At 38.9% G+C, this 72,080-nt stretch overlaps 2 protein-coding genes across 10 annotated transcripts; one reads left to right on the forward strand and one right to left on the reverse strand.

Annotated features, from left to right (window-relative positions):
• The first annotated feature begins 1,372 nt into the window (after positions 1–1,372).
• ZNF518A (zinc finger protein 518A) lies at positions 1,373–11,358 on the forward strand. 3 transcript variants are annotated; one of them, XM_058840972.1, is made up of 4 exons: positions 1,373–1,519; positions 3,263–3,380; positions 5,690–9,474; positions 10,981–11,358. In XM_058840972.1, exons 3-4 carry the CDS (start codon positions 5,809–5,811, stop codon positions 11,062–11,064), a joined length of 3,750 nt encoding a protein of 1,249 aa, XP_058696955.1. In that variant the 5' UTR covers positions 1,373–1,519; positions 3,263–3,380; positions 5,690–5,808; the 3' UTR covers positions 11,065–11,358. The 3 variants fall into 3 exon arrangements, with proteins under 3 accessions (XP_058696955.1, XP_058696953.1, XP_058696954.1); XM_058840970.1 differs by having other exon boundaries at positions 1,376–1,519; positions 5,690–11,358; XM_058840971.1 differs by lacking the exon at positions 1,373–1,519 and adding an exon at positions 1,759–2,228 and having other exon boundaries at positions 5,690–11,358.
• A 4,663-nt stretch (positions 11,359–16,021) lies between these two features.
• Positions 16,022–60,493, reverse strand: BLNK (B cell linker). 7 transcript variants are annotated; one of them, XM_058840974.1, is made up of 24 exons: positions 60,099–60,493; positions 46,425–46,490; positions 41,305–41,361; positions 39,215–39,264; positions 38,236–38,276; positions 37,400–37,556; positions 36,075–36,244; positions 35,521–35,602; positions 34,698–34,778; positions 33,291–33,316; positions 32,734–32,765; positions 32,288–32,383; positions 31,520–31,562; positions 28,672–28,699; positions 28,305–28,377; positions 27,735–27,765; positions 26,714–26,756; positions 25,921–25,999; positions 25,463–25,494; positions 24,044–24,109; positions 22,005–22,081; positions 19,574–19,657; positions 18,396–18,551; positions 16,023–17,140 (listed from the first exon to the last, which is right to left on the reverse strand). In XM_058840974.1, the coding sequence occupies exons 1-24, from the start codon at positions 60,143–60,145 to the stop codon at positions 17,021–17,023; spliced, it is 1,737 nt and encodes a 578-aa protein (XP_058696957.1). In that variant the 5' UTR covers positions 60,146–60,493; the 3' UTR covers positions 16,023–17,020. The 7 variants fall into 7 exon arrangements, with proteins under 7 accessions (XP_058696962.1, XP_058696963.1, XP_058696957.1 ...); XM_058840973.1 differs by having other exon boundaries at positions 16,025–17,140; positions 22,005–22,084; XM_058840975.1 differs by lacking the exon at positions 41,305–41,361 and having other exon boundaries at positions 16,025–17,140; positions 22,005–22,084.
• Between the last annotated feature and the right edge of the window lie 11,587 nt (positions 60,494–72,080).

A 72,080-nucleotide genomic window follows, 5' to 3' on the forward strand; every position in this document is an offset into this window, starting at 1 on the left:
CATCTTACATGTAAATTCATTGGGATTAATAGTTGACAATATGATGTATATTTTAATTTTACATTAGGAATAATGGCATTCTAACACCAATTTGATACTGTAGCTGCTCATTAGACTAGTAGCTTCCATGGATCATTCTTTTCTGTTATCTTTTCTGACTTTAGGGTTTCAGTCAGAACTATGCTGTTTTTCTTTCTTTTTCTTAAGTTGTAGTTAAGTTTTCAGATCCTCTAAAACACTATGGATATGTACAATTCCCCCTTTCTTCTTAGAAAAATGTAATGAATTAGAAACCAGAAGAATAGTTTGCTTGCTTTTGGCACAGATTTATTCATTTGGGTGTAGTGGAACCATCAATTATATAATTTCTTCCTTGATATTATTTTTTAGGGCCAAGAAACCCACCCCAAAATGGCTTCTATTAATTTTATTTTGCAGTCTAGGACACAAGGGAAATAAGTGATTGGAACAAGAAATTAAAAATATATTCATGTTTAACATACCCTTGGTATACACATGCACACTCAAAGATATCAACACTCCTTGTTCTCATGTTTATTTATGAGTAAATATTGCACTTATTAAACTTTGTTGCAATTAGTAAGATGTCACAAGATTTGTGGAGAAAAGTTTAGCTGAATTGCTGGGCTAAATTGTTCATTAGATAGGTTTCCCAAAGGAAAAAGCTCTAGCTTTCTCTTCGCTTTTGGTTTTGGATCATTGTCCTAAGTGGAGAAAGGATTTCCTTCTCAATGACCTCTTCATTCACAATTCATTTACTATTTCTGTCATAGGTATTTGCCCTTTTCTGGCCATGGTGCAGTTCAATTTCCTACTTCTCACATGCCTTCATAGTCTTTGGTGACCTTACTCCAGATGGCCTTCCCTGTGCATTAAAACTTTGCACAAACATGAAGAGCCACTCCTAAGCAGAAATGATACTGTCTCTAACAAGATAAGCACTTTGTAGCGATTATCAGCTTTGATTTTTGTGTTATTTTGAGCATATTAAAACTAACTCATCTAATGCACGTATGTTGTCCTGGATGCTTTAACTGCTGACATCTCCTACAGAGAGCCCTTTATATACTGTATCTACTGTTGTGTCTATGCAGGTCAGCGAGCCCCTGTCTGAAGCGCGGCACGAACATCCTGGGACAGGCCATTGCTTACAAGCGTTTTGTGAGGGGCAGCAGCTCTCCCTGCCACTGCCACTGGCCCAAACACGCGCTGGTTACAGCAGCAGCCGGGCCATTGCCATGGCCGTGCCCTGCGCCCAAGGCCCACATCCAAGGAGGAAGAGGAGGAACGGGAGCAGGATGAGAAGGACGAAGGCAGCCGGACCTGCCGGAATCGCCCCGCCCCCTTTGGGCCTCGTCGGCCGCCGTCCGCCCATTCTCAGGTGAACACGTATCCCTCCGCCGCGGCCGCCTCTCGGCCGGGCTCGCACCCGGCAGTCCCCGGATGGAAACTGTGATGGCGGCCGGCAGCGCCTCGCCGGGCAGCGGCGGTACCCGAGGTACCTTCGCGGGGGGCGTCGGACGGGCAGCGGGGAGGACCCGCTCGGTGCGGGAGGGACGGCCCGGCGCGGCTCGCAGCGGAGCGGGCACGCGGCGCGAGGGGCCGCGGCAGGGTGGGACGGTGCCCCGTGGTGAGGGTGAGACGTTAAATAGTCCCCGGGGGGCTCGCGGTGCTGCCGGGGCGGGGGGCGGCCGGGACCGCGGGGCGCGCCCGGGGCGGCGGCACCGAGCACAAATGGCCTCGTGTGCCGCCGGCGGTGGGACCGTATCCCTCCGCCGGGCTACGCGCCCAGAGTCGCGGCCGCTCCGGGGACGTGCGGGCGCCCGAGGCGGGCGGGGGCGGCGCTGCCGCGGGGCTGCGGGGAGCAGCCGGGGAGGGACGCGCCTCGTTCGCCCCTGCCCCGATGTCGCCAGCTCGCGCTGCTGTGGTCGCCGTCAGACGGAGCTCCCGAGCTGCCGTCGCCTCGTCGGCCGCCCCGCGCTTTGTCCCGGCGCCTACCGGCCGCCGCAGCCTGTGGCCGGCTCCCGGCCAGCCACGGCCGTGGCGCCGCTGCTCCCCTGGCAGCCCCGGGCGGGCGGAGGCAGCCTCAGCCCGCAGGTGGGCTGGCGCTGGCCCTGTGTCGCCGCCGTGTTCCGCTGCCGTGTTCCTAAATGGCAGGTTCGCCCTGTGGCACGGAGTCTGTGTGTGTGAGCTCCGAGAGTGCTTCGGTGATTTTTTTTTTTTTTTTTTTCATTTTAGCACCGTTGTACTGGTCAGGTTGTATCTTGCTGCTCCAGCTCTATGGGTTTATTAAGATCTAGTTTTGTAAGCTGCCGCATGTGTCCGGCTCTTAGAAGAGATTAAAGCACCACTCTAAATTTGCAGGCACATAGAATGGGACTGGAAATGGGATATACTTCAGTACGATTTAATTAATTTATTTAATAACATCTAAGTCTAATTTTTTTCAGAAATCTTGAAGGTATTGCCTGCTGGGATACCTATTTTGAATGTAATTCGAAATGGAAAAACTGTAAAAGTTCCCTAATTTAGCAGTGTCTAACTCCTGTCTGTAGTTTTTGACTAGGTCAAAGTATATAGCTAAAACTTTCTCTCTGTACTTTCTTTAAAGAAAATATGGACATACTGCAACATTTTTTGGGGAAGAAAATTTTGGCTGAGAGCCTCAAGTGGTTACTTACACTTGTTCTTAGTGGTTTGGGGATTTTTTGAGTGAGAATCAACTGTAGCACATGCTTATGTATTTTCAATGTTTGTGCTCATTATATCTACATTTAAATCGACTTACTTGTTTCAGATACTGTGAATGTAATGTTCTGCCTCCTTCCCAGGCTTTTGCACACTTTTATAGAAACTTATAATTACGTCTTTGACATTAAAATTTTTGTTTGAGAAAAGATAAATGCCTTTTGAGTTCAAGTTAAAATTTGATGGACAGAGACACCAGTCACTTCTTTCTGTGCTGTTTTTAAGTTGTCATGTGTTTATGCTTCCCAGCTATGAATGCCTGAGATGTAGTGGCAAAGCTAAGGTAAAATAGGCATTGTTATATTGTGTAAATATACAGTATTTGTATTACATTTGATGGTGTTCTTTGGGAGAGAAGTTGGTATATATTTTTGTCTTCAATGTATTAAAAATCCAAGTAATGTCAATTTGTGAGGGATCTGTGCTTTTCAGCTTATTCTTTCTGTTGTGCTTGTATTTACACTATCTAAAGTACCTTTCTTTTTGTTTCCAGAACTTTTTTTAGTATTTCTCCTGACTGTGGCCTTTTCTGAGTCTTGCATACTTACCTCTTCTGTGTGTGTGGAAAAAACCCAGCTGTTGAAGAATTAAATCAAGTATTTTTTTAACGTGTAAGTCAGATTTCTTTGGAAATGTATGTTTAAAGATCCCTGCGATAAAAAAACCCACCCTTTCTAAAAATGGTTGTTTCAACTAAATATTTGTATTTGTCATGTGTAGGAGCTTGTTGTTAGTATGCTATCCAAAAATAACAAAATTAAGTTTTTGGGTCGGGAGTCTTTGCCAAATGTAAATGTTGCTCAGTTGAGGACCACACTGGCTTGGTATTAAAAGCCTGAGCCTTGTTCTCTGCAGCACTTTATCCGTTTCTGATTTCTATAGTTTTAATTGTGAACATACTTCAGGTTTCAGTGTCTGGCAGTATTACCTTTAAATCTGAAGGATCAGCAGCTACTATCAGGATGATGTATTGCATCATGAAACTGTAATCTTTTTGTTGTACCTGTGTATTAAAAAAGTTGTTCAAGCAAACAATTCCAAATGACTTTTTGTTACTTATTATTTATGTGGAAGTTCATCTTGCTTCTATTCAAACAAGGGATATACCATTGGCAAGAGAATGCATTTTAATGAAGTACTCTTTTGGTGGAAATGGAATGTAAATGCACATGAGTTGTTCCCATCTTAAGGCTCAAAGAAGGGTAATATCCCACATATTCATCTTTTGTGTGAAAGATGGGGAATGTGTCATTGAGTTAAAAGACAAATAAAAATCCTGTACCTAAAGTGTTGCCATTTGGAGAGATTCCGAGGAGGAAGTGTATGTGTCTGTGGTTTGGTGTTTTGGGGTTTTTTTGGATGGCAGATGTATAGTTTAAGTCATGCAGGTCTCATATGTGGAGATCACAGTTAAGTGAATTTACTTGATACTAGAGTCTGTGTATAGTGTCAAAGTCTGTTGTGTTTATTATTTTCAAGAATTGAGCAGAAGTGCTAGTATCTTCTCCAAAGGAATGCATTAAAGCATGTGCTTAAAGTGTTTTGCTTTTCTTGCTACATGATACAGGAACATGAACTTGAAAATTTTTCAGTCTCCATTTTCTTTGTCAGATATTTGCATGTCTAATGCTATATACTTCCTTCTCCCACGACTGTGGGAAAATACTTGAAAGACCTTAGGGCTAATGCTTATGATGGCTTGGAGATCTAGAAGCAGCCCTTGCATTTAGTCACAGTGAGGGAGAGGATATGATCATTCTTTTAGTTTGAATGTTAATAAATAAGATAATCTAATAAGTTCCAAGTGTGTGTTGCTTCAGGGTGAGCACAAGAATAGGGGAGAGAGAATCACTAATCAGATTTCAGCTAACAATTTACTAACTTTTATTAGGAAAGAAGAAAGTGACTTTGTGTCTTGAACTGTGGAAAAAGTTCTTAGTAAGAAGTGTTATACCAAGTGAAGAAAGAGTTCTTCTTTCCAGTGTTGCTTTTCAGAATTTAAATGAATTTTGCTGCTGTTCCAATTCTGGTGATTCTGTGTCGACATTCTGCACTGGGAATATTGTTCAAATATAGATGTGAGCTACTATAAATTGTTGGTGCAAGCTGTTATGGAAACACTGACATGAAATCTGTAGCAAGACAGTGATACTGACCATAACTGTTTGAGCCTTTTAATCCGTAGAGGGGTACTGTTGTCAGTCATGCACTGAAAATATTAACATGTACCCAAGAACATGCAGTGAGAAACGTGAGAACTTGTATCTGTTGACTGCTTCAGATTCGTGTGGTACTAAAGGTAGGCATGTGAAGAATTAATTGTAGGTCAGGGTGATTGGTTTTTTGGTGTTGGTAAAGCTCATGTCTCCATTAGTGAATTCTGATTTTACTTTCTTTCCTTTTCAAGCACAAAAGTTGCTAATAGAGTAGCATACTTGAGTAATAAAAATATCAAACTGTAGATTTTGACTTGTTTTTAGTACTTCAGTTAGGTTCAGTTAGTGATCCATGTCACAAAGGAGTGTTTTTATTTGCTTGAAATCCCAAATGAATGATAAACATAGGCTTCATTTTAAAAAAGTAGGTCTTCAGATTTCTTTATGCTAACAGGGTGGGAAAACCCCAAAATTTGATGATATGTATCTTTCAGTAGATGTTGTTCTTTAAAACATATTTTTCAAGTTCTAGATATGTTTTTTGAAGAAAACCCCAAACAGCAAACCAAGAAACACCCCCAACACAAAGAAAGGTTACAGTGTAATAGCTTTTTTTTGTTGCCTCATCCTTTTGTTTTGACCCTTGAGTAGTATAAAAATTAACAGCTTCAAGGATTGGCACATATTCGTTAGTGAATTGTAAGGTGTTCTAATTGCATTGGTTTTAAAAGTAATTATTTGCTTTGTTGTTTTTTTAATTTCAGGAGAATGAAATGGGGAAGTTGTAGAGCTTTGAGAATAACTCGGGACAGTTGTCTCATTTGCTGCCGGAAGTAAGACTAAATCTCAAGAATTCACATAAAGAAAAGTAAAACCTAAAATCATGTCATCTGAACAGGAACACTTTTTTTGTGACAAAAAGCAAATCAGTTTCTTTACACATGATGCTATGAAGAATTTTTCTACAGACATTACTTTGAAAAAAGAACTGGTGAGTGATCCTTTAAGTATGACAATTCAACCAGCAATTTTAGATGTCAATCTCACTTATGGACTAAAAAACGTGAAAATTGAATTGCCCAAGGTGAACATTCCAAATGAAGTATTAATGAAGCATGAAGTTGATAGGTTTAAAAAACTCTTTCAGTGTAAGCAGCAAACTGCAAGGAAGTCATTAAGTCTAGAGAAAATAAGCGGAAGCAATCTCAGTTTTTCAGGAGGAACCCACTTGCAAATTAAACCAGAAGGGAAACTTGAAGAAGGGTTGAAAACTGCAGCAAAGGTACTGAACTTCACTTGTACAAAATGCAAGGATAACATTAGATACAGCCCAAATGACCTTCAGAAACATTTTCAGCTGTTACACTATGGAGAGTTGCCTTTGTATCCTTGTGAGATGTGCAACTTCTCAGCTAATGACTTTCAGTCATTTAAACAGCACAGACGCATCCATCGTAGCACTTTAGTTAAATGTGAGCTCTGTAATGATGAACAGATATACACTTTGTTGGCTTTGACAAAACACTTCATATCAAAACATTGTGTAAATGGACACTTCCAGTGTGAAAAATGTGGGTTTTCAACCTATGATGTGGGTACGTTTGTTCAGCACATTCACAAACATAAAGAGATTCCCTATAAATGTGGAAAATGCCATCAAGAAAACTTTACAGAAGAGGAGCTCCAAAATCATCTTCTTGTTCATACCAGTATGTTTTCTTTTGGGTGTCCTTATTGCAGTTATAGCACATCACGGAAAGATTATCTTTTAAAACACATCATAGCTTTACACAGAGACCACTTAATTGCAAAAGAAAAACTGGAAAAAGATAAATATGAAAAAAGAATAGTAAAGACTCCAGCAGGACTGAAGCTTGTGTTAAGAAGGTATAAAATGGGAGCATCAAAAAAACCACTCTGGAGACGGAAGAAGATTAGCAGTGGAAGTGACAGTGCCGGAGGAGAAAATACGCAAGTGCTAAGAAGTGTGAATAAAATTCAGACAAATGCTGAGGAGCTGAACCAGTGTATGAGAGATGTGGAAAGAAATGAAGAGAAAGATCAAATTAAATACACAGAAAAGTGTCATTTCATGGGTGGCATGCTCTCTGCTACTAGTGCACAATACAATAAGGCAGATGATGGAACAAGTTACAGCCTGGGATTATTGAAAAATGCTGTTCATGGGCCAACAGTATTGATGGTTAAAAACAATAAAATATCTGTTCCAGCAAATTACACTGCTAAATTTATGGGCTTTAAAATGGTAGATGGAAAGCAACATCTTGTTATAAAATTACTACCTACAAGTAAGCAAAATGAATATTTGTTGGATCACAAAGCTGATCCTGTTAAAGATGGTTCTGCAACTCCTTTGCTACAGACTGCTGATCCTTGTGGCTTGTCTTCAGGTGCTATACCACATGTAACTGATCAGTCAACCTTAAAGAACAATTGTGTTCATCCATTAACCTCCCCTCCATTTTCTTGTTCTGATCCTCATTCAGGAAAAGCAAAAGTGGAAAAACAAAATAACTCCATATTATATGGGAGAAGTGTTTCTGAAACTGTAGCACCTTCTAATGTAGCTGTAGGAAAAAGTCCAAATTATTTGCCAATGAAGCTGGACTCAACTGTACCTCTACATGAAGAGGTAAAAAAAGTTGGAACTCAAACTAGTGTCTCATGGAGAAGCTTTTGTCCTTCAAGTCATCCTCAGGTATTACCACCTGCTATTACAAATACTCTTCATTATGACCCTATGAAAGTGCCCATCTTTCCTGAACCGAAAATGCAAAATGGTGGCCTGAATAATAGTAATGGAACTAATAATCTCTATTATTCAACCTCAGTGGATTCATCTAATGAAAGGTTGTTGTCTTTTCATAACTATTCCAAAATGGACTCTGTGGATAATCCATGTAGCATTTGGACATCAACAGATGACAGATACAAAGAATTTAGCAAAAGAGGTTCTTTTCAAAACAGTAGAAACAAACCTGCATCTTCACATTCAGAATTGATGAAAGGTTCAAAAGCAGAGAAAGTTGTGTCAGCCCAATCAAATATTAATAAAACTTACGAACACATAAACACTAAGAATAACTCTGTGTCTTTTAAAAGCCAATCTAAATGTGGTCTTGATGGTGAGTGTTTTACAGAGGACAAGCAAAATGGCCAGCCGTATTTGAATGCTAACACAGAGCAAGGCTTTCAGAAAGTAGCTGAGAAATTCCAGGAAAATGCCTCTGATTGTGTTAACTCTGTCTTAATGCCTAAAATCACATCTGTTTTCTCATTGCAAAGTGAACAGGCAGCTAATTACTTACCGCCTGAGATAAACCAGTTACTTCAAGATGTGTTAAAAGTAAAAACAACTTCTCAGCAAGAGTTCCACAGCAGGACGAATAACTGTGTCAAACTTCATTCTGAAAAGCTGCTTTCTGGTCCTGAGACCGGGGATGCAGCCTGTGTGCGTTTAAAAAGCTCTGCAACTGCAAGTGGTTTTCAGAGGCCTCCTTCTAATGTCCACTTCCCTTTTTGTAAGAGAGAGCTGAACACAAGATGTAGCACAAATGAAGGTACATGTTGCGGGAGAGAAAGACAGACACCCAAAACATCACTTGAGTCACAGGACATGGACAAATTATCCAGAACTCTGGGTGTTGGTACATTGCTAAAAACTCCTACAGATGAGTTTACACAGCAGTTAGTAAAAGATAAAGTACTGTCTACAGCTCAAAATCCTAGCAGCTTTTCACCAGTTTTGCCTGTTCTTCAGGAACAGAAGAAAGCCCTTTTCGTTCAGTCCCTTCCATCACGAGTTTTTGTTCCTTTCCACCTTTCTAACCAGTCTAGACAACAGGTGGTTTCAGGAAAGATTCTTCCGTCTACCAGTTCATCAGATGGGCACGCTACTAAAGGTGTACCTGCATCTTTTGTTTCAAATAAGGGACCTGGAATGGTTTTGACTTTTAGTGGGACAGTTGGAACAGTTGCAAATGCCACTAATGATAGTTCTCAGGTTTTAGGGGGAATTGCATCCAGAGAATTTGGGAAAATAACCATATCAGCTTCAGAAGTGAAGGGGGAAAATGGCAATTTTAGAAATCTAAGAAGTTCCTGTAATGGGGAAGTATGTAGTACAGTAAATGACTCGTTGAATAGTATGCCATTCAGAGCACCTCTTGTAATTACAAACTCATCAGAGTCATCTGTGAAAGCAACTTCTTCTGTGAAGGTGTTACCAGAGCACCAGGATCCTGTCTTTGGTTCTTTGGAGTCAGTAAAGCAACAGGAAATTAAACAGGAAGAACATGTTTATGCACTTTCGCCTGATGGACAGCAGGGAGTTTTTCTGAAATGTATGACACCAAACAAGCCTGTAGTTAATAAACCAATTTTTTTTCAGGATAATGCTCATCAAAATTGTCAACCAAAGAAAACTGGAGCCATGCAACAACAGCTTTTGCTGAAAATTAAGACTCCTACTTCAGATACACTGTCTGATAACACTCAGTCAGTAAGCAACTTGGTGCCCTCACTACAGGTGAATAACTTGCAGTTCTCTACTCCTGCACTAGCACAGAAACAAACTAATCTTAGTTTTAATGATGCCTTAAACTTACGAGGTGGGTTAATGCCAGCGAATGCCTCTTTGGCAAGCTCTAATCCAGCAAGTTGTGTTCCTCCTGTAGAACCTGTTTATTCTGCTAGATCTGCAGGGACGCAGTTGCAAAAATACTCTATTGAGAGTATGCAACTAATAACTGCTAACAAGAGGAATAACTCTGGTTGTCGGAAGTCCACATGGAGCACCCGAAACAGAAGTGCAAAAGTAAAACCTAATTTAATACAAGCTGGGTCTAAAACTTCAGGAACTGTGGGTGGGCAAAGAAATAAGAATTTCAAACGTAAAAGGAAGGCTAGTTGTCCAGAACCTCCTAGAAAGAAAGCAATGTTGCACAGAAAGTGTAAGGAAAGGAATCAGGCTAACATTTTTAGTGAATCAGGTAGCCCTTGCAAACAAAGGGCATCAAAAAAAACTGTGAGGACTTTGAAATTACTCCCTTTTAATTCTAACCAGCTTGTAATATGCCCCCGGAGAAATCAACCAGTTGTTGTTCTTAATCATCCTGATGCAGATGTTCCAGAAGTTGTAAATTTAATGAAAACTATTGCTAAATTTAAGGGACATGTTCTTAAGGTTTTATTGTCAAAAAGAACTGTTGAAGCTCTTCTGCAGCCAGACTTCTGCAATCCTTCTGCAACTACTGATGAGTTTTCTCAAAAAAGATACAGGACAATAAAACCCATTAGCCCTGTAAAAGAAAGATTTGTCTTAAAATTGACACTGAAAAAGACTAGCAAAAACAATTACCAGATTGTGAAAACTACCTCTAATAATACCTTGAAAGCTAAGTTTAGCTGCTGGTTTTGCGGTAGAGTATTTGACAATCAGGATAATTGGGTAGGACATGGACAGAGGCATCTGATGGAGGCTACTCGAGATTGGAATTCATGAATGGAATGATGACCAGTGAAGAAAATCAATATTGTTCATTAAAGTGTAAAAAAAAGAACATCAGTTGGATTAGGATACACAAGTCATTCTGTTTTGTATGTCAGTATTGTAGCTGAGTTTGAAAAAGGATGCACAGTCCTTTTATTTTAAAAGGAGTGTATTGCCATCAGATTTGAGAAAGATCAAAGAACTTTGTGGTTTAAATAACTTGTAACTAACTTCAAATACAAAAAAAATAATATAAAAAATACATTATTTTTATTACTGCTATCGTGCTATATTTTTATTCTATAGAATGAGTCTTCAGGGCTTTTGTTCTGTACATACTTAAAATCCCTAAACATGTAAATAATTTTATACTTTTCAGTTACTTGGTATAATTCTTGCACAGAAATTACACCCTTTCCCCCAGTTTTTCAGTTCTGTGCATGCACTACTAAAACCAATTTTTAAAATCTTTTCAAATACACACAGCTGTTATCCTGGGATTTTTGTTATTTTCACTTATTAGCTTTTGATGTTGTTTTTCAGGGATTGAACACTATTATTAGCAAGTGCCTCAAAGATGTGAAGCAGTTTACATTATGTCAACTGTGTAACCGTGGGTCTGTATAGGGCCATTCCCCCAACAGTTTCATTTAAACAAAGCCATATGTGAATGCTTTAAGCTATATTGCTATGCACATGACACTTGTACTATTTCTGTGCAGTTTGTCTACTTTCTTAGTGAAGTATTTTTCATATAAATTAATAAAACATATTATGATTGTGTTAATACTGTGAGTCAGAATGAAATTGATTGAAAATATACAGTATATATATTCATAATGTATATGGTGTTTAAGAATGGTGAACATTCCTGATCTGTATTGATTTTGTCACTATTAAATTTGCTATAACTTGTGTTTACAGCATATGACTTTGAGCATTTATAGAAAATATTTCTGTTGTGCTATGAGTGCTGCAAACCCTTTAGGAAGGTCAGGATATGGGGAGGTGCAGAGCACCATTTTAGGTGCTTGTAATTGCATCATAGCTTTATTTCAGCTGGATGTCATTTGTCCCCATAATGACTTAATGTTTTCTACTGTTGCTTCTTCAGATATACTGCCTTTTGGGGCACCAAGGGTTTGGCAGAACCAAGGCTCAACTTATTCTTCCCTTGTTTTACCAGTCAGTAGGGTAATTTTCTTAGGAGCCTGCTTGCTTTCTACTTTCAGTTTTAGGGATAATGAGGAGAGATTATATTTTACAGTTTTTAGTCTTTATATGAGGGCATGTAAACAAAAGACCTCTTAACTATAGTGACTGAGGGTGTGCAGATGAAGGTCCTTATTGTCCACAGTAATTATGTCTTGAGGCTTTGTTCTCCAGATTCTTAATGAACCTCTGTGGGCTAGAAGTTTCAGTCTTTTGTGGAATTGCTCTTACCATATAGCTTGCACCTTTTGGCCAAGTATGAAGGTGTAAGCCAGCTTCCCAAAGTATTGATGGAAAAATTGTCAAAATTGAACAGTGGGCTTGGAGAGGACTGGGACATTTAAATCTTTGGGGGGTTTAGATTGTAAGCAAGCCCAGGTAGTTTTCTGTTACTGGTTCCTTAAGGTGAAAATGAAGATTGCTTGCTACCAATGAAACAGTAAGATGTCATGGATGTCATAGACATGTCACCACTAACCTGAATTCAACTTACGTTTTTAAAAGTGTTAAAATTACTTAAAAACAGTTGCTTCAGTGATTAGATAAATTTTTGTTTCTTGATATGTCTGGTGGCAGGAAGATGCAAACTAGCCTTGCAACTGGTGAGTTAAGTATGGAAGTCAACTGAAGCAGTCAAGGCAGCGTAGTTCGGGTGCATTAATATACAGTTGGTATGTGTTGTGTATCTAAACTGGATCATTTTGTGCTGCAAAATGGGCTTGGGCCTGATGTTAATTTGGCTAGGAACTTTGAAGAAGATCGGTGTAGTGGTGAGGAAGCAGGTTGGAAAGAAACAGCATTAGGAAAGGACAAAAGCTTTATTGACTAGAAGGATCTGTTGTCTGCCTCAGCTTGCTCTTCTGTAAACTGTGAAATTGCATCTGTGAATTTTGGACATTGCCTTTGCCTTCTTTGGAAAAGATTATGTGAAGTTTGTTTCTAAACCTCCTTGCGGTGCAATTTCCGCAAGGATTACCAGTTTTTATTAACAATTACTTAGCACTGAGGTGGAAGTTCTGCTGTAGCATTAGGGGGTTTTCTCTGTATTGATGAATCATGAGAGTGACAACTGTCACTGGAATTCTTTTCTAACTTGTTTGTTTTTGTATGAATTGACCTTAAATGGTACTGTGAAAACATTGTAAAGCTAGAAAATATTGAAATAAGGTTGCTTTGTATGATCTTAATTAATTGGCATGTGTCATTTTTTCCATGGATATCCATCTCATTCAGTTGCAGAGAATTATTGCTTCCTCCTGAGTAGTGATTCAATAATTTTCCCGCCCTTAATTAGGTCCTTGTATTATTTAGTGCAGGTTGCTCAAATACTGTTCTAAATATATAATTTTATTCTTATGACCTTTTCCATAGTGCGTTGTTTGAGGTCCTTAGAGTTCAACATTTCTGCAGATCAGGTTTCAGAAAATCTTAAGTGGGACTTCACTGAAATTAAGATGACAATCCATTACCATCAGCAGAAAATTTGTTTGAAGTGATCTGACCTCTGTCGCAGGTCACAAGAAGATGCAGAGGAAGATGCAGGAACAATGTGTTCAATTCTTCAGTGAAACGTTCAACTACTTTAAATATATGAAGCCACCTTTTTTACTGGCGGACTCCTGCAATGTTGGTGCATTTCTCAGTATTTTCAGTAATTGAGGAAAGGTGTCTTACAAATATACTACAAACCACAGGTTTTCATTACACAGCTACACTTTATCTCTGAAGTATTGCATGTACCAAGTGAAACATAAGTCTATTTGAAAAAATATTAAATGTTAGTATATTTACTGTTTGAATTGTAATGGATATAGGTCATGTGACAAAGTTGTACAGGTAACTTGAAGTATCTTGATTCTGAGTGCTTGACTTTGCAACAATAACATTTTAAAATAGCTTGTAACATTGCACATAGCAAGATAAACTTTAAATTGATTATATTGCTTTGGGACATACAAAGAGAGGTGAAAGCTCAAGATTATCAACTGTAAAGTATCTTGTTCAACCTTGAAGAGGCTTAAAATCTATCCCATTATGTATTCTTGGCAAGATGTGTATTCATCAGTAAGTCATGGTGCCCTTCCTCAGTAATTCCAGTGTTTGAACAAAAATTTGTTACAGAGTTGTTCTTATATGAGACTTTTTTTTAAGATTTCCTAATAATCTCTGTTTGCTGCTGGTGCTTTTGATTGAAGGAAGAATGTAGTTTTGTAACTTGTGTGTGTGAACACTTGGATTTCTGAGAATGCAAGCTCTTATTCCTTTCATGGAGTGACATTGTCAGGAATGATACGCAGTACTCATTGTACTCTGTATCAGGTAGGCAGACATCACTTCTCCTTTGTATATTATTAAGTATGACACTTCACCCTGCGTTCTCAGACAAAAGAACCAGTTCATTTCTAGTTCTGTGTTTAGGTTTGGTTTTCTTTTTGTGTGTGTGTGTTTTGTTATTTTTTTGTTGTTTTGTTTTCTTTTAGCTATTCAGTGAATGACAATTATATGGAAGGGAAATTAGCTAGCACTTTCACATTATCAAAGATGAGTGGAGAGGTGTGTTGCTCTGTCTGTCAGGTCAGACTTGATATACCTGTTAGTGGTAGCATTAAGATGACTGCTGGCACTGCAACAGCTGCACCAAGTCACCCTTTCCTACATTCTGTAATGGCTTTTCAGTCCACAGCACTGGCATTTTTAACACAGCAGGCTTCGTCCTGAGTGCCAATTTACTTTATGTCCAGAATGTAGAGAATAGTAACTTGGTACAATCCTATGCCTAAACTTGCTTAAACCTTCTCCAGCTAAAACTGTTTCAAAATATGTCTGCACCATAGTCCTGCCAAGCTGTAACAGATCTAGCTTGGACATGGAAAGCAGAGTAACCAGTCTGCTTCCTTTGTTCCTGTACAAAACACCAAGTGTAGTAAAAGTAGGTGATAACAGTCTGGTGGGTTTGTGTGTGTGGTTTTTTTTGGGGGGAGGGTGGTTGTCGTTCCCCCATGGAGCCTTATTTTGTGCCTAAGAAGTTCTCATTTCAGGCTGATTGGATTTTTTTGTGGAAGGTTGTGTTGCCTATCAGCTCCCTGCTTTGTTTTGTTGTCAAAACTGTAAGGTAGCCCTATAATCATGTAGAACATGGATTAAAAATAAAGTACAGGTAACTGGCCTGTTTACCTAGGGCATATTTGTTATTTGTAGGTCAGCCACAGTATTACATGTAGTGCTGAACACTTAGAGCTGAGAGGCAGGAGCAGCAGTGCTTTAAAGTGGTCAGTGCTAATTACCTTCAAAATGTGACACCTAGTCTTGTATGAAAGATATACACTTGCATTTCCCTTATTCACACTATTTTTTTCCTTCAGTTCTAGAATGATTGAGCTACTGCACACTTGGAAAGAATGTTTGAAGAACCTAGAGATTTTGAGGAACAGCACAGAAAGGTTAGCAGACAGACAGACAGTTAGTACAAAGTTTAAAGACTGTGCAGTATGTTGAGTGAAAGGCAAGGACTACATTAATGCAGAGGAAGTTCAATACTCAGTGGCTACTTTTTCACAAAGTACTTCCACTGTGAGTATTGTTTGAAATAACTTCTAAAGTGGTGCTTAGAGTAGCTAAATAATTTAATAGTACACATATAGAAGAGGTAAATTAAAATTGCAGATTCTACTAACTTTTGTGTTAATTCTGACACTTGGACTTGGCAATCTTAATGCCAAATCTAAACATTTCAGTAGCATTAAGCATAGTATTAATATAAAACTAATACTAACTAAGCAATATACTAAACATAGCCCTTATGTAGTACTGTGAATGGTCAGTCATAGGTAGGCTTGTGTAAAGTCTGTATCCATTTCTTGTTTCTCAGTTGCCAGTGTCTTATCACACTACATTTGGGTAAGTATTGCTTGTGTTGCAGAGGGAAGAAGCTGAGATGCCTCACGGTGTGTAGGCAGCCATGTGCTGAGCATTGTATTGGCATACAATTCTTTCTAGAGGTCAGGTGCAATACTTCTAGAAACAACTGATCAAAAGCACAGTAAAGTAGAATACACAGAATACAGCTATGCTATGGCCTGTGACATGCTGAGACTTTGCAGGTCTTGACTCAGTCATGACTTTAATGCCTTGAATATAATCCTACAGAAAACTGCCTATTTGGAACAAAATGAACAAACCAGGTGTGTATAAAGTGTTGGTTTTGGAAAGTACCTTTAAGATGGATGAGTCTTCAGGTCCAGTGAAATCAAACACTGCTAGAGCTAGTTAGCAATTGCTCCTAGAAGTTTTTCATTGATACAATTAAATTTACCATTTATACATTCATCAAATTAATTTTCACCACTTGAACATTTGTGGAAGTTTACTTTGTTCACAATAATACATTAAGTAAACCAGTGTGATAGAACAGGCTATCACATATAAAAATGAGGGTTTTTTTTTTCTGTGTGTCTCCATAAACAGTAATTCAGCAGTAACTGTGTGGTTAATTGGTTTAGCAATGATGCAGTGCACCTGGGTCACCAACAGCAGGCAATTTGAAGACAAAAGATTTGAAAGTCATTAAGCCAAATTATATGTGTGTGTATATATATATGAGATAAAGCTGTAAAAAGTGATAGCATTCATAACAAATTGTGAAGGACATACAAACATATACATTAAAACATCAATGCTAGTGAATTGATGCTTTCTTACTGGAAGGGTGCCAAGGAATGCAGGCCAGCAGTCCACATACACTACTGAGTTTACAGTATTAGATTTTATTTGTACATTTGGAAATAGAAACAAAAATATCAGTGAAACAGAGTGAATCTGAGGGAAGGTACAACAGATGTCCATATATCTAAAACATTCAGGTGGATTTATTGCCACTAATCACAAAGTACAGTCCTATTTTCAACTTGTGCACAATGGTACATTAGGTTAAGTTGCTCTAACTTTAACAGCTCTAACTGAGGCTGTGCACTTTACAAAGAAATTGCTGAAAGCAGCGATATGTGGTGAACATAAATGGAAAGAGTTGATCACTGTGGGTAGTCTCATTTTTAAAGCAAAAATGTCCTCCAAGAAATCTATCTTCAAATAACAGTCAGAGGACCAGGCTGTGGTATGCAGTTGTTCTTCCCATGACCTTGGATACCCACTGTTGTCACCGATGCCAGTGTATCTGCTTTGGCTTCATGTGTTAAAAAATGTGAACACTTTCCTGGTAAAAGGGACGTAGGGTTGAACTCTATGAAATGCATTTCTTACTACTCTGTAGGTGCTCTTTAAGAGTTTCCCATAATTTTGAATTTTCTTCTTTTAATACCTTGTCCAGGTTGAAAGAAATTATTAAAGAGGTCTTCATTTTAGCAGTTCAGTTTGATTAAGAAACTCGAACAATATGTTTCAGTTTTGTTGAGTCTTTTGTGTTGTTTTGGCTGTCAATTAGAACCAGGGAGGTGCGCTGATGATTCTCTACTATTTCAGCAACACTGTCAAAGCGCTGGATAAAGAAAACAAGAAATAATTAGTGCTGGCTTCCTTCAATGCTATAATATTGACAGTAATCATTGCATCTTTTTATCTTTGCTTCTCATGTAATTTAAGGGAGTTAAGCTACTTGGTACCAAGTTAGATGCTTTGCCTTTAAGTGAGAACACTGATCCTTCTTAGTTTTGATTTTAGTCATAAACAGATTAAACAATAGAAGATATAGAAGGCACCAGCTGTCTCCTCCTTTCCATTTGCGATTGCCACCTGCACAAACTAAACCACTGAGTTTGCTGTGGGCCGTAGTGAACTGACATTTCATTTTACCTTAATGTATAGTAGGTGGCAGACTGGCTGCTCAGAAGCTGTGGCAGATGTGGTTCAGGCACTTCAGAGGGAAGGCTATGTCCAGGAGTAACAGGTACAGGCAGCCATCTATGAGAACTGTTCTAGTTATGCAGTTTTAATGTTTTTCACTGTAAATTAGTATCCAGAAACTGCCAGATCTGTTGCTTTTCCTTTTGGACTTTGGTCAAATAAAGACTTTGGACTATATATTTATCCTGAGGTCATTTTTCACCCTTTGTTGAAGACCAGGTGACCTCCAGGCTATTATATTTGCTCTAATCTCAAAACTGGTGCCTGGGAGGCAGATAATTAGTCTATGTTAAGCCTACTTCCACATTGCTGAAAAGCCTACTCTATGCAGTGATAAACTGTTTTTATTGGTATTTGTGTTCCAAGTTTCTGTTTTACTATCAGAGTAATTATCTCTGTGGTAGAGTAGATAACCAGTGATCTTTTCACTCCAGAGCTAAAGTTTAATATTTTCTTACGTGAAAACAGTATTAACAGTAATGTCATTCTCATTTTTGATAGTGTTGGGGGGTTTTGTTTCGTTTTTTGAGTCTGGCTGTTCTTCCTTTGCAATTTTCCAAGAAACGTAACTAGAGTCTTAGATAGGAGGTAGATAGAGGACTATAAGTAGTCATAAAATTTATCTAGTGTGGCTGCAGCTCTTACCCTGCTAACTTTATTTTAACAGCTCTATGAGTATGTTTTAAATTTGATTTGTGGTTTTAGTTACAGTGTACAGGAGCTGTTATAACACTGGTTTCTCTAGTTTGACAGATCAGTCATTATAAAGAGTATATTTTTATCTTCATATATGAAGAATCTTTTTGGTCATAGTGCAGTATATCTTAGTCCTTGCTTATTAAAGGTCTACAATTAAAAACCGTTAGGAAAAACTCCCAACATCATCTCACCTCTTCACCACTTTTTTCTCTGCCCAGTGCATATTGCCTTGTTGATTCAATAAATCGTATAGGAATGTTGTACACTCTTCTGTTGTAAAACACAACCAGTGTATATGGTTGCTGGGAATCCTGTCCAGAACTCTTCCTTATTAGAAAAGATCCATCCTAAAGAGAGAAAAGTGTATTTGGTATTAGTCAGTGTATTTGGCTAATTTTTTCCAACAACTTAGTTTGGTTTTAGCTTAATATTTTGATTTATATTAGCATTAAATCCTTTTCTCCCATTAGAAAAACAATAGCAGCAGATGAAAAGTAGCATGGATTCCTGCTAACAGTAGCTTTCAAAGGTCTCATTAAAAATCAACTTTGCTGCTGCCTGTTCTCTCTCTCAACCAGAAAGAAAACGAAGAAATTAATACACAGTGGTAGCCATCCTTTGGGGTCCACAGATTGTTAGGGAATACTTCCTATCAGTGGCAGTAGGTAGGCAAGAAAGCTGGGAGAGGTGGAGATACCATTTCTCCAGAGCTGTAAAAAGGAGTTCACCACAGTCAAGCACCTGCATTCCTGACAGTGTAGCCCTGTGCTCATTCACAGTAGCCTTCACCTGGTCATAGCCCCATGCTCTGCCCCTTTATCCTGCTCCGGCAAGAATGGAAATGTACTTGATGCTGAGGATGCAACTCCACGAGCTCCTCTTCCCTCCTGTGACACCAGATTTTGTACTAAGTATAGTTGAGAGAATTCAAATTCTCCAAATACCTAAATGCATGGTGTTGCTATGTCAAAGTGCATAGCAACACCGACCTTTCCAAATAGCAGTTTTCACACGAGCCATTGGACAGTGGTGGAGACCACTTAAAAGCCACTGGGCTTTGCACTTCCTCCAAGGGGTGTGCATGAGCTGTAAGATCTTCCTCAGCTCTCTAGTCTGTAATAGCTTTCTCTGCAGTGCTTTGGTCTTTGAGTTACACTAATGCAACTTTATGTTGCAATGAAAGCCAGCTTTAACTAATGTCATCACAGTAATTCCAGGTTTGACAGTACTTGCATGACACAGCAGTTCTGACCTGTTCACAAAGCAACTGATGCTCTTTGAATACTTCTGGTTGTCTTTTTAGTTTTTTTAAATTTGAAGTTTGAGGTTTTTTTCCCTATAAAACAGACATTCTTTGAAAGTGACCTACCTTGTTGGATCGGTACAGTGCATCTTCTGCCATTTTTCTATCACAGGCAGCAGCATACCATGCTTTACTGTGAACACCAGCATCCTAAAAAGAGAGGAACAGTGTTTCACCTCTAAAATAACAATGGTAATAATAAAGAATATGGCCTGTAGGGGAGTTACTGCTAAATAATGACAACTATAAAGAACTAAAATGCAGAAAACACAGAATTTAAAAAAGTCTTTGCCAGAAGTTCACAGTTTTAGTTGGATAGCAGTAGGGCAAAGAAAAACTGGCATGCCAAAACACTGGTAACAGATTTGTGATAGAAGGCTGATAAATGACAAAGAGGGGATGCCCTGAGGAAAGCAGTCAGGTTCAACTGTAGGATAGTTTTAAAGACTGAAGCTGTTCCAGTAGAATTTTAAGAGGAATAAATGTTGAGGAATGTTGAGGAATATACAGATCATTAATAATTTAAATGCTGCTCAGTTTGGGCGCAAGGTGTTTGGATTTGGTGGGTGTCTAAGCTTTGGAAAGGAAGTTTCCCATATACTTAATGCTGTTTGTGAACACAAACATGATTGTCTCCACCTGGACAGAATGAAGATTGGATAAGTTTTGTTCCAGATTTACAGTAATAAGCTTAATGATAAAATTAATTTTCACACACACTTTTTCACCTCTGTACAAAATAGACTGAAGGTTGCACATTATAACTGAGCTGGTCTAACTTGACTTATTGCTGCCAGAGAGGGAATGTCTTGGCTTCTCCTTTGTGCTCATTTTGTTGCTCATTTGATCGCATGGTGAGATAATTCACTTTATTAATCTTGCAGAAAAATCCCAAAACTTTCCTTTTTTGTTTTGTCTTTTTTTGTGTTTGACTGCCAAGCTGGCTTTCTCTCAGTTTAATGACTTGGCTCAACCCACTACAGGATCAGAATGGAGCACCAGAGAAGCTGGGAAGGGGGCAGGCAATGAGGAGAGAGCAGAACCTCAATTTTGGGAGCATTGCACTAAATTCTTTGACTGGCTCAAGCCATAACATGTAATTTTACCTTCAAAAATTTTCCAAGTATTTCTCCAGTCACACTATTCATTGGAAAAAGAAAGGGTGAGAGGACTGCATATATGAAAGGTACTTGCCCACACAGAGAATGAGTCCAGTGAACAAATCTTTATTCAACAGAAAAAGGAATCCATGGCCCCAGACCTTTCTTCTACCACTATCTGTGGCCTATGATGTAGAGCAGACAGCTGCTGCCAACATTTGGGTGGGAACCAAGCAAAGAGTGAATGCCATGGGAAGGAATGACATCTGTGAGCACCTGTATTGTGCAGGATGCTACAGCAAATTATACCACTGTATATAATTGCTGGGAAAATAACACTAACAGCTAAATTTTTTCCTAACTAAAGGGATCTTTTATTAAGTTCTGTTAGTGCCCATGGCTGTTACATAAAAATGGCAAATGTAATTGGTACAAGCTGTTTACTATGTAGACTTTTCTGGATTGTTTATTTGAAAGGAATTTTTATAATAAATATCTAGTGTGACATACAGTTAAAATTTTTCCAGAACTTCAAATCCTTTGTGTTCTACACTGTTGTATTATCTTTGTCATGTCAGACTTTAGAACATTTACTGTTACTGGGTCTGCATGATAGAGCCTTTGTTTTACACTCAACAGAACTATTTTTACCTTGTTTGTGACTACTAGGCTTGTAAGAATGGCTTTCTGCATTTTGTACTCTCCCTTCATCCAAAATGAGAGTAAGGGGAATAGCACTGAAATGAAAATAACCTTGCATTTGCTTAGATCATTCAAAGCTTAATGTTGCAACAAAACACATAAAAAAAAAAAAAGAATTGGCCATAAAACTGACAACATTAACTGTAATGAGAAGAGATCTTTTGAAAGGAACTGAAGGAAGTTGGACTTGGGAGAGACAAAAACATGCGGTGGAGGTGCTGCAGCATCATTCTATTTGCTTAATGCAGTTTTTTTCCTGTACACAATTTGTACAGGTATAAGGTTTAAAAAAGGATGTGATTAAAAACTCTTTACAGCAATCTATATCCAAGACTAGACTTAAGTACATCACCACAGATTTCCTTATTTCAGTCATGTTGAAAGGATGAACTGAAGAGTCAGGAAAACATGAAACTAAAGCTGTGATTGGTAGAGTGCCAATATTTAATATAATATTATTGACACATTTTTCTACAGTTTGTTAAACCTCTCCTATGCTATGTGTTCTGAGCATATTTTAACGAAAGCTAACATTCAGATTGTTTGTGCTAGGGAAAAGCCTCATTGCAAAAGGGGGCATAGAACACTCCACAAAAGGAGTGCCATTTTCTTTTGGAAAGGGGTAGGGGTAGAAATACTATTTTAAAATAAAGGATATGGAGATTTCCGTAATATGAATTTAGCTAATATTATACCTGGTCTGCAGAATTTGAAATAGATGAAGTGCTCCTGGGAGGGGAAGCACCCAAAGAACGGTTTGCAGCTTCTGGCACTTCTAGAAAACAGAAAGAACAACATGTATAAGTTTTCTAAGTATGCTTGTTATGATGTAAGAAATTGGTTTTTTTACAAGGACTTTGTGGAAGATCTGGAAACACTTGACCTTTGATATCACTCAGGAAAGCTTTCTACTGGAAATGCATGGAGCCTATATTAAGTGCTGGGATATTTGCCTGCCCAAAGGGGTAGCCTTGCTTGTGAAGAGAAAACCAGTTTGGATAACAGTTTGGTTATTAGCCAGAACTAGACTCAGAATACAGGAAAAAACCTCTTCCATCACCAGAGTGAGTGAATGTAGCAGTAGGTAAGAAAATGCAAGATGCAATTAATTTTCAGTCCAGTGTGAGAAGCAGTCTTACAGGTGAGTGAGTCCAGAAAATGAATTTATTTCAAAGATCATTTTTCACCACTTTAGACTACCTGAATTGTTTGTATGCATGTGCAAATAGTCCAGGCAGCTAAATGGAGAAGCAGAATTAATAGAAAACATTATAATGCTTAATTGGAATAACAAGCATCATTGGAAATAGTTACTAGGGATGAAATACAGATGGAAGAGTTTAAGAAATCAGAAGTGAAATGTATGAGTAGTGTTGCATAGTAATGATATGATGAAAGAAGTATGGATTATTGCTTTCTGGTAAAACAGAATCTGGCCCAAGAGTGTAGGTGGCTGCTATAGGTACTTGTGAACACAGCTGGCTGCAAATCAGTATACTAGAGAAGATCATCGTAGAAAGTTGAGTGATACTTATTTTGTTATTATGGGAGGGTTTTTTCCTGTGTTTTCTACTTATTGGGGAAAATAAATGTTACCCTTTCTGGATATGGTGCCCCTGCAGATTGCATTGTCAAATCTCCACTAATAAAATGCTGACTTAGATACTGGTTTAGAAAGCAGTAAGAATGTTAGAGAAGACCATACAGTGACCAGAATTAAAGAATTCAGTTGGACTGGAGAGCTCAAAGACAATTGTACATTTAGAACTTTTGCAGTAAAGATGGAACTGTCTGGAAGCTGCATTCCAAGTGGAGGGGAGACATTGTAGGGAGCAGTTCCAGCTCTCAATGAATTAATAATCACCTGAAGAAGGCTATTCAATATTATCGATTTTGTTTTTTTCTGTAAAATTTTGACTGACCAGCTGTTAAAGCTCCAGTTGAAAGTAGATTAGATGACTGTTGTAGTGCATCTAAAAAATCTTGGTATCTCCCAAGGGTAAAACTCATCTCTGGTTTGTGTAATGTTAGTTCCTACCTGAAAACCTTCTTTCCCTTCCCCCTTCCTATTGGCTGTGACCTCCCTGCATCCCCTAATCACCCCTGCCCCCTGGTATAAGAGATAAGACCCAGAGCATTTGGGTCTCTCTCTTGCCCCGGATGGAGGACAGACAATAAACCCGGGATTATTCCAGCAAGTTTGAGCCTCCTGTGTCCAGATACTTTGAGTCCGTGTTGTATCCACTCCAGGACCCCCTCTGCCGCCTGTGCCCTGAGATGAGAGGGGCTCTCACCACGGGGGGTGGGACAGAGGGGTCCCATCGGGAGGAACGATTGCAACAGATGACTAAAGCAAGAACTGCTAGAAATTAGTCAGATTAGTGAATTAGACTTGGCAAAAGGATATTAAAAGAAGTCAAGAAAGATGCCTTGTCTGTGTGTAAAAAAGTAAAGGGTGATGGGGCTTTATACAATAAGAATTTAATTGATTTTAAAGATAATCTAGGTACTAAAAAATAGAAATTCTGGCACAGAAATGGAAATATCCACAATCAAATTGGAAGCAGAGCTTAAATAATTTTAGTACAATTGAACTGATGGGTGCAGATAAACTTTACCCAGGAGATTTTAAAAACTGGCACATGAAATTCAGGGGTGGTAACAGTTACTTGATGTAATTTTCAAGTCAGGATGGTACCAAATGATTAAAGAATGTCAAACATAATTGCTATACCTAAAGTGGAAAAAGTGACTTGAGCATCTGCAGGGCTTTTTGTCTGATTCCACAGAACACAAGGTCCTAGGAGAGAATTTGAAGGAAATAACATCAAGATTTGGAAGTAAAGGTGCAACTAGCAAGAGAAAAATCTGAATCTTAGCCAAGTAGATAAAATGTTACAGCTCTCTAAAATAACAGAGTTCTGCAAAGAGGGGATGTGACAATTAATCTGGACTTCAAAGGAGTATTTGATACTGTGCCATATGGGAAATAAATACTTTTAATGATGGAAAGGGAAGTTAGCTCTAGGCTTTTATGGGGACAAAGAAGAGATGGCAGGTTATGCTGAACGGACATTAGTGGTTGTGGGACCAATGGTATGTATTATAAAGTTATTATTGGACCTGGCACAGAATAAGATTATGCTAAAGAAAGTTTACTAATCAGAGCATCATTTAGCACCAGATGTTCTTGAAGAATAGTTACAGTTCCGGGAGCAGTAAGAATTTATGCTTCAAGTTGAAGCACATCAGCTGTGTGACAGAGCAGACAAACTTTAGTGCATCAGTCAAGAACATTAATGTGAACCATATCATACTTCCTCAGCACAGGAGATATAATTGCACCATGCATCAAGCAAATGTTTCCAGGAACAGGGATACACTAATAATATCATGTAAGTTTAAGCTACACCAAATGTAGATTTCTACATAGATGGCCATTTTCAGCATCTATATACAGTGTGAAAGATACATTGAGACTGATTATATACAGTAAAGGGCTTACAGGAAGGTCAGACAAATGTCTGCTAACAAGCAACTAGAAAAATGTTAAATCTAATTTACACTTCTGTACAAAGAGGGTTTATATACATATTACCTAATTTGTTTTTAACTGAACTGAAACAAAGTCCATATTTGGAAAGCACTACTTAGATAGGAGCTTTAGCATTTGCTATTATGAATATATGTTATTGCTATGAATATATTTTATTGCTATTATGAAAGAACTTTCTTCTTTTTTCCTTCTGTAGAAAAAGAACAAATTGAATGCAATAATAATTTCTCTGTCTTCTAGACAACAGAAGCCTGTAGCAGCCCAGAAATGTAATATTTAGGATTCTTCTGTGAGAAGGAAGATTGATGGAATCTTTATTATGATGGGAAATGACCCAAACTGCCTTTGCTAGAAATTTCCAGTATTCATAAATTTACATGAAGCAGCCATTTTCCATCAATAATCCTGAGATACTCCCTTAATTTTACTAGTTGAGCTAAGATCCTGGATACTTGACCTCCTCTTTGTATGCATTACAGAGATACATGAATTCCAAATTAATTAATATGCAAGGTATTTTGAAATAATTTTAATTCAAATATTAATTTGAAATGACAAGTTAATAATATTTTAATTCAAAAACTGAATTATACTTACTTGGCAGAATTGAGGACTTTTGGAGCATAGGCCTGAAATAAATGTTGAGAGATTACAGAAAGGTCTGAGGGCACGCACCCAGTCCTGATAATATGAAAATGGAGTATTTGAAGCAAGCAGTGGTAGAATGTGTTCCATCTCACCCATTTGTTCATTGAGAAACATGGTTCTGATTCAGGTATTTAAAGAAAATTATATCCCACTAGCAGAAATTTAAATGTATGTTTTAAATCTCTATCACCTTATTACAGATTATATCCCCTCATGCTTTTTGGTGATGGTTATAGTATTTGTATGCATTCATTTGCCATGTTTTATTTTTTTGCTACTGTGAGGCTTCAGGAATCTCAGGTCTGAAAAAGTAACACGAAAGCTCCAGTGAAAAGAGTTCTTTCTCCCCTTTGAGGCTCTCACAGCTAGTGCACTGAAATATTCAAGAGGATGGAAAGGGATCTTACTTTTGGGCACCACTTGGAAGTGGGGGAAGTGGCAGTTCCTGGTTGGAACTGCGCCGTCGTTCTGGTGCCGTAGGTTTTTCTGTAGTTTGGGAAAAGAAACGGCAGAGTCAAGATTTCTTCAGAAATACATTATCCCAGATTAGGGACTCCCAGTAGATGAGGAAGGGTTTCTTATACTATAAATTTGGGTGTTTTTCCTTACGTGGCAGCCTGCCACGGCACTGCTTTTTTTGTTAAGTAATTCTAATATCTGTGCTATGGATGCTTGCAGGGCTCGGTGGGGCACGGGGGGCGTGCGCTGGGGCCGGCTGCCTGCAGGGGCTGGGCTGGCCAGAGATCCCAGCCTGGAGCGAGGCAGCAGCTCCTGCTGAGCCTTGCCTGGAGGAGCCACCGCCTCACCCAGACACAGAGACAGGACGGGATGGATTTCCTGTCTGTGCCAGGGACTGGCTCTTGCCAGGAGTCAGTTCCGTGAGAGATGGCTCTGGCTGAGTTCAGAACCCGTCCCTCCCTTCCCCCTTCTCCACTTACAGGGCTACATGGGCACACTGCTGGTCCATTTCTGTCCTACGTTACCCCGCCAGTAACCTCAGCAGTTCTACTGTGACTGCTTTTAGAGAACAATGAAATTCAGTGCAACTAAGGCTGCCCAGATCCAGTTTGAAACTGCTAAAACCAAACACCCCTCAAAAACCTACAGTAAGTTGAATGTGATGTTTGCTTCATGTTTTCAGTTAAAAAAAAATAAATTCAGATAAATGTCAACTTTTTCACAGTAGTGGCTGTAATTTACCTTCATTTGCAGTCAAGTTCTCTCTGGAAGGTAAACACGGTTTCTGCAGTAAAAGAGGACAGCCAGGTATTAAGTGGCATGTCACTTGCACAGCAAATGTTTATCATTTATACTTTTTGTAAAATAGTTTAAACTGACAACATCCTGGAAGAATTAGGAGGCAGGGACATAGCCAATCTGAAGAGCCCCTAGTTGTAGGACCTAAAAGTCTGGGATTTTGCAAAGGAGATTTGGAAAGAATCTCAGTTTGTGGGTATAAATAGATGCAGAAAAAGTGAAATCTAGATGGTTCATTCTTATCTCAGGCCCAAAAGTGAAAAGTCTATCCCAAATACTTGCAAATCAAAATTTGATTTTCACCCTTATTGAGCTATGCACACAAATATCTGAACACATTTCTGTTTACTGAAAGTTAAACTGTCAGTTAAGCTCACAGTAAAACTGGAACCAATCTTCAAGTTTTTTTGTTTTTTTTTTATTTTCATTTTGAAACAATGATAACAAACTGCCAGCTTTGAAACATTTTTCAAATTACTTTCTTTGAAAATTTCAACCAGTCTTCTTACTTTCTGCCACAAGAAGTTTTGGGATATTTTTCCAATGACAAAATACTTACTGAAAAACCTCAGACAAATTCTGGTAAAAATCCTACATTCTTCTTGAGCTATCACTTCCAATAAACTCATGTTCCCCATAGGCAGCCATGTACATTCTGGGAATACTTCTTAATTGTGTGTGTTTCCATTTATTTCTCATTTATTCAGTTCATGCACTGTGTTTACTGTTAGATCCTAAAACATTGAATTCAAACATTGCTTTGATCAAAATATTTTTCTGCTTGAGCAGAAAGATCACTGATCTTCATTCACATAATAGCACCCTAATACTTCCTGTCTTTACAACTCTTTCCCCCTAGTATTTTTTTCATTTATCTTGTACCCAAACCCATGACACAAATTTTACAATAAACTAAAAATCTAATAAAAATTTTGGTTGATTATGCAATTACAGGTCAACTTACTGGTGAAGTTACTGCATTAGAAGTTTTCTTGCTGAAGTTTGGAGGAAAAAGAATATGGTTACTTAGCAGATATGTGGATTCATTTAGCAACTAAGCATCACTTTCATTGGTTCTCAGGGTATTTCTGTCCAAAATGGGATTCATTGGATACTTGCAGCAATGAGAAACAAACAAGAATAAAAAAGGAATGAGGGTGTTAGATGCAATGTAGGCACTCAGTAAAGGTACTTACACAAGGAAGCTACAACTCTGTCTAATACTTAACATGACTTAGGCAGGGCAGGAGAACTTGGTGAAAGCTTTCTACATTTCCATGCTTGCATGTGCTAGTGCTGCAATATGGGACTTAATCAGACAAGGCAGCCAGCATCTGCCATCAGTGGTAGGCAGTGAAGGGCAAGGCCACTTGGCATACAACAGAATAACAAAATACCTAGTCAGGATATCTTTCAGGAACAAGAATAAATATTCCTGAATTCTAATTGCTATAGGCAAGGATAGGAATTAGCTCCTAATACACCTATTAAACCCATCCCCATCAAAGAAGTATTTTCATAATTTTTTACTCACAGGCCCCTTGGTAATGGAGATGGAGTTGCTCCGGTGGGAAATCTGGATTCTTGTGTGTTATTGAACCTCTGACCTAGAGATGCAAGCAACATACTTAGTATGCAATGTGAGCTGTATCTGAACAGTGGATTTTCCTCATTGCCATTTTAGTGTTAATGCAATAAAGGTAAAAAAGATCCACTGGTTTAATTTTTTCTTAACATGTTTTCAGTCTGATTATGCAAGATAGCAGTTCAGTAACACTTCTTGCTTATTGCTGACTGTACAGATAAAATTTACACTGACACACTACACTGCATTCTGTATTATGGTAACTGGTGGCACATTAGTCCCCCTCATATTGCTGTGGTTTCATCTGAATACTTACTTTCATCATTGTTGTTTGCTTCATGGTCCTGTAATGAAAAAATAGGTTAGATTTGATATGAAGGAATTAAAAAAGGAAATACTGTGTTCAGTTTTAAGTCCTTCACTACCACAAGGACATAGAGGTGATGGAACAGAGAAGGGCAACAAGGCTGGTGAAGGGACCTGAAGCACAAGTCTTATGTGGAGTGTCTGAGGGAGCTGATGTTTAGCCTGGAGAAAAGGAGGCTCAGGGGGGCCGTATTGCTCTCTACAAGTACCTAAAAGGAGGGTATCCGCCTTTTCTCCCAGGTAACAAGTGACACTACAAGAGGAAATGGCCTTATGCTGCACCAGGAGAGGTTTAGATAAGATATTAGAAAAAATTTTTTCACTGAAAGGGTGGTCAGGCATGGAATGGGCTATCCAGGGAAGTGGTGGAATCACCATCCTTGGAAGTGCTCAAAAGCCATGTGGATGTGGCACTTAGTGACATGGTTTAGTGGTGAATATGGTGGTGCTGGATTAACAGTTGGAACTTGATCTTGGACGTGCTTCTCAGCCTGAATGAGTCTTTGATTATTCAGTGAGAACTGCATGAATAATCAATATGGTTTTGGTATTTGTAGTAATTTTAAAAGAAGTATTTGTACAGAAGACATACAGTATCCAGAATACTTTCACAATGTCATTTCAAAAAATTTAAGTAACCATCACATTTTGAACTTTCTAATAACCTTGAGACTGCGTGTAGTAAGTATTGAGAAAATTTGGCCTTTTTTTTGTAGTGAGACCTTTTAGTTCATGGTTAATTTCTGACCTGAAACACAGAAATTTTCCAGCAGATTTGAATATACTAAAACCAATCTTCCACTGAATGGAGGAAACTGAGTTGACTCTCTTGACACCATGCTAGAATTGAAGCAATCCACCTAATTTGCTGGCTTCTTTTGGAGATGCTTAATTTTGGCTCCCATGTATTGACTTATAGGGAATCAAGACTCCCATCTGATAAGTATCGTTCAGAGGCACCAGTTATTAGTCTGTCTTCATCTACCCAGCTAATGGCTTTTCACTAATGTTAGTGACAAATGCATCCATTCTCTGGCTGGAGAGGTATAATCCATCACCCAGCAGTTGGGGAAATGAGACTTGGCAACATTTTTCTCCCAGCCAGCTCAGGCCTTTGAGTGGAACAAGGGTTACAGTTCTGTGCACACCATCAGTGCTGGTTAGTGCTGACAGCAGATTGAATGGGAGCAGTTAGCAGATGTTTCAGTTATTGTTTGGGCTTTGTCAATGGCTGTAGCCAGGGATGGAAAGGAACAACAGAGCACTGGACAAACACCATGCTCATTACCATATGTATGTTTAAAACTGTAAAGGCTGCCACTTACAAGACAAAGACCCCAAAATTTGGACTGCACTGGGTAACTTTCCTAGGCTGACTCTTGTGACAAACTGGTGAACTGCAAGCACCCAGGAGCTGAATACACCCATGATACAGAGGCGTGTTTGTCTGGGAGCTTCATCTTGGACCTGTACCTCACTCAGTGTGTGGCTCCAGCTAAAGGATAGTCTATTTTCATTCTCTGCAAAGCTAGGATGATATCCATCTCAGATGTAAGCTCTGAAAATGCATTAATGGAGAGGTTTCAGCTGCAGTCTGGCACTCGAGTCTGTTGTGAAGCAGTATTCTTAGTGCTGATCAGACAGTGGAATTTCTGTCCAACATTCAGATGCAACATTTTTTTCTTGTATTGGTAAGAAAAACTGAGAAATCAAACTATTTCATTAAAGAGAAATCCCAAATTTGGCACTGCTTAGGAATTGTTCAGAATCCCACAGGATATAGATCTAAATGGGAATAACTTCGTGATGAGGTGGAAGGGAAACTAAAATGCTGATGATGTACGAACTGCTTGGAACATAAGAAATTTAAAGGCTGAGGACTATGAAGTGCTCATATACCACCTGCACTGTGTTACCATAACATCTAATCCTATTACATGACCCCAAATTCCTAGTTTTAAGTGTCTAATTTCTCTATATAGTTATTGATTATTTCTTATATTTATTATCTATAAGATTATTTCTTAGGGACAATTGTGAGCATAGGGCTGGGGCAGGGTCTGAGCATGTAGCTTTTGGCACAGGTGCTCACACAGTTACGTTGCTCTGTTCTTGATAACTGGCTCCTCATGCAGACCCTCTCAAGGTAGCACAGCTGTGAGTAGAGCTATGGTGCAGATCAATTTATGGAGCTATACTGGCTGAAAAAGAATCTTTTATGATTCACTTTGCTCATTTCTGCAGTTGGAAAAGTTTCCAAATAGTTTGCTTCAAAAAAAAAACCAGCACAGTGGAAAGGATAAGAGCAGAGGGAGAAGAGGACTGGCTGAAACACAGCCTTAGGACCCAAGGCTTGTAATTAGTCCTTCAAGGACTGCATTTTCTAGTGATATTGGTTACTCAGACTACTCAGTCTGACATTTTAGATGGTTTCCATTTTCAGAAAGGATTAATCATTCACTATCTGAGAGGAATGAGGGTCAAGCAAAAGTGCTTCAGATTGGGCAAAATCATCCTTTGCTACTTAAAGTAAGGTTCCTGAAGTACAACTGGTATTTTTTTAGTAGAAGAAATTATTTTTGTGGACTGAGACATATATTCCTTAAAACATTTGAACCTTTTCTTGATCAATTCAGATATATAATGCTCTTTTGTCCAAAAGATTAATAGCAACAACAACAATTGGATGAATCTGACATTCAGTCATCTAGATAGTAAATGGATAATCCATCTAATTATATATAAAACACAGGACTAAGTTTAACATGTTCTTTTAGAGTGCCCCATTAATTACTCACTGGTTTTGGATGAAGACGACTTCTGGGGAGAGGCAAAATATTTCTGAAAAATACAATAAGTAATGATGAGTAGGATTTATTTATTTATTTAATTTGCTCAGAGATGCTTTTTAATATCTAAAGGGAAGGAAGTCTGCAGTAAATGGATTTGATTTCAGCTCTGCACACAGTGGTTGTAGTGGTGCTGTGCCCTTGGTGTGGAACTAGTCTAGAACAGCTTCTGTCCTAGACCTCTGTGAACATGCACAGGACCTACCAAACACCCTCATACACAGAGTATTGTGTGCCTCCTTCTGGGGGCATATAACATACTGTGTAAAATAATGACCTAGAGAGGAGGCAGGGGTTACAAAGAAGGTTTCAATGCTTCTGGGGACACAGGAGTGAATAAGGCTGCACACTCAAGTATCATTTTTCCTTTTTTCTCCAGAGACCTGGAATATAAATCATGGATTTACTGAACACAGTTTCTTTATATGCAGTCTTGTACAACTGCAAAAACATCTAATTTGCAAGGGTGCAGAGATGGCTAATAGAACCTTAAACTGGCTTGCAGAGATATTTTATCCCTGTATTGGGTCTCTGAAGGGGTATTTCAGGAAATAATATCCATTTGGCAAACTGGCTTGAATACAGAAGTCCACAAAGCAATGAGAGCTATTTGAATGCCCTGACAATTGTCAGGACTGTCTGAAGGCTACACATTAGAGAGAAGAAAATTATTTCTCTGCTAATATTTCGTATTGATCTCAGCTGCTGTTAACTTACCTGGAAGTATCCTGCTTTGGGGACTCTCTGGTCATGCTGTGCATATGGGATTGCTCTGTATTCTGAGCAGGCATAAACATGAGTGGCTTGGTGAACCTAGTAATGAATCATGAATTAAGAAAGGAAAATTACATTTAACAACAGTGAATACAAAGAAAACCTCTCTTCTCCCCTACTCCCTCAAAATGCTAGAAAGTAACCTTAAGAGTATTTCTTAATTTCCTAAATATTTCTTAAGGTATTACATTTGGGTTATTGAAAGTAACATAGAAATGGTTGATAATATTTGTGTAGACAATCTGAAGAGATATTTACTATATGTATTTTTTACTTCTGTTACTGTATTTCTTCTAAAGAAAGAATTATCAGACATGTAGTATGTAGATGAGAAAATATATTTTCTGACAGTTTTAAATAATGCACAAACATTCACAGCAATGGGTTACCTGGCTACTGGTGGTGGTGGTGATGGTTTTTCCTGTAAGACAAAATGCAATGAATATTTTGGTCACTTTTTGATTCCATAAAATAAATATGTATGATCCTATTTATGTTACCACATCAAGATATTATTTTTGCATTGTGATACAGATTTCTACTAGAGCTCTGTCTGAAAATCTACATTAGGATGGGAGAGGCAAGAACTCAACATCAGTAAATCTGCTTTGGCCATATGTTATGTCAGTACCAGCAAATGGGAAAAAAATTACTGTGTCAGAACTGTCATTGCTCCTCTGCTGCAGCTCTGCTTCTGTAAAATATTCCCTTAGGCTGCTGCTTCACAGATTGGATCACTATCACAGAGGACTGGGAAACTTTCCCCTTCCCATTTACTCTTTTAAAATGGTTTGCCAGCTTTTCTGAAAGGCAGTGTCAGAAAGCCTTAAGTGCAGGAAGAGATCTGTTCCCAGTTTTCCCTTTTGAAAGACTGTTAATCTTTTCTCACAATCACATTTGTACCCTGCCTGAGGGCAATGGGAGTCATACTATAGAAAGGCCTCACCTCTTCTTCAGGAACCTCATAGACTTCTGTAGGACAGGGAAGAAATAAAAAGCATTCTTTAGTGCCTTGTTTAAAAACATACTGCATGCTACCATAAAAGCTGATATGAATATCAGTCATACTTCTGACTCTGGAAAAATAACTTGGAGAATCTGCTCAGGATTTGAATCTGCCACTAAAACCCTGGAGCAGCAACACCCCTGTATTCTAGTGGGAACTTCAGGTGAAGTCACAGGAATTTAGATATACAGTCACTGTATTAATCAAGTTTCCTCCCACTGCAAAACCTTTTTATTTTTTTTTGGTTTTCTTCTCCTTCCCTCCCCACTGCAAGCAAGAGAAAAGCTTGTGTTGTGCAAATCTGGGTCAGTTTGGAAAAAATGCATTATCACACCTGCACTAGCACTTAGCCTTTCCTTGACTCAGGGAGGTCAGTTACACAAACTGGCTCATCTGCATGGCCAACATCCCTTCCTGAGTTCAGACCCACAAGTATATTTCAATTCATAGATCTTAAAAGAAAAAAACACCAGCATCTTTATCCATGCCCAGTTTCTTCAATGAAAATAGAATCCTATTTCAGTAAATTTCATGTCAGATTTCATCACTTTACCGTGTCTGAGTGTCCCAGCTCCCACAAGGGGGAGACGTTTTATTTTTTAGTAACATCTGCCAGGAGCTGGTTGTTGCTCGACACTGATTTACAGAAAGGCTGAGATTGAAAAGGACATTTTAAAAATGTCTCGAAAATAACTCATGAAATCTTAAGTAATTTATAAAGTGTTAGTTTACGAGTTGTAGTTTGTGACTTTAAAGCTAAACACATTGCTAATGAATATGCAAAGCTTTTTAAAGAACTGTGTCATGTCTGGAAAGGTCACACGCAAGCAATTAATGAGACAGTGAGGATGCAAAACAATTCTAAATTGGCAGAGAGAGATTAAATAAGAATATCTGAACTTAAAGAAGTAAATGGGATTCCTCTTATTTTGTTTTTTTTTTCCCAAATAAACTGCTCTTCACAGAACCTCAACGGGAACACAGTTATAGAAGGCCATGCAGCTTGTAGAGAAGATGGCTAACTCGAACGGTCTAAGGGTCTTGATTCTTGTGGTGAAATACTGAGTCCTATAATTCTTTTTCCTGTATTGATCCATTTGTGTTCCTCCACTAGAGCAAAATACTAAAAATAATTTGGGCCAAATAACTTGCTCTAGTTTTATTCATTCTTACAATGGATTTACTATTCAAGCTAGACAAAACAACTGCTACAACATAGAAAAAGGGGAACATATTTTTGTTTTACTTTCTATGTCATAGTGTTAGTGGTGTGAATACATTAGGCATAATTTAGTATTCCACAGTCTTACATTATTTCATTCTAACAGCGATGCAAGCTCCACATACCTTGCATATTAGAAGTAAGAGAAGGCTTTGGAGAAATAGGGGGGGCTGGCTTTGTTGTCTTCATAAATCTGTTCACAGGTGCTAAAACCATATTTTATTAATGTACATATATACATTTGTGCATGTATACACACATATATATTTTTATATATATACACATCTGTTAACAAACTAAAAATGTAACATATATACAATAAGAATGAATATTAAGTAGGTCCTAATGACAACCTTTTGTGTGACCTTGAATAAATCAACTGAGCCAAAAAGCAGCTCTCACTTTAAAAGAGAAATATTATTCAGTATTCCAGCCTTTCTGAAGATACTGTCAGTAACTTCAGAGAGCAGAACTACGTACTCTTTGTTTGTTTTTCACCTTCTGGCTGTAGTAGTTTCATTCTCTAGCTAAATAGATATACAGGGAGATTAAAGAAACCTGAAAATAAAAGCAAAGTCTATCTACAAAATATCTAAAAATGCTTGTTCTTCTCCTGAAACACTTCAGCAAACAGAGAATTTTAAGGCTACTGCTTCCTTGGATGAGAAGGCAGGTCTAATGTCATGAAAAACCCCCTGGTTGTACAAGGGCTGGACTTTGAAATAGCTGAGTGAGAGAGGCAGAAATTAAACATGTCTTTCAATAAAGTTAAAAATAATTTTCCTTGGCCTTGTCATAAGCCAGAGGAGCCAACTGCCATTTTGCAGGTTGTAATGTCTTTAATAGCTGCATCTCCACTCTTTGAACCCTAGAAACAGATATTAATTTGACCCATGTTTTTCACTATTATTCCTAATAAAGCAATAAGATTAAATGATTAAAACTCACATCTTGTAGGAAGTGACATGCTGCTTTCTGTGGGTTCAATATAGTTATCATCATCATTGTCCACTGGCACAATGTAGTTATCCTATGAGAAAGGCAGGACAAAAATCTATCAGTTAAACCTCCATCATGTCAACAAACTGTTTGGATTGAAGCCCTGGTAGCAGTTTAGAATAGTTTCCATTTCCCAGTGACTCCTATTTCACACATTTATCATCCTATGTGGAAGGGAATCCCAAAGATTTTGAAAACCCTTTATAAAATTATTCCAGTGGTGTGTGGAAGCCCTCCCTTCCCTCTGATCTTGGAGTAGCCTTTGAAGTTACTCTCTCCCGTTTGCTTACAGCTTGTTACGAATGATCAGGAGCTATGCCATGGTCTAAATAGCCTGCCTGATATTCAAAGCAGGCATATATCCCCTAGGAATTAGTCTGATACTTGCAGTCACTGTTAGTGATGTACAAGATGATTTGTACTATAGAGGCCAAGAAAGAGACCAGACCATGGCATTGCTATCACATTTACAGGGTTAAAATAAATATATCTGTAAACCTTACCTCATCATCACTGCACTCCTTAGGCTTTGGTGGCACTTTTGGTTTTGCAGCAGGAGATGGCAACGGCATGGATGGCACACATGGTTTCTTTGGTCTGGACATGGCTGGACTGGGTGTATTTGGGAGAGGTTTGTTGATAGGAGGAAGCTGCTGGTGACTGGTGCGATTGTCTTTTAGTTTGGTAGAAAACAACAATTTTAGTAAAAATTACACATTAGTCTCTTCAGTTTCTCCTACTGCTTGTGCAAAAGTCTTTGCTGTGGCTGCAGCACAGGTCAAATGGCAGACCTGGACTTGATGCTGAGGCTTGTGTGTAAACAGGTCCTATTTCATTGCTCAGGGCAGCAGCCAGCCCTCTGTATCAGGGTGCAGAGGGTGCCTCCACACCGACTCTTGTATGAAGAACTGTTTAACTCCCTGGGGAAAAGGTGGTGGCTGGGTGGTGTAGTACATATGAGACATGAGAAAAACAGCACTGGGTGGGACTGGAACATGAATGATGCCAGGCTCTCTGGCATGTCATTTTAACATGTCCCTCCCTTTCCAAAGAACACGCAGGCTGATAAACTTCTGTGAGTACAGATGTGGTATTTTAACACTTCGATGAATATTCCACAACCAGTAACTGTCTGGTATCATACAAAAATGAAGGCAAACATCATGTCAATGTTTCTTTTCTCCATGTCTCAAATCTTCATCTAACTGAAACTAACTTTCATTCACATCAATGCAACCTATCCATGATTGAAAAGAATCAAATCAGTAAGAAAAAAAATCCCTTTATACTGGTCTGATGTAAACAAAATCTCGATCCTGTCCTGTTTTTCAGGATATTTATCATCCTTAGTACCAATTTTGAAGGACAATAAGGAGTGAATATTTGGGGTACTGTTTTACTGCTTTGGGAATAATGATTGGAGAAACAGAGAGGATTAAGAAGGAACCTGCCTAGTCTTATGTACCTCATCTTTAATAGGAATTCCTGCATCATCAATATATGTGAATTAATTTGGAGGCCCAAGTTAACAGTATCTCCCATATTTTTGCTTGAATTTTGTCATTTGTAGATATCTATCAAAGTCTCTAGGACATACTGTATTATAATTACAAACATCACTACTAGCAATACTAACCTATTTCATGCTGTAATAAAAAAAATCATTCCTCTGAATGCTTAAGAACTGAGTATCAGAATTAAAAGCAAACTCTTGAGGAAAGGACAGATTAGTGCATGTGAGGTCTCTTCTCTTCTGTTACTGATCAAAATGCATTTATCAAGGTGACATAGTTGATCATGACTATTGACATGATTATTCCATAGCTACCTGCATATTCACCCCTAGAAATAGGGAATGCAGAGGGAATCTTCTTTTTCTCCTTCTCACTTGGAGGTGGCTCATAGCTGTCATCAGGATTCTCTTCACTGGGGACCACATACATCTCAGAGTCAGAGTGGTCATCTGGATTTTCATAATCACTGTCCTAGAAAGACAGAACTTATCTCATAGCAGTCTATAATACAAATATCCTTGCACAAGTATGATGACAGACTTACAACAATGTACCCTTGAACAGACACATCATATTCCCTTTTAGTGATGTGATCCCTTGAAGTGTGTTGTCACTTCCTCTCCCTTTTCTGTTAAAAGGGTACTCCAGATCTGACTCCAGAGGGAAAGTGGTCACTTCAGGCTGACAGTTGCACCGTTACTTTACATGGCTGACAGCCATGAATTGCTTCACTCTAATGTTTTCTAAAATCTTAGCAGAAGTTCTCATTTTTAGTAAGAAGTGGCTTTCCTCTCCTTACTCCTCCCACCCTTCCTGCCCCAAATAAAACCTCTTACTGATTTATGAAATGATTGTTGAGTTTAGGAAGTCCTTCAAATTGATGCCATGTGCTTATTTATCCAAAAACCTTAGCATTGATAGCTACCATTGACTGTGCTTCTGAAAGTATTTCTAAGTTGAATGTAAAAAAATTGAGGCAGCTAAAAATCAGCGGCTACTTGTGAATTAATCTGATGTAAAAATTAATGTAACATTTCAATAGTATTTAGTTGAACCACAAGTAGATAATTTAAAAAGAAACTTTCATTATTATTTCTTGTGATGATTTTTTGCCACAGTAACCTCCTACTAGCCCAAAATATGTACTTACAAAATCATCTGACCATTGTTCCTCTTCATTGTCTGCGTGTTCTAAACCAAACATTAGAGTTACTTAAGGAGATGTAATAGTGACTATAAATGTTTATCTTAGATTGGTTTTTCATTCTATACTTATATTCAGTTAAAAAAGAATGAGCAAAATTTCCAAACAGTTCTGAGCAACACACCTGGTTTGGACAGAATAATAAATTAAATGCCTTCTTGCTTATTTTTGACAAATTATTTCAGAACTGTTGGAAAAGCATTAGAAAATGACAAACTCTGCATGGTCTGAACAGTAGAGCATGCACTTTACCCACAATGTCATGCTAATGCATCTCATTTTTAAGTAGGGGTGACAATTTCTAGATAATGGAACTCTTGCTGACCTCAGGGCCCTTTACCTTCTTGTTGGTTAAAGTGCCAAACCAGCACACTAATTACAAGTATTAAAGTCAAATAGGGAGCAGTTACCTGGTAACTTCCAAACTCTGTCCTTCTTTCTTCTTAACAAGATGGCTGTTAACTTGTAAAAATAGCCATGATCTAGTTTGTGGACAGTGCTGTATGATAAGCAGGTAGAGGTCTACCTTTAAGATAATTAATGATATCATCATTACATTAATTAAGATTTTAAATCTGTAATGATGCATTTGTTCAATTTCTTCTGTATCTGCTTTCACAGTTTCTGTAAGGAGGGACTGGATGCAAATTATCCTCCATTTTTACAGCAGCCTAGATACAGAACTCTGATTAAGACTGATTTTGAAAGAGTGGTTACTTGCTACTCTTCATGCTGGCACAATTCATCATTTTTTTCTTGCCTTTCATTTCAGAGGCGTGAACTACCTTTAGAATTGTTGATAATGGTACCCTGTTCTCTCATTAAAAGCAAATTATGAGGCAATGTATAACTGAAATACTGTTAGGCATAGAGATAGAAAATTAACACAGACATGCAGTTTAAATTTACATTAATACAGCCTTACCTGAAGCATAATCTCTTCGTGGTAGACTTGGTGGTGGCTTTTTTTTAAGCCTGTAAATTATAATTATTACATTATGATCTCATAAATAACATTCACTAGAAGGGAGCATTAGCCAGACACATTAAAAAGCTGATAACAAAAGATACCTGCAGCTAAAGAAATACAGATTACCATCACAGATGCTTAGCAAATAGCTGTAGAAGAATGCTTTGAAAAGCTAGAAACTGATAAAATAGTAAAATAGAATCTGGTATTTTAATTATTTTTTTTCACTAAGAACATATGTTGAAAGGACAGCTTCCTTGTTCAACCCCCATCTTCTTCATTTCCAGAAGGAGATATGATCGGGGGCAGAGATAAATGATGATCTACTGGAAGATGAAAATCTGTTCAGGTTCACATAGGCTTTATTAAAACTATGGCATAAGAAAGTGCTGCAGCACTCTCCATTTGTATTTTTAGGACTATAATTTTGCATGCACTTTATTTGATGATTAATATTTAACTGTATACCAGTGAAAAGATCTCTCAGTGAAAGACTCTACTTTTTATTATTTTATGATGTTATGTCCCTTTTTTTGGTAAAAACTGTTACAATGGCATCATATATCAAGTGAACCAAAAGACAATTTGTAGAAATACTGAAAGGATCTTTTTTGGTTCTACAGGTAGGTTCATATATATGTGCACGTATATATATCTAGCAAGCAGAAGTACACATATGTGCAAACGCATATATATATATATATACATATATATATATGTGTGTGTGTGTATTCATGTATACTCCTCCTTACTAACTTCCAGCTGTCCAAAGAAGACATTGAATTACAGTCAGTTGAATTATTTCACTACCCTGTAATGAAAGAGAAGTATTTGGGTTTAAAGTCAAGATGAACAGTGCATGTGTGACATCACAGGCCAGACTGATGCCTCTACAGAGGGAAAAAATGACAACCCTTTGGTTTTAGTAGCCAGATAAAACATTAAGATAATTAATGACACTAAAATTATTCTTTAAAGTGACTTTTGAACATTGTCTGACAGCTTCCTCGTAGCACTGATGAGATCTCACCATGGACCTCAAGCTTTGTCCACTAAATTGATGACTTCACTCATTCTTCAGTCAGGTCCTAACAAATTCATTTGGAAAAATAAGCAAATAATTAAAAAAACCCAAATCCTCAAAGAGTTTAATTTTTTTTTTTTGGGGGGGGGTCTCTGAGCAATTTTACAAATTTACAAATTTACCACAAGAATTTGACACTCAATATTTAGGTCCTGAGCTTGCTGCCTAGGTATCATTGTTCAGGTACCACTTTTACTCAGGGTGGTGGTATGCTGTCATTACCACATCAACTTACAAATTTTCCTGTCTGTTTTGAGAAATGCTTTGGGTACTTCTGAGTGGAATTAATGGAGTTTTTCAGATAGCCATCAAATACACCCCATGCACATTCATGAAGCAATGAATAAATGGTGTGGGCATTGTTAGAACTCAAAAAAGCCCAATTCCCCCAAACCAAACAAAAAACAAGATTATTTTCGTAATGTTAACCGGCTTTGTTCATGGCTAACAACACTAAAAATGGACAGCTGTCTCCTCAGAGGTTTTAACTTCCTGAAGCGTAATATAATTTAGTGTACAAACATTAAATTAAAAAGCATTCTCAACAGCCCTGCTCTGGTCTTCTGGCCAGGTTAGCACAGCCATGTTAGAAAGAAAATCCCAGGGCCACTGCCAGGGCTCATCTCACGTCTTAGGAAGGGAAGACCAAGATCTCTAGATGTATTTTGCAATACGTCTACCATGAGTTGTTTGGAAATGGTGGAGACTTGGAAAACAGTGGAACTGAGGCAACATTAAGAAGCTGTCTGGGTCATGGTATAAAGCACATGGCTTAAGCAATATCACACATTTCTAAGCTGCTAAGCAGAAATCTTCCACGCTTGGTACCAGCCCCTGTAAATCCTGGCAATGGCCCTGGCAGAAAATGTAAATACATTATAACGAAAGCACACGAGGTACAGAACAGAGGTCTGTGTCTAAGCAGCCTATCATGCTATGGTGCAGCTATGGAATAGCATACCGATCCCAAGTATCTTTCCCAGTTTTGCAAATTAAGGCCACTTGTTCATTTTGGAACCTGAATATCAACAGAAGAAAAGAAATAATGTTTCTGTCACAGAGCTGAAACAGTTCACAGCCACATCTATATTTGATAGAATCTTTTAAAATATGTTATTTATTCTAAAATTCAAATCCACTTAAAAATAGTTTCCACAGTATTAGTATGATTTTCTGAGTGCCAGAACTGAAATCCAGGCTCTTCTGAAGTCAGCTGGAGCTTCACTTTACAGGAGCCAGAACTCTACCCAGTGTGCAAACCACAACACAAGCTCAAAAGACAATCCTACGCCAAGGCGTGGTTACCCAGCTACTGCAAACTCTGACCTCATTGTCCACACAGATCCTTGCAGAATGGCAACTGACTCTGTCCTGTTCCCTGAAGTTAATGAGAAGGGACTGGAAGAATCAAATGCCATTCAACTGAGCATGCATATTTTAAATGTATTTAATCCTAGTACATATTTTGGAGCTTCAACAAATAGCCAGGTAGTACTTGAGACATTTCATATAATGGGTTATAGATGCTTCTCACACAAGAATAGAATGCAGCATACAGAAATTTGGAACAACTTTTCAGAGAATAAATTTTTCTATTTTAAAGCAATGTACTCTGAGATTTTCCCCCTGAAATATGCCGAGCTTGATCGAACAAAACATTTAGGCATGTACTTAACTTTTCTAACATATATGGCCCTGTAGGAACTGAAAATATTAATTTCTTCGAATTTCTAGCACATTTTTGTTTTTCTGCATTAAGTGAAGAATTTTAAAATAGATTGTAGCAGAGGTCTGGGTGTTTTGCTCTAGCAAAAAAAACACTTGTTTTTTTACAGGCTACACCCAGAAAAACAACCAAACATACATATTAGTAGACCTTTACATATAGCACTTAAATTTTCCCACTTGTGCATTTCCCTACTAGTGTTTCTGCTCACTCCCTCAGCATTTCAGATATGCCTAAAAACTCTGTTTTCAAAAGTCCTTTGCTTTTTGCATTGTTAAGTCTGTACAAAGTCCACTCCCTTCTTAGGAACCATTTTAACCTAATAGTTTTTACAAAAATGATATTGATATCTTTTTTGATTAAGTATTCATAGCATGTATTAGCTTTACATGCACTAGATCATCACACTTGTGATTATACAATAAATTAATTGAACTTTGCCAGAAACATTTTTCAGAGGGCCAAAAGGTATGATGGGAACAGATAAACCTTTCCTGAACTGTGTTCTCATGACCTGGCGGAGTAGTTTGTTACAGATTTGGAATTATGCAGCAATTGTACAAGATAAAAATAAACTGCAAGGGATTTTTTTTTAAGGTATTATTACTACTCTATCACACATGTTCTTACAATGTGCAGCTTGATTTTAGTACTTTCTCTCACTGTTTGGTTCATAAAATACTGCTTTTCCCTCTGCCAAGGGTTTGATTGTGAATGTCTTTTAGTTGGAGCCATGCAGATTGAAGAGACATTTCATGATGCAACAACTATTTTTCTGCCTAAAGTTACTGCCTAAACTATAAATGGTATAGGAAAATGGACCACACAAATGTAAAGCAGGCTTACCCAACTAAAAAGCTGGGTAAAGCATCTTTGTTCCATTTTTCAGGTCACATGGCAAATGTTCAAGAAATGGGCATATTTGGATAGTGTGCAGTCAGAAACATGAGTACATGATTTCTGATGGCTTTGTGCAGGATGTGATATTACAACAAGGTGAATAAATTGAACTTCTTGTTTCTTATTCAACACAGTAGGTCAGCACATACCAAAACTTTAGGTGAAGCCCTGACTTTGCTGTACGTGCAGTGTGACTTTTAACACCAACTTCAGTGGAGCCAGGATTCCACTGAACAGAGCCTAAAGGCTTGAAGCTTATGATGTACAGATGAGTCCTCTGTCTTTACAGCGTGTTTCAAGCATAGGCAACCATCCTACATCATGAAACCTATGATTTCTCTGCTTCCCTGTTCTGTATTACCAAGGATGTGAATATGAAAAAAATGCCCCCAGCTCTCATTGTTTATACAATGCTGGCTACACATTGCTTCTACACCTGAGTACATAATCCTCCTTGACACTGTGATCTGCACAGCAGCTGGGACTCAGGGCTGTAAACACTTGTGCATGTGATTAAGGGCAAGCAGGTGACAACTATCCTGCAGTAGCCAATATTTTTACTGCCAGAAAATGTGGAGTTGGAATGGGGAACAAACAGGAACTTATAAGCAATGAAAAAATAACCTATTTCTTTCCTGTTAGCAGGATGTTCAGCCTGCTTTACACAGACCTTTATGACACACAGGGATAGCAGATTAATTCCTCCCCACCTGCACCCCACAGATGAACTAGACTGGAGAGCAAAAGTCTTGATGCAATACCTTTTACATTTCTACATAATCAAGAGCCAATCCAGATTTTAGAAGTGTTTTAACAAATACTGCTAATAAATCTAATGTATTTAATGAATATTTGATAATTTTTTCAATCTGTGTAGCAGAGGCTTACAGCATACATCTGGGTGATAACTTTAGTGTTCAGATAAGCAAGTACACTATTTGAATTCTCTAAAATTATTTCTACTTATAATAGATTTGATTTTAATTTTCTTTCTCAACATATGGATGAATCTGTGCTACACAACGCCCATTTTAAATTAAATTTTTCCTGCTTTAGTCATGTTTGGAACCTTGACATTTAATAAAATAATCCTTTAACTGAAATGGAAGTAGTGATCAACTGGATAACCAACCATCTTTTAGAGAAACCATCTACAATCAAACAAAAAGCCCCCAAAGGTTGCACAGGGAGGAACACAGCCAGCCCTAATTCTGTAAAGCTTAGCACCCCTTGTACATATCCTTCTCAGTGTTGTCAAATCATGCTTTTATTACAAGTCTCATGATGTGCTAGGTTTGAGACTTGAACTTTGAAGTCATGTGCAAATATTAGAAACTTAAATTTTTAGAAACTAAATTTCTGATCTTCATAACTGCAAAAAAGATTATTTTGACTCAGATGAATCACAGTAACATCAGAAAGATGATTATGTTTTTATACCTTGGTTTGTGTTCTTATAACTGGGAGAGCTAACATGTGAACTTTGTGCTGCAGTCATACTTTGAGTTTTTATGAGTCTGCTCTGTTATATATATATATATATATATATTTGTTCTTGAGTGAATCAAAGAATTGCAGTGCTATAGCAGTAATCTTTGACAGTTAATGATAGCCTTCCCAGCTTCTGCTACATTTGGTTCATGTTACTTCTCCCTTTTCTATTTTTTATTCACTAGGAAGAACACACAATCAGAACAACTGATTAACAACAGAATTCACTTTCAGGCAACTATGGGAGATGCTTTGTAGCCTCAAAGGATAAACCTTCGATGCTTCTGTTGTTTCCATCATCTTTCCTCTCTGAGGCTTTTGAACTGAATCCACTGGAACATTATTAATTACAATTAAGCAACTATTGTAAAGTAGGAAGCTACCCTTTATTAAAAAGAAACAACTATAAGAAACCCTCTTTAACCCCCTCCTCTCCAAAACCCCACCAAAAGCCTTGGACAGCCTAGCAGCTCTTCCCTGTAAGCAGGTCGTAGGTGAAAATCAGTTTTTCACTGTGGTGAACACAGTGGTCACTGTGTTAAAACCACAAATTAACTTAAAACCCCTAGTTGAAAGATGGCCATTTTATGGGAAAATCTCCTTTTGTGCTTGCATGGAAGTAAGTAAGTACAGCAAGTGACTGTGATTAACTGTGAACTGCAGAAATCCTAGAGTAAAAGAGGACGAGTAAAAGAAAAAAATCATCTCAAAAATCTGTCTGATATATCAGGTGCTTTGCCATCAGAGCCTGTTCAAGGTCTGTGGTCAGAAATACAGCAGTGGAAACGAGAGCACAAAAGAGGGCTTGGAGGGCAAGATTATTCCTCCTGCCTGGGGAACAAGAGAGCTGGGCAGTCCTGCTGCTCCTAGGAGTGCATCCCCCTCCTCTAGCAGGTCCAGCAGCTGCCCCACAAACACCAGCCCTGCCTGGGCTGGCAGCAGGGGCAAGAGCTGAGCCAGCCTGGCTTTCCAGAGCTCTTGCACAGCCAAACCAGCAGGGCCCTACTGCTTGTGCCAATAGCCGATGGCTTGGTATACAGAGAGGATTAGCTGTTTCCCTTGAACTGAGCCATCACCGTCCCTCTTTAAAAACAATTTAAAACAGTGTTTCCATGTGTCTTTTATGTACAAGAGCTGTATTTCTAGAATTTAGTATGGTTGTCCTGGAAACACTGCAGATAGGGTATTGTAATTAACTTCTAAAAGTACTTAATACTTTTGTTGCCAATGACCCATGTAAAGAAACACATCTGAATGAACAAATCGCATCCAAATGGAACTTCAATGCAAATGAGCTGTTGCATCAAGAAAAGTGTGCTAAATAGCTAATTGCTTTAAATAGATGTTTGACTGGAAACAGTGAATAGTGTATTCATTTGACAAGGATGCAAAGCTACTGGAATTTCTATGTATAAATACATATGAATATTTTATGATACTCTCGTGCACATGACACAATCTACATGTTGCTCAGCACAGCTTACTAGAATAAGGGTGCTAGGTAATGCTGGATTTTGCTTTATAAGACTGAAACACGGGAGGACTTAGCACTTTTATGGGAATTTTAAGTATGATGTCTGACCAGCTGGTTCAAGGTGGAGCTCAAATTCAACTTAATTGGAGAAGGAAGACTAAGCAGTTGCCTAAGGAAAAAGGCACACAAGCAAACAATAAGCAATGACCATTCTCAGCAAACATTGAAAAAAAGGCTCTTCACTCAAACAGTTTTTTTCAAGGCTACAAACACAACCTATCATTGGACTCCAGCTCTGCAACTCCTTTATGGTAGTCTTAATACTGATGACAATTCTGCAGGCTGCAGTCTGAACCAAAGCTCTTTCCATGCACTGAAGTACATCCCTCTGGAATGGCATGCTCCCATCACTGAAGTATTACACATCACTATGCTCATAATCCAAACTTCCCCACATTGACAGAACTAGGCATTGGCATTGCAAACTTACTTTTTGAACTTGTTTATTATCCCACTTTCATTTTTCTTGATGTCATGCACCATCTTTTGAAGCTTCCTGTAAGATATTAAACAAAGTAAGCATTAAATTACCAAGTGGTTGAACAGCCATTAATATAAATTAAGGAAAATCTGCTCAATATATCTTCAATAAATGATTTAATTGTTACATCATTTGAGCACAAAGTTTTTTTTCCTTTTTAAGAGCTCTTTAGCATTATTTGTGTTATCCTTTGTCTAAATACAATTAAGTACGGTATAAACAATCAACTTAGAGTAAGTGCCTTAGGAATAAATAAATACTAAATTAATAGTTCAGAATATTTAAATGTTAAACTGACTTTACAATGCTGCAAAGCTAATGGTGATGCCCTCTGATTTCTGACCGTACATGAGAAACTTAAATATAATAAGAATAATAGACAAATAGCACATCTTTAACTCCTGCTAAAACTCAAATTATTAATTTGCAGCAAAATGATATAGTGTTACTTGCTAATATAAATAAATTAATTATTTATAGTTGTGAGAAACAGGTGTACAGCAAAATGCTCCAAAATTTCCAGCAACAATGTACTACACCTATAAGAGTAGCTTGGATTATCATCTAAACTAACCAAATACATTAAATCTGAGATAAAAAGCTCAGAAGAACTTCTGCTTTTCTGTTGTATTTGTTGGGCTTTCTTTTCTTAACAGATTTAGCTTCTGGTTCTGCTTGAAACATCAGAAATAGCCATCATCTGCAGTTTGCTGTTTCTGTGTTGTGCCCCAGCTGGCACCTGGCAGTATCTATAAATGAAAAGTAATGAGGAATGAAGAGAATGAAAAGAGATCTAAATGGTTTAGTTCTAGTTTGGAGAGAATGGCTGTAAGTGCTTGTGTTTCTTTCAAAAAGGTTTGCCAGACTTTAATTAGAGATGGATGTCAGCATCAGTTACATTTCTTTTGCTGTTTGCCAGAGATAGGTCTCACCAACAAAAATCTAATTGTAGATTTCTATCTGAATATTGCTTATTGCTCACCGCTGACACCAATATCTTTACATTAGCAAAATTATTACTTTATTTTGAAAAAGAGGTGGGATTTTTTCACATTACTGGTTTTATTCTATATTGTAATTTATTTGCTAAAAAAGTCTTCATATGGGCATGCAAATAAGATCCAACACAAAATTGATAAGTACAATCTGAATTAGTTTGCTTTTCACTTGACCATATATTTAGGTGAATTGATTAGAATATCATGGATGCTCCATGAGTCTTGAATAAGGCTATAGCTCAAAAGATCATTATATTACATATTTCTATTAAAAAAGGGTGCATTTAAATTAGGAAATCACATGCACTGGTGCTATTATGATATTTTTTCCATGCAGATGGACTGAAATGAAAACATTCCCACTTTTTGCAGTCAAATTTCTTAAAAATCTGTGTTTCTTATTCTTTATTATTTTTCTGGAGGCATTTAGATTTCTCATTACAATCATTTGATAAATGATGCATATTAGGTACTGTCTAATTTATCATTTGATAAATTAGAGAGTACCTAATATGCATCAGTGTGATTTTTTTCAGTTTTTAAAATTACATAGCTCTTATAGAAATTGTCAAAATACTCGATTGTTGCCTCTGGAGAATTTAGGTTGTCTGAAGCCTGTGAGAGTAAGCAGACAACCAGTGCACAAAGTAGGAAATGCAGGAAGTCATAAAGCACAGCTGATCTCCAGTTCATGTGGAATCCCCTTCAACCCATAGAGTTGAATGAGCTGCAAAAACCAGTCTGTCCAGTTAGCTGGAGGCTGAAATTTCCTGAAGTGCCAGGACATATAAAAGGCAACTGAGAAGTTTCAGAAAGAGCTGTCTGTCTGATTTGATATCTTAGAGAGACAGAAGAAAACATGAGGCAGATAGAAAAGCCTGTGGCAAGAGGATTCTCCAAATCTTAAGGCACTCAATCCCAAGCCCAAAGGCCATTCCAGAGTGATGAGGAAAGTGAAGCACAGAAGGGCATTTATACACCCAAAGTTTTGACTGAATCTACATATCTGACTAGCACTAAAATATTTGTTGTATGGCTCTCAAATACTTGAGATTATACTGCAAGTATACAACTATAGGTTATATACTCCAGGTACATAACTACAGCCTCTTTCTTCACAATGTGTCTGAGTCAGGATGTCATTACCAGCTAATGTTTATTCTCTAGTGTTCTCTTGGGATAAGCAGATACTAGAAATACTCAAGGACCTCCATCAGCTAGTACTGTAAATAAAAATAATGAGTAATGCTTGTCTTACTTTGCATTGCATATAATTAAAGATAATCAAGAGGTAAAACTTAAAGTTGCTTCTTTAACTACAAGCTCCAACTCTTCATTAAACCTGCTTGGGATCTTTTAATGCAAAATCATGTTTGCAGATAAAGGTGCAGTTTGTGTTACTGCTAATCTTTGAAAACACATTTCAGCAATAGATATTTTGAGATCCATTTTAATTCTGATTTGTGTAGACTGGATGGGACCCTTTCATCAGGATCTCATGGCACACAATAGATTTTCAAAGTTCTGCAAATAATAAGTTTGGAAGTTGTGGCTGTCGGTGCTTCTAAGAAGTTTTAGATTTCTTACAAATACATTAGAAATTCTACATGTTTTGGAAGGAATAACAAAAAAAAAAGACAGAAACCTAAAACAAAACACTTTTTAGCCCTGTGTTGCTATTTTTGTAGCTAATAACTCCAGTAATTCAGAATTATCAGATCTATTAACAAAGGGGTCACTAGCTGTGATACCTATGTGAAGGAAGATGGAATGTTTTACTATTGTAAATACCATACATCCTGAAAGAAGAATTTAGTGTTACTAAATACCTTGCTGCACTCGAGGACTGGCAGAGCTGCCTTGAGATAAAACAAAATGAAAAAAGCCCCACCCTCTCTTTGATCTGGTCACAGCTGAGTTTATGAGGAATATGTGATGATGAAGTGAGGACGATGGGCAGACCTGGCCTGTGACACATCCCCACCTTCAATCACCACCTGGAAGCTTCGGCTATTTTGCCTACACACTATCCTACAAAAGCTTTCCAAAGGTAAAATAGTTCTTAAAGAGAAAAATAAAGAATAAAGTGTGTAACAAATGTCCAATCAAATCAGATGTGACATGAGGTAGAGAGTCCCTAGACTTGAGAAAGAGAAGTCTGTCTTAATTTCAGACAGATTTGTGTAATATGGAGTTCTCCCACCATTTAGTCTAGTTTTTGAGGAATTGTGTTTATGGGTATTATAAATCTGTGAAGACATATCCTGTAGATGTGTGTATTGAGGCTCAGAGCACGAGTGTCTCCCCAGGGGTCATGACCTGTCCCTGCTCCTGGAAACAGGGAGGGATGTCCCGTGTACATGAGCAGCCCAGTTCACCCCTTGTGCACAGTGAGCCCAGCAGGTCGCACCATCAGTGCACACACTGGCGGTCGGGCTTTTGTCTGTGCCTGTGTCACCTGGGGAGTGACAGCCCACTGCTGGTTTTGCAGGGTCTCTGGAGCGGCCAGAGGGACACAATTCCTTCAGGGTATCTGGCTGTGAGCACTTGTAGCTGGGAGGGGTCCTGCTAATGTTTTTGGAAACAGGGCTGACTGCAGCTCCAGTGAGGAGAGGTAGCAAAACAAAAACTAATTTTAAATTATTTACAGGAGATTTTCTATATTGCAAGCATACCTATTTGTTTATATTGGGGATGAAAATACCTTCTTACATTTCTGGTATTTACAGTACTGTCTGAATTACCGGTTTTGCATCTTGAAAAATCCCCATCAGTACTCACAAACCAGTTTCTTTAGTTAAAAAGGAGCAGAATTGTGAACATGATATATTGATATGTTTGCTAGGGCAGCTTTGCAAGTAATATTCAACATTAAGGGACCTGTACATTCCTTCTCCTCCTCCTCACATCAGTTAGGTCTTTAACTGATGAAGTTGAATTGGTTTTAAAACAGTAAAAATAATTTAAAAATTAAACATATTGTCAATCAGACAACTTGCATCCTAATCGCAGTTCTTATATTTTTTTGGGTACATCTGTTTCTCACTGAGAAACAACCTGTAGTTCTGTACCTAGAAAGTCACATTTTCTGAAGATTACTACATCCATTCACTTAAAGTAAGACTGTGGGTAGGTGTAGCACTTACTTTTGGCTTAAGAAAGGCAGATCACATTAAAACAAAAAATTGTTATTTTTCAGAGTTTTTGTTTCTTTGGGTTCTTTTTCAGGCAAACAAATACTTGGCATTAAAAACCTAGAATGGGATTTAGTAAGCGCAAATTTAGACTTAAAAAATCTCCAAAAGTACCCACTCAGCTAAAAAGTTTTACAGGAAAGAACCACAAAAGAGAAAGCAAAGAAGAGTATAATGAAATTTGGAGAATAAAAGTCAATTTATTAGAAGATAAAAACCAAAACTCAAAGAGCAGAAAACTAGAAATTATTACAGCTACCTCTGTTAATTAAAAAAACACACATTAAAATATGAAACTAAAGAAAGAGCAGCATGTCCAGACCCCTCCTTTATGGCTTCTCACTGCACAATTATTCCACCACCTTCTCCCCAGCTGGTCTTTGTTTTGTGCTTCTGTTATCTTTCCGTTTTATAAACAGCTATGCAGGTGACCAAATTAAGAAACAAAGTTATTGTTTCTGGCTGAAGGGGAAGATTCCAGCTTCCTTTTTGGGGAGAACATGTTTACCTAGATGGGTATTTGTAAAAGTACCACCTGAGATTTTGAAAAGCATGGAATTATGCTGATATTTCTCATGTTGAAATATCTTCTCAAATTGAATTCACAAACTAGAAAAGGACCACCTTTCCTATGCCAGGCTTCCATGAAAGCAATGCTCCTGCCATGGTCTTTGTGGGAGAACATGGATTTTGGTGAACTCAGGTGTCTTTCTAAGATGTATTTTCATATTACTTGTCAATTTTGTGCCTCAAAGACAATGCAATTAAATGATATAAAACAACTCTACTGCATTCTACTTCACTTCTAATTCCTCAGTAGAAAGCAAAAAGAAATACCAAATATAGATGCAGAAAGCCTCTAATTCCTCACTGGACCTCCTTCAGGTGCTTCAGATCCCCACATGCACACACCCTTACATCATATGCTACCTGGAGCAGCAAGAGTGGGAGTTCTTTTCAAGAAATCCCAGGTGGAATCGGCCACCTGGATCAGAGTTGGTGTTTTCAATGGCTGTGATATGTGTAAAATACATAAAAATGTGTGAGAGAGACAGCTGAATCCTTGAGGTGCAGTCAGATAAACCGCTTCAGTAGCTACTGTTCCAAGGTAGGGCCTTACAGCACCTCATCCACTCTGGAGTTTTATTCACCCCCTGCAATGGCTTCCTTGGTGGGAGAAGAGGAAGTTTGGAGCTGGAGATGGTAACCTGTGGCACCAAACCATCCATTCAAGGCACTGAGCCTTTGATCTTTATCTGTAAAGCTATCTCAAAGCTCTGAAGAAAAGTTCAAAGAGTTTTGCTTATCAGGAGAAGTCAAAGCTCCCTATCTGAGAGGAAGAAAGAAAAAGGAATTGTTTTCACCTGTGTTTGGGAGATGCACAAGGGAAAATGACAACAGTTTATATTCATTTTGACAAGAGTGTTAAATTTTTTTCAAGTCTCAGAAACATCCTATTCTACTCACTTTTGAATCATCCACTATTTTGCCTAAAGGCAAACCCCATAGTTAGAGCAGGTGTGTGTTTACATGGTATACACAGAAGCACAGAAAGGCTAAATATTGATTATATTTTTCATCTTCATTTGTCCTCTATGTAATCTTTACAAAAAAGCTGTCAGTCCTCCTTGTACTGGTAAGTACTAATATCCACTGAGTAAATAAAAAATGTAGCATGTAAAGGGATAATACATCCTTGACAGAAATCATGCCTAATGTAAAAGTAAACAGTGTAATTTGGGTTTATTGGGAGTTCTGCATATTGAAAGAACCTATTCTAGGCTTCCAATGCTAAGCATTTGAATTTGCCTGGAAATAAACAAACAAAACCTCCAAGATTTGGACACCTCTTCCCTCTTATGCAGATTGCTCTCCCCTTTATCCCAACTGAAAAACAGTGACACTGTAATGAATACAGAAAATAATTAGGTATTATGATACGTAAGTGGATATTACATGTCACTTCTTAACATTAAAAGGTAAAGCATGCTTTCTGTTCTGTGACTGACCTGCTCTGTTTTCAGCCCTTTTTTTGGTTTACTGATCTCTTTTTCGCACCAGCTCTCTGGTGCATATAAGTTAATATAAGTTAATGCATTATAAAATAACACCCCCCTCCCCCCCCCCCAGAAGCCACATTCAAAAGACTTACTCCACTTTTCTGGAAGGTTTTCAAGCAGCAGGAGGAAGCTCAACACATTAGGCTACTCTAAAATACAGTTCCAGTCAATACTAGAGAGAGTGCTGTACCTCCCTGAAGGATTAGTACCCCTACAGCCTGGGTACAGTCTCTCTCCACTGAAGGAGAACAAGGACAGAAATTTAAAAGAATTAAGTAGCTTTTATATTTCAACAAGAAGAGGAAGCAGAAAGGCATTGTAAGGAAATGAATAAAGAGAGGATCTGGTATGGACCCAGAATATTACCACTGACAAACACCACTGTTCTTGGGCTGAAAGTGTTCTTGCTCAAGCACCAGAAGCATTATACTCATCACAGATGTGGGGTGGCACTGACAGGGGTCTAATGGAGGGTACTCATAGATCAGTTTTGTTTGTTTTCTTCTGAAGCCAATCAAATTTCGTTGAAATGCTGGAGAAATTCCCTAGCTGATCCCTATGTCACTTTAATGGAGCCCAATGGGCTGCCATTGAAAGGGGAAATTCCGCTCTTCTCTGCCCTGGTGCTTCCCCAGCTATGATGATTCATGGGACTTCCAGCTGGGAAACTAACTTCTTTTTTCTTTTGCCAATTTAGATACCAGCAGGATCAGATCCAGCTCTGTCATGTGGTCATTGGAACCCTAATGCCAGTGAGAGAAGGGCAGGGTGAGCAGGGCAATTGGGAGGGTGGAAGAAAGGGACTTGCTCTTTTGGTGGCAGCTCAGACTCAGACCAAATTCAACTGGCCATGTAGCTGCAGCTTCAGCAGCACTTTGCTGCCTCTGTGCTTCTTGCAGAGATGCCTACAGCATCCATATTTTAAGATAGGAAGGAAACATTTAGCCACATGTATAGACTCTTGCATTAATAGCATCCTTCACCTGGTTTCCCCTTGAATTAAGCTTGAAAAACATATACTCATGTTTCTCATGTTATTGCCTCAGGATGAGTTATTTCAATTCTTTCTAAAGTATTTACTGTGCAGTAATTTATGTTGAGGTCAGAAACTCGTAGCATTGCACATCTGGCTTTGCTTATTTCTGGGGAAAAAAATTTGTTCAAAGTGTATATACTAACTGATTAGGATAAAGATGCTAACAGAATTTTCAAGTTTCTGTTACAACTCACTGATTTATTACAGCTGGCACAAACCAAACATATTTACATCACATCCTCTTACAGTTTACCAAAAATCTAAGATGATGCCCTAAAGCCAAATGGGAAAATACTGTCCCTTTTAGCCACTGTTTTCCACCAATTTTTCAATTCTCCTGTCTTCTGAGCATATAAACTAATATGGTTTTCCAGTGGGGCTTTTTTGCAATGATTTATGATTGTCATATTTACCTTCCAAAAGCAAAGCATCTATCACATTTTAATGTCCTGCACAGTATGTAGGGTTGGAATGATTCTGTAAAACACAAAACTGTTTTGTTCTGGAATCAACATATCACTGGGTACCGGCAATATCATATTATGATTTAGTATCTAGCACTCTACACAGCTGTATGGGGTACATTTATAAACTAAAGGTAAAAAATTTTTTACGTTTTACCACGTTTGCTGGAATGTTGGTTTTTCCCCATGGCCATGAAAATTAATTTCTTGGTTTATCTGCTTGGGTCTTGATAATTTATTATTTTACTAAAAAAAAAATCCCAAAACCCTATGTCATTAGATCAAATCTAAATTACTCGCTTCTGCTGAATAACTGACAGCTGCAGGCCAAGGATCATGTCATTTGTGATTGCTATGGTTGACAAATGCTGCTACTCTGGACAGCTATTTTGGCAGAACTACAGTGTCTCTACAAGGCCTTGTTTTATTTGGAACACTGTGCATACGAAGCAGTGCCAATTACTTAATAATTTTGCCAGCACAAGTAGAATAAAGCTATAGGAACTATATAAGCATAGCTGATCTTGTGAACAGATTCCACTCCTACACTGCTGTCTACCTGCAGAGATTAAAGCAGGGCATGTCTTGATAGTTTCAATATTTACTGCATCATTTTGTCTCAATTACTGTATTTTTGTTTAAAACACACATAGATCACAGTCACACTTAAACATACTTTTCTATAAACAGCAATATAGGCAGGAAATTCTGTGTGAGAATAAATCCTATATAGTGGTCCAGTTTGGTTTTTTTCCCTCTCTTCAGTTTGTGGGTGGAGTTTTTGGTTTTTTTTTTTTTTTTTTTTTTTTTTTGGTTTGGTTTGTTTGGTTGGTTTTTTAGCCAGGGGATTGGTGCAGGTAGGATGACATAGATGGAAAGAAGAAAAGAAGCTTTAAATGGATTGGTAGAATGAAGTGGTTGCACAGAGAGAAGGGAATAAAGAAGGACAAATATAGATGGGATGGAGGCTGTGCTGTGCTGAAGCAAGGTCAGAGGGAGAAACAAGAGGATTTGACTTAGAGAAGTCACACTGAGTGAAAGAATGGATTTTTGCAGCGGTATCTGGGGAAGTTTGCATTTCCTATCTCATTTCGTTCCAAAGTTCAGAGATGAGAGATTCATGAACTATTTAAGCTGACAGAAAATCAGAGGAAATAGAGATTATAAAACTATCTTTTAATCAGAATCCTGTGCTTTGTATGGCAAACAGGACCTAACAATCCTACAGAAAAAGCTTTTGTTTGCACTCATCAGCACAGCAAATGTAGCCGGTGATCTCCTTTCCCTGTACCTGTGAAACTCAACTTTGAAGACTGCAAATCACTGAACTGTGATTTCATGTGACCTTATGTTCAGTCTGCATTTTGGTGGGCTAAAACATGGGTGTACCACAAAAGCTGCTGTCACCATGGAGTGATACTGTGCAGTCAGGAGACACTGGAAGCTGAGACAGGAGGTGGCTGTGGGTGGCAATAGATGGTGAAGAGCAGACCTTCACAGCTGTTATGTCCTCAGGGCAGATTAGACTTTTGCTAGAAAGAGAACACCAGAGCAGGCAGAAGAGCAGAAGTGAGGCTGAGAGAATTGGGATTGTTCAGCCTGGAAAAGGTAAAGCTCTGGGGTGATCTTATTGCAGCCTTTTAGTAACTGAAGGGGGTCTACAAGAAATCTGGAGAGGAGCTGGTTACAGGGGGATGTAGTAACAGGACATGGGGGAATGGCATCATCTAACTGAGAGCACTTTAGATATTAGGAAGAAATTCTTTACTGTGAAGGTGGTGAGGCACTGGAACAGGTTGGCTTGAGAACTTGTGGCTGCCCCATCCCTGGAAGTGTTCAAGGCCACACTGGACTGGACTTTGAGCAACCTGATCTAGTGGAAGGCTTCCCTGCCCATGATGGAGGGATGGAAACAGGGTGGTCCCTTTCAACACAAACCACTGAATGGTTTTTGTATTAGTTCCCTTGTTAAATAGAAGGGTTTCAGTCCTAATTCTATAAAAATCAAGAGGGGTTTCCTTAAGGCCTGAATATCTCTGGTCTGTCAGACTTGGAGGTGTTTTATCATTTGCATAGCCTTTCCTCTGGACTCTGTGTAACTAATAAGAGGTTGAGATGTTGAAGTTGGATGTGGGCTTTGACGCCTAATTCTGTCATGGGGAACATTCTCTAGGTTACTTTGAAACTCCAGTTTATTTCTTGCTTGAGTTTCTTTTTTGTTCTTTTGTCCTGTTCAAGTTAATTGAGGCAATACACTAAGTTAAAATTTGTCTTGAAAAAACAGATAAAGTTTCTGTTTGCTACCACTAAGAGGAATTAGTAGAACTACTATAATAAAGTATTTTCTTACAGCACAAAACTAATATTCAGATATTCCCCAATGCTCCCTATGGTAAAGCACCCTATAAGGAGGTATCAGTTTACAGCTAAATATCATTTAAATCCCAAATTAATTAATTTTCTACTACATGCTTTCAAGAAGACACATTGTCAGAAGATCCTCTGTTAAAGAAAAAGGCCTAGCAGTTATAGCCACGCTACCACTAGAAAATTAGTGAAGACTATAAACACCTCCAAGTCTGACAGACTACAGACACTCAGGCCTTAAGGAAGCCCCTCTTGATTTTCACAAAATTAGGGCTTAAACCCTTCTGTTTAACAAGGGGGACTAATACAAAATCCTGCAATAAACCCCAGACACACTTGCTCAACCCAAGAAAAGTAAATTGCCAGTTTATTTCCACTCCCTCTTAAATAGGCATTATGCTTGGAGATAGGGATTTTAAGTCTTTGTTTTTGCTGGGGGCAGAGATGGACTGCTGGAAATTAATGAAGTCATATGAAATTAACATGAAACTGTGCTCTTGGAAAAGGCTGTTTGCAATCTGGAACTTGCTGGCTGCATGACCTTAGGCAAGTGAAAGCATGTGGCACACTTTGGTTTGTGCCGTGGTTTGCCCATCACCGCAGCAGTGATGATGCCTTCAAAATGACTTTGTGCTAAACAGCAAAGCCAGCTATGGGCAGAGGGTCATCATTAAGGTCTGTGGTCATAATAAAAAAATGCAGCAGGTCTGAAGAGATGCCATGACACAGTCACATATAGTAGCTAGAAATTATTTAAAAACCAGGAATCATAGACTTACAGTCTAGGGAAGTTAAACCACAAAGGAGTCTGCAAGGTTAGTGCAGGCTTTTCTTTTGAGCTGCTAACTTCCCATTACCCATGCTGCCTACTGTCCCTGATCATGAGTGCATCTATTTCTGTATGTTTGCAGCATAATTTTTTTCCCTGAAGTTCAGTCTGAAATCCAGGCACACTAGAGCTTGCCACGGCAGCATGGCTATTGCTCATGTATTCACCTCACTCTTTGGGAAACAATTCAAAGTACCAAAACACTTGTATGTCACAGATTAGTTTCTCTCACAATAAATAACCAAGCCCTTGAATTAATTTTTCCTGACCATAAGGAAGCAGTTAGAATACACAATGTACTCTAAGGAAATATTTGTATAATACTGTGCATGTCTTCTAAGAAACATTATATAGAAATTAATACCGTAATTCCATGAAGCTCCAGAATTCCTGTTCAACTATTACTGAAGTTAGTTGAGTGGCTTTACTGCAAGCAATGTACATACCACAACATGTTAGGCAGACAGGCATATAAGAGCACTTCTGGTTCTTATTGTTGCAACAAACTCAACAAACGGAACACAATAAGAATTCAGATCTGAAGTAAGATTTGCTAATGCAACAAAAAGCTAAGTCTGATAGGCTCAACTATACCCATGGAGAATAGTTGAGCTTAGCAAAACCACATAATATCTAGTTTTCCAGGTCTACACTTAAAAGAAAATCAAAAGATCCTCTCTCAGACACTGACTCAACAGCAGTGCTTTTTAAACTTTTTCTGCTACAAAGCAGAAATTTTAAGAAAGCTATCTTTAAAAATGCAAACTATAATCACATAAATTGAAACTCCGTTTGGCAGGAACATTTCTTGGCATTGCATCTTAGCGTATGAAGAAAAGTATGTTTTTGACATAACCATTTAGATCATGTAACATTCAGTACAAACTCTGCAGTGTTCCATGCAGACAGATGTGGTATTAAGGAAGTCAACTGCACTGTCAGCAGGTCACAGAGCACGAGGGGGTATCCAGGTGTTTCAAAGGGGGAAAAGGCTGTTGCCATGTTACGCTGATCTCTTCCTGTATTTGCACATCTCTCTTAAATTTATCCTATGGATATCTACTCATGGAAAGCTCTGCCTTCAGGTTTTAAAATTATGATACCATAGTAAGATTTTTGTAGCCACATGTCCAGGTTTCTAAAGAATATTTTGACGTGCTCAAGTCGAAGCATGTGTGTCCACTGTGTGTGGTGAGAACACTCACACGCTTGAGAAACAAGTGCTCCTACATTCCCTGCACAAATAAGCTGAATTTGCCATGAGGAGGAGAAAAAGAGTAACTTGTAATACTTCAGGCTACTACAGGAAAGTAGAGCTACTTCTTTCTCTTTTACAACAATATTAGAACTTCAGACAAGATGGAAATTGTCATCTATGTGAAGATGCAGTAGAGGTGTGGTGCTGCCTTTCAGGTTTAGGGCTTTTGATTCAGTTCACTAAAAAGTTGTGGGCAGTTATAACCCTCACATCTAGACTCACTTTAGATACTTGAAGGTAATCTTGCTTTAATTGTTTGGAATCAAGCTTTCCATCTTGTTCCTCAACTTGTTATTTATTTAAAGATAGCTAGTTCAGACCAACACTGAGCTCTGACACCATTTAAACCAGTTTAGACTACTTAAGGTGGTAAATTGCAGAAAATTAGGAAATTCCCTGTGTTCTTCCCCCTGTCCATTGAGCCTTCCACAGACTTCTTGCCTGGGCCTAGGATGCAGCCTGCTTGGCTTTCATTAGGTGTGCCTAGCTGAGGAACCTGTGTCACTGCAGATCTGTAAGTACACATCCCCCACAGCAATATTTCAACAGTATGGAAAAAGTAGGTATCAATAAACTGCATTCCATCAAAATTAGCTTTACAAAGGATTATTCCAGTTTGCTTGAAGGTCTCTGGGGAGAGGGAGAGAGACTTGAGAAGGGTTTATAAGTTAGTGTTGAGTGCTTAAGTATGACTTATTTTAGGAAAAAATATTTTTCAGTATTTCATTCTTATTTTTTTAGAGGAGGAAAAGAATTCCACATTGCTTTAATCTGAAACAGAACTTCTTTTAACTATTCAGAAAGACAGTCATGATGAAAGAGCCTCGAGGTGCCAACTGTACCAGCACATGAATCGAGACACACTAAAAATACTTCAGTAATGGCCAGCTTCTGCTTTTTTCCTCTCAAACCCTGTATTTAACATTGCTCTCCTTCACTAAGGAACATTTCCTGTTTTCCAGTTTCCTCTATTCCACCACTTCTTTCGAAGATTAGGAAATATTACAGAACTTAACTGCAAAAACCATCTTCATAGGACATTAAAGCATTAAGCAATTAATTTCTTCTAATTTGCATAAGACTCATACATCACAGTGAGTCACGCACTATTTCCTTACAGCTTTGAAAGCAGACACTGTGAAAATATTCCTCTTTGCGCTGCAGGTGAAGCCGACACACATTTTGCTTTGAAAATCTGTGTTATCCACTCCAGACCTGTGTTTACCTCCCGCACTTCCCCGCAGCCCCTTGGCAAAACCGGGCAAAACTCCGTTTTACTCTAAAGCTTCTGCCAACTTCCTCGTGCCTCGGCGCCTCCCAACCGCCCCGCTCTGGGCTGCGGGCAGCGGCCCGTCCCACCGCGCGTCCCCGCAACAGCCCCGTTCCCGGAGGAGACCGGGAGCGGACCAGCCCCTACCTGAACTTCTCCCCGGCCGGCACCGTCAGCTTGTTGAGCTTGTCCATGCCCGTGAGCGCTGCCCCGCCGGGACGCGCCGCCCTCGGCCCGGCACCTGCCGGTGCCGCCGCTCCCCCGGCCGGGCTCTCCCTCAGCCGGGTCCCGCCGCGGCCGCGCCGCGCCAGCGAAGCCTGTCCCCGTCCCGTCCGCCGGCACCGGCAGAGGAGGGACCCGGGCTCGGCTCGGCCCCGCCCCGCCCGGGCCGCGCACAGGTGGCTGCGGAGCCGGGAGCCGAGGAGGAGCCTTTGGGCTCGGGGCCGCGCTGATCCGCCCCTGCCGCCGCAGCCGCCGGGACGCGCTGGCTCGGGGCTGCGGGGCAGCGGCGCGGGCGGCCCGGCGGGCGGGTGGGGACGGGCCCAGCGGGCCGGGCCGGTGACCCTGCCCAGCCCAGCCCAGGTGACCTGGCCGGCTGCGGGGTGAGAGGCAGGCGCCTGGCTCCCCTCCTCCTCCCCGCTCCTCTACACTCCTGGTGAATTTGTGCCAGTTGGGAACATGCTCCGTGGGAGCTTTTCCGAGATTCCCCAGTAATAGCAAGAGAAAACCATCATCGTATCCCCATTCTTTTGAGTGTAACTGTAAAGAGAAAAAAGTTTCTTACCCTATTTTAAACTAAGGCAGGAGAAAACCCTCATCCTTCAGAGACACAGCCAGGCTGTTGCCACTCAAGAGGCAGATAGCTGACTGTCTTATGGCTCTGATATGTCTGAGCCTGGGACTTGTTGCTCAGTCTTGAGCTCAACCATATTTTCCTCTATAAAGATGAACTTTGGAGGCAGCAGTTGCTTCTGAGGGACAATGTAGGCAGTTGTTCACATCAAGCCTTTATCCTGAAAGGGCTGATTTGTTTGAATTCTGCACCTTTGGAGGATGGGTCTCGTTGCTCCCCTTCTGTATCTTTGGCCTCTCTGCAGCTTATAACCTAAAGCTGTTCTAGGGAAGAGACCTAGTAGTTATTTTTTTAAAAAGTGTTTATCTGCATCATGTTAATTAGTATGTTTTGATAAGTTCAATATGTTTTGGAGACACATGAAGGTGTTTCTTGGTGAGATTCTCATTGCCACTTTGCTTGGTTTTCACTTGGAATTCTTCTCCCTAGATTGTACTGACTAAAGTTTTTTTCTTGTGAAACTGAAGGAGCAAAACAGACTTTCCTGGTTAGTGCAGGTGACTCTGGGGAAATAGCCTGCCATGAGATTTTTGTCTTTGATAGCAATATCATTGTGATCTTGGCAGGCTGGTGTTTTTGGTCTCTGAGCTTTCAGCATAGGAATCGCTTGATGTTTGAATACAGTATTTTCTAGACTGGGCTGATAGTGTACAAACTGATTTTTTGGGATCTCTTATGAAGTTTGTGGGCTTTAAGGTATAATATAATGTTGAATGTCGTGTAATACACAAAACTGGAATTCCACATTGCATTGTATTTGTTGTGGACTGGTCAACTTTGCAATCTTACTCCCTAAAAAAACAAAAAAAGGAAGTTATTTTGAAAATGAAATTAATTTTTAATTAGTTAAAATTTACACTGATAATGTGAAGAAGTAGATATGAATAAATCGCTGTGTCACTTTCAGTTTTGCTTATATAATCTTCCCACTTATCTGAACACATACCAGAATAAGAGATTTGCTCAGGAGGTTCCTGCAGTGGTTTCCCTTACACAACAACCGCCTCTTGCCTGGCTGTTGCAGAAATCCTGGGCTGTTTTCCTTTGGGATCTGCCTTCTGCAAAACTGTGCTGGTTTCACCTTGTTTCTTCCTGACTGAACCAAAGCTACGGGTTTAAAACTCTGCAGTGCGTAGTGCAGATGTTTTCTTGCCTGTCCTTGCAGTGCTGTCACCTCCCTGGTCCCGGGCAGGGGTGGCTGCTGATGTGTCATGCTCAGGGCAGTCCCTGGGTCCCGTGCGCTCAGGGCTTGGTGACAGTTTGACTCACGCAGGATTTCTCATCCCAGTCATCTGCTGGCCCCTGTGTTTGTGTAGCTGTGCAGTGACACGGACTGGGGAAGGAGTCCACTACAAACAATCCAGCAAAAAGTCACAAAAATAGGGGTTTTTAGCTGCATCAGTTCTTTGGTTTGATTTGGCGCGCAGATGTTTGTGAGGGCGCAGCACAGGGTGAGCGGAATAGGGTGTGTGACTTCTTGGACTGGTACTGCTGCCAAGAAGTTACTCCTAAAAAAGTCTTCATTACACAAGACTTGTTCATGAGATTTTGTGGCACCTGCTTAGCTCTTTCTGGTCTGCCTCCAAGTCAGCCTACCTGGCCATCTGCCCCAGTGCTGAGAAGGCTGGTTTGGGTGCAACAACAACACAGGAAAACCGCTAGAGAAAAACCTTAAATAAGGAAGGGCATGGCCAAGCCCCTCCAAACAGCCTTAGGCCTCTTCTTTTTGCCCAGAAGGTGTTTGCAGAGTCTGAACTCCTGGCCCATGTTGGACTGACCCTGTCTGCTCAAGTGGACTTGTACAGCCCATTTGGACAGGGACACACCACAGTGTCCAGCTGGCAGGGTGGCCATGCAGACCTGCACCAGGGACAGGACAAGGAGCAGGAGTTTGTCCATCCCTCCAGCCTTGCTTATCACCCAAAATGGTGTCTCTGGGTGTCCAGGAAACACCCTGCCTTCCTCTTCAGGAGCTCTGGGGGAGCCTGGAGGCGGTGGTAGGTTTGAGGCACACATAATGTCATGCTATTTCTGTAGCTGTAACCCCAGCAACTCTCCCTCTTTTACATAATATCCTCACTTGGATAAGGCCAAAGAGGAACTGGGATTTTTTTACCATGTGGGTGGCATCTTGGACATAGTGATGGTTAAAAAGAAACTCTCTTCCCCAACCACAACGGCTGTTTTAGGTAGATGGGGATTTGTTTTGAGAGATGCCTGTGTCACCTCCCTGCACATCTGGGGCCAGTGGGGATTTCAGACATGGCCTGGAAGCCTGGGCCAGCTGAGGGACAGAGCCCTGGGCTGTAGGGCATAATGGTGTCCCAGAAGAATGTATCTTGAAATCTTGGATGAGGCGTTTTGCAGAGGTGTTCCCACAATACTGGTTCTCTGGAGCATCATCATTGAAGCCTTTTACCTAGATTGTATTTTCTTATCTAATGTTTTAAGAACCTGCATCCACACAGACTGCCACTTCTGTTATTATGTAGGTAGGCGCTAACTTTATTTTCCTTTATATGGCTGCAAAGGATAGAGGATGAATTCCTGGCACTATTACCTAACTCAGGTATGTAGGATTTGCCAGTAAAGTCCCTTGGCAGGATGGCTTACAGAATATACATGCATTTATATTTTAAAATTTGATGCTCAAATGCCATTCTAATTTTGAAAAAGGCCTTCTACATGCTTGAATAGATTTTCTAAATGCCACTGTCTGTTGCAACATAATTTTTTCTTCCCTGCAAGTGCTGTGGCTTGGTCTGGGTTGGTCTCTCTCATCCTCTCCCAATCTGGCTGCGTAATTCTTCATTTAAGCTCATAAATAGATTTTTTAAAGCAACTTCCTCATAATTTGATAAAGAAGTTCAGAAACAGAACCTGCTTTTTATCCCCTCTGCTATTTTCTGCTGTTTATTTCCCACCAGCTCTTTCCTTCCACATGCTGCCTCATTCAGGTGGCATGTTCTTGTTTCTGTTTCAGAGCTGTGAGGCCACTGAGGCATGGTCAAAACCAGACTTGCTGAAACAAACTTGGTCACAAAGACTGAGAGCATCCTACCTTCATTTGGTCAAAATTTGCTGTGAATTGCCAGGTATGTCCTGTTTCAGGGCTCCAGTTCTGTATATCCTATTGTTAGGATAATTTTTGATTTGAATTTGAATTTCTAAGTTGATAAAAAACTCCTGTAGCATAGAAACAAAGGATCAGATGACTTGTCTAAAGAATTTTTGTTCTTGTTAAGTGATGTCCCTAGATCAGAACAAGCATCTTCATACAGAGCTAATTGTAGAGAAATAATTAAGCAAAAATCCAGGGCTTGGCTGCTATCACTGACAAGATGGATGTATTTTCTTGCCTGAAGGTTTTTCTCTGACTCCTTTGATAACTACCTTTTCTTATTTCCACTGAAATTAATGCTCTCTAGTTTAATACCTTCTAGTGCATGGTTTGTATGATGGTTTTGGGTTTGTCAGGGGTTCCTGCTGAAGCTACTAAATTTAAATATATCAGCTATGCGTATCTTCCTTTAAGATTCATAAGTTTTGATGTTAACAGCTTTTTATGGAGACCATATTTGCCATTGTCTTAATGCAAGTTACAGATTTTGACTGTGTGATGTATTAGTCTAGGGAACTAATTAGTCTAGGGAGCCCAGGGGCCTGTTTGAGTTCCTGATCTGGGTTGATGCCTAAAGCCACATCCTGACTGCAGGTGGGGTGAGGCTCAGTGGTGCAGCAGCATCTACCCTTAGCCTCCTCTGCATGGCAAGAAACCCTAGGAATGTGTCCCAGGCAGGAGCTCTGGCATGCAGGAGAGATGGGCAATCAAGCTGCAGGAAAGAGTGTGAAAAATCCAAGCTGGGATACAGGTACAGCCTTGGCTCTCAGATGCCATTTCTGAACCTCTAGGGTTTCACACAGTAAAAATTAAAAGACAATTTTAAACTCTATCATATAGCATAAACATTTAGCAATGAGAAGCTGAATAAAAAGAACTTCAAGTAGATTAAAATGATTTACAGCAAATCTCTTTAATGTTTATCTTTGATGTTTCAATGAGACAGTGCTGCATCAAAGGATCTCAACCTATGCATGACTATTCAAGAGGAAGCTACAGATTACATTAGTGCTCATAGATTCAGTCTAATGCCTTCAATGTATATAAAACTGCCAAGAAATGTGATTTGAAGTAAGTAATCAGCTTGATTACCAGGTTTCATTTTTATTCATGACATGACCATATCAGACTTATTCTCTCAGTCATGTTAGGAAACCCATTTCTTAACCCCTTCTCTATTAACAAAGTTTTCTCTCCAACATTATTAGAGTTGATTGGGCCATTTTTTTTTCTTAGAAGTACTCAGGAGTGAAGGATGCTACTGTTCTTTATATGAAAGAATTAATGGAGAGAATTTAATGTACAACCTTCCCTTGCCAAGTGTGTTCTTTGATTTTGACTACCCTACTTATGGGGAATGTGGAGAATCACAGGATATCGCACAATTTGCTCTTTAAAAGACAGCTTTGTGAGCTTTTATTTGGCTTTTCCTTTAGGAAATCCTGGCAATAGAGCAGCACTATAAGCTCTCCTGAGCAATACATAAAATGATTGATAATTCACTTCAAAATATCTGTCTGCTTTTACTGTCTTGAGGCCACAGTGTTTCACCTAGCTCAGAAGTACTTCTCCCTGCCTGTATCTACAGGCTGTCTTTAATCTCAGATTGATAATTGCTTCAAAGACAGTATGTATTCAGACATGAAGGACTATTTAAAAGATGCATCTACTGCTTGAGCTCTGAGCTACTGGATTGGCACTGAAGAGAGAACTCCAGCCATAGAAGCACTGTAATGTGAATGTAAATATAACCCGTCAGGAACAGGAATTTGGCTTGATCAGTCTGCGTTCACATGAAAGTTAGGAAAGCATTGCCACAGTTCTCTTTTTCACGGCTGTGGAGTGAAAATAGCCCAAACTGGTACCATCTACGTCTGCATTGATAGACAGCCCAAGTATAAACCATGTGAATCTGAACTGGAATATGTAGTCATGTTGCAAGCTCAACTTTTTTTCCTAACAGAACGTACTGTTTGACAATATTTTGAATGTATTTGATTTCTTCTGCTTGCAGCGTATCTGTAGGAAGATGTGCCAGCAATGGGCTGTGGCGGTGAAGATTGGAGGGGAAACAGAAAAATAGCAGTAGACAGTCACATGCTGCTGTGAGGTTAATGTGCTTGATCATATGGATCTGAATGCAAATTGGTGGTACTTTATACCAGGCCAAAAATGAACTCAAACTCTATTGTTTAAAACTATGTCAATTTAGACATAGTTTTTTGCCCCCTCAATTTCTATTTTGGTCAACACACTGCCTACGTAACTTACTATTCAGCGTCCCATAGCTGGTATTTGGAAAGCATGAGTTTATGGAACATGATTTCTCATGATATTCTCTATATTTGCTACTTACAGATTGCTACAAACAGGTGAAGCAGTTCAGCTTTTTATTTAATATGATACATCTCTGTTTCTTTCCAACTAATCTATTTCAATGGATTTTTTTCCTTTCCCAGGATGCTTATATGCCATTTTAAACTAGGAAACACTTTTTGTTCAGGAAAAGTTACATGTGGCCTGTAGTTGTGTCTTAGCAGATGAGAAGAGGATACATTTTTGTCTCAAGTATTTTTACATGATACTGATTTTCAGAAGTTTTGGTCTTCTCACTGTGGGTCAAATAGCTCAGTGCCACAGTGTTGATTTTGGAAGACTCCTATCAAATGCCTTGGAAGTCTTAAAACTTTAGTCCTTTATCATTTTGGATACCAAATGGCATACTCAAAGCTGGTCTTACAGTACTAGTAGTAGGAGATGCATTTGAAAATGTAACTCTGAATTTTATTGAATAGGGTTTTGGTTTGTCATTAGGCTCACTGGAGGAAACAGGTCATACATGTAGGCATGCACTGCAGGCAAAGATGTGAAAAAGTACATTTAGTAGGATATTCTTATGAAGAGTATTCTGAGCAAACACATTTTAGCACCTGCTGAGAATATGTGTTTTCTTTCTCTGGGGACTGTGCAAAAAGCTGCACTTCTGCTTTTCTGTTTTACTGTCATCCATTTCATGTGCATACAGAAAGAAAAAATTTGCTCCTACAGGCACACTAATTATTCAATGTCAAAGTGTTTGGGATCAGATTGTCTCACAGGCAGCGACCTGTGTTGGAGCCAGCTGATACCCACAGTGACTCTCGGGAACAGCTCTGCTTGTGCTGCAAACCTGGTCCCCTTCCAGCAGATATGAGTGACTGCAATGGAGATACCCCTAAATGGCCGGCTTAATCTCCCTCTGACCCTAACCATGGAAGGGAGGCTGTTCACAGGAGGGACACAGGGTTCTTTGCAGCCTGGCAAGCCATGCTTGTTTCTGACTTTTCTGCAGAGCTTGTATTCCCTGCTCTCCCTCCTCACCCCTTGTTGCAGTAGGATTAAATGGGACAAGTCTGCTTTCCCATCCACCCTCCTGTTTGGGATGTGGATTTACCCTGAGGTAAATCCTGTTTTTTTAAAAAACCCTGAGATTTTTCATCCTGGGGAGCAGCTTGGGGTATTGGGCCCTGGCATTGAGAATGAGACTCAAGACAGGGAAGGATGAGGGAGAAGCAGTGGCTTGTGTCCTTCCTTTCAGTAGGTGCTTATGAGCAAAAGTCAGCATTTAGGCATGGATGATGAATGGTCTAGATATGTTTGTGTCCCTGCTGATGAAATTGCGCACACAGACAAAAGGCTGCACAAGTTTTTAAAATTTCTAAGTGAAAGGAATATCTTGAAATAAGATTATTTTTGTATACTACTATTACACATATCATAATGCCTTCAGTATCTGGAAAATGCTGAAAAACTAAAATTTTAAACTACTTCTTTCCCTCCCTGGCCTGTAATACATACAGCCAAAGGGAAAGGGTTGGTGGGTGTATTCTCACACAGTTTGGTAATCTGCACTTCACTGACCAGAATTATGCTGCCTGAGCATTTTCCTATTCCTGCTTAAGAACAGGAAAAATAATTTTGTCTGTAGTCTTTTCTGTTTTCATGTGTTTCCATCTGCTTGAGACTGCTCTATCATGTTTCTTGGATAACTGGGATTGGCTGACATTGTGTTCTGGAAGCAGAGATGTTACTGGACAGAAAAAGTTTCAAAAATCTTTCTCACAAAAAAATGTAGTGGATTTGAAATACCACCTTCCAACACCCCAAAAAACTCCCAGTAAAATGATCAGGGAGATAGGAGACATTCTAAAGAAAGAAAATATTATCTTAATAAGTATCAAACTACTATTTGAAATAATAGCAAGAGAACATTTTATGACCACAGATAAACCCTTTAATGGAATACTTTCTTCTGTGGAGAAAAATTGTTTAGACTTTTAACTCCAGCCATGAAATTTTTCTGTTGTTTACAGTTGCAAATTTTGTGGATTATTGCTAAGGATATGTTTGCACAGTTGGTAACTTTAATTGCATTAAGACCACAAAACTGTAGCAGATGAATTGGAGTCCAGCACTATATCAGAGAGGGTTATTATTTTTATAGATCCTAATGTGAAGCATTTATTGCTGTAGTACATCATTTAACAGAGTTACTTTGTAACTCTGTTATATTACTTTATAGGTTTGTGGTTGTATGATCCTGCATCTTTCCACTCTCAGAGGATACTGGGAGAAAAAGTCTATATTTACTGTCAAACACTGGATTCCAGAACAACTTCCCTTCAGATTTAAAATACAAAGGGAAAATACAAAAGTCAGAAATGAAGAAAGAAAATGACAGAAGTCTGTAAAGAAAAGTATAAATGTAAATTTGAATATCCATTATACTCCATTGTATTATTTATTAACAAAAGAACAAAAAATTAACAATTTTTTATATAGTGTTCTAATAGAGAACAAGAAGGTCACTGCATTGAGGAAGTTACCATCTAAAATATTTTGTGATTAAAGAAAGTTTCTGACTTTCTTTCTCTTCACTGAAGGTGATAACTGTACAAGATTTTAAATATCTGGTTATCGGTGAATTTTACCAACATCTGCAGCGTAGATTTAGATATTTAATGCCTTTTTCTGTACTGTAGCTATCTGTCTGTGGTTATGTCATACACTTGAAACTGTCCTGTTTGTTTCATCATGGTATTGAGTCAGGATTATGTTTATAAACAGACTGATGAGCGCAGACTAGTTTGCTATGCACTGTTTGTAATTTGAAACTACTCACAAGGTGTATGTTATTTGTGTAGCTTTTCCTATAAAATGTTCATATTAGTTAGCAAATAGGAAGACAATACTGATACAGTAGAGTCTTCCAGGGAGAAGTTACTGGTTTTTAAGGCATCTTTTCCTTGAGCATTGTGATTTCTTTCAAGCTTAACCTTTCCTTGAGGTCGGTTAACTTTCTTCATTCTGTTCACAGGAGAATTGCTCCTTTTATGAAAAAAACTACTCAGAGTATCACGAGGCTTCTAAAGAAATTATAGATTTCTATTATTATTCTCATTCCTGGTGGAACTGATACTACCTGAGTCGAAGTGCACTGTGTAATTTCATTTGTTTCAGGTGGTCTGTGGGGTGCTGCTCCAGCCCAGCAGTGACGTACTGCTCACACACGTGTATGGAGGCACCCACCCGTACCCATTCGCTCGTTCTTCTCTTCCTTGACACTGAGCTTTGAGCTGACCCAGAGCTGCTTTGCTTTAAGAAAGCTGATACACAAGGATGTCAGAATAGAAGAAAATGCTGTGATAGCGGAAGGAGATTTTGAGCTTGGTGTAGTATGAGTTCTAAGCCTAAGCCTGGGTGTGTGCTGGAGCTATGCCGTGGGGCTGTGTTTCAAAATGTTCTTGGGGCATTGGTTGTGAATGAGCAACACTTCAAAGCTGCCCAGAAAGTGGTGCTTTCTCAGAAACGGGTGCTCCATCCTGTGGACTCAGCAAGGTACATGACAGGTATAGATGTATGCAGATGTGTTGGCTTGTCTTAGGCTGGTTTGGGAGCATTTACATCTTTAATCCTGATGGATTTATTCCCATTATTCATTGTGATTAGCAGAAGATCTGAAGCGATACTCATCTTCATGATGGTAGAAAGACATCGTCAGTAAGGTCTGTGATCAGAAATTAGCTACATTTTTTATTTTGCAGTGTTTATTTAGCTGCCTTTTCTTGTTTTTAAGGGAAAACCCAATAAATACCAATGCTTGGAGGTATATGATACACAATAAGTACTGCTTTTGGTTAAAAGTGGAAATTGTCAAAATTTGTTGGTTTATCTGTAATTTTGAATAAATCCCTGGAAAGGGACAATCTAGGAGAGAATACCTCCAAGACTATACATGTGAATCGTACTTCTGTTTCTTTAAAAATAAAAAATAATATTAAGAAATAATTGACTTTGGAACTCTTTTTCAGAGTGTTTTAAAATCTATCTATTTGTGGGCTATATGTGAACAATATTTGTACCAGTAATATAAAAGGAATATAGCTAGTAATTCATGTTGACAGTTCAAGCAATACAAAGAGTTCTTTTACTTCTGTGTTCTTGAACTGTAGTATCTTAATTAAACCAACAGTATGCATATGTCTAATATTCTCATGTATTTCTTCAGGTTTTTCCCTGAGCCAGAGGAATGAAATGAGGAACTAATGTACTTATAAAGGTAATTAATTATATCAGCCAGATCAGTGATTTAGGAAAGGATTGATTACACTTATGAAATGCATGGAAAGGTATGTTAACTGAAATGGTAACATATTTTTAGCTTATAGTCTGTATTCTCACAGCTTGGTAAAATAATAAAAAGCCATGAAACTGTGCAGTGGGGAACTAAATAGGAGAAATGACAGAGCTGTGGTAGCAGGTGTCCGTCAAACTCAGTGCCAGAATTGTGAAGAAGAAACTGAGACCTAATGCTCTTTCAAGGATATAATTTGAGAGTACCTAAAATGTGCCATGGCAGTAGGTAGAGGAGAATAGAAAACAGAAAACTAGTGTAAGAACTGTAAAATACATAAAATCGCCTTTTGTTTTTCTTCCCAGAATTCTTGGCTATTAGAAACAGAAAGAGATTGTCAGGGTTTGAAAAATCAGGGATGTCTTGTGGAAGAATAAAATAAGATATTTTTAAAGACAGATTAGGTAATACTGTTCCGTTTTAATTTTCAGCAGCAGTTTCAGTCCAGACCAAAACAGATTTGTACAGGGAGACTGACCTGCCTCCCTGCTATGGAGAATTTCCTTTAATTCCTCTGTCCTCCAAGAGCTTGATAAAATAACCTGCAAGATGTGGTCTGAGTAGTCCTGAACTGTAGCATCCCGTGGGAAAGCTGCTGTTACTGTGGCGAAAGACTGGCCATAGTCTGCCCTGAAAATAGTTCTCCTCTTCAAGAATTCAGAGCATATCTGAATTTTATTTCTAAGAATTACAAACACCAAGACTGTAAAGTCAAAGTGTGTTTATACTGTATTTGGGGGGAGCATGGTGCTGGAGCTGGTGACAGCTGAGCAGTCTCTGGAGCAAGATGTAGCAGAGCTACAACTTGAAACAAGACATTTCTGGTCATGTGCACCATCCATTAGAGCAGTGTTTCTGCTTCTGGCAGCTGAGCATCTCCTGTGCTTGATGGTAACTCCTCAGTCCCTATACTGCACTCTCTGCAAGCATACAGGTGCTCTGAGCACTGAAAATGAGAAGGCCAGCATGAAGATGCTCGTGACTCATAATTTGATAAATATGTGTATTATGATACTGTCTGTATTTAGGTGGTTACAGGTGATCTATCCAGAGAGGCTCTCTGATACCTTGAGTCATGTGGTGATGAGTCTCAGTACATCTGCATGCAGTTATGCACTCTGCTGCCATGTCAGTGTCTGTGATGTTACTAAGGTGATCCTACATTCCTCCCATTGCTTGCTCTTGGAAAGGGACTTTATAAGAAAGGTGCTAGTAAAAAGGTAAATTCTTGCATGCTGAACACAATTTCTACATTTTTTGCGGGGGTAAATCTTTGAAATATGTATTTTTGGCAAAGTTAATTCTATGGGTTTCAGACAGTTGGGTTTCAGGTCTTGAATTCTGTTGCACAAGGGGCTGCTGTGGCATTCTTACCAAGTGCACTTCATCTTTTCCAGCCCAGCTGCATTGAGCAGCCTCCTCTGAAGCTGTTTCAAGTGTCTGGTTGCTTCATCCCCAACTGTCTGGCTTGCAGCTGCATCT

The sequence above is a fragment of the Poecile atricapillus genome, chromosome 6 (assembly GCF_030490865.1).
Source record: "Poecile atricapillus isolate bPoeAtr1 chromosome 6, bPoeAtr1.hap1, whole genome shotgun sequence".
Taxonomy (NCBI): domain Eukaryota; kingdom Metazoa; phylum Chordata; class Aves; order Passeriformes; family Paridae; genus Poecile; species Poecile atricapillus.

Bases quoted from the DNA above. Each gene is read 5' to 3' on its own strand.
- BLNK (XM_058840973.1), bottom strand. From the start codon at position 60,145: ATGGACAAGCTCAACAAGCTGACGGTGCCGGCCGGGGAGAAGTTCAG. The intron at 39,265-41,304 runs GTATGCTATTCC...TATAATTTACAG, and splicing joins GGGAAAGATACTTGGGATCG to GCTTAAAAAAAAGCCACCAC. The intron at 19,658-22,004 runs GTATAATATTAG...CTCTCTTTTTAG, and splicing joins TTTCAAATTCTGCAGACCAG to GATGCTGGTGTTCACAGTAA.
- ZNF518A (XM_058840970.1), top strand. From the start codon at position 5,809: ATGTCATCTGAACAGGAACACTTTTTTTGTGACAAAAAGCAAATCAGT.